This window comes from Aquarana catesbeiana, linkage group LG01, assembly GCF_042186555.1.
Source record: "Aquarana catesbeiana isolate 2022-GZ linkage group LG01, ASM4218655v1, whole genome shotgun sequence".
In the NCBI taxonomy this organism is placed as follows: Eukaryota; Metazoa; Chordata; class Amphibia; order Anura; family Ranidae; genus Aquarana; species Aquarana catesbeiana.
Window position 1 is genome coordinate 620,171,735 of NC_133324.1, and position 72,089 is coordinate 620,243,823.

General features: G+C 41.8%; 1 protein-coding gene across 1 annotated transcript; it reads right to left on the reverse strand.

Moving 5' to 3' along the window:
- Positions 1 to 4,514: 4,514 nt before the first annotated feature.
- On the reverse strand, positions 4,515 to 35,327 carry LOC141108620 (albumin). Its single transcript, XM_073600399.1, has 15 exons — positions 35,171 to 35,327; positions 34,454 to 34,517; positions 31,937 to 32,069; positions 29,314 to 29,519; positions 26,351 to 26,483; positions 23,144 to 23,241; positions 19,794 to 19,923; positions 18,489 to 18,697; positions 17,242 to 17,374; positions 17,053 to 17,150; positions 14,428 to 14,566; positions 11,957 to 12,180; positions 8,136 to 8,268; positions 6,195 to 6,240; positions 4,515 to 4,681 (listed from the first exon to the last, which is right to left on the reverse strand). The coding sequence occupies exons 1-14, from the start codon at positions 35,310 to 35,312 to the stop codon at positions 6,205 to 6,207; spliced, it is 1,878 nt and encodes a 625-aa protein (XP_073456500.1). The 5' UTR covers positions 35,313 to 35,327; the 3' UTR covers positions 4,515 to 4,681; positions 6,195 to 6,204.
- Positions 35,328 to 72,089: the final 36,762 nt, after the last annotated feature.

A 72,089-nucleotide genomic window follows, 5' to 3' on the forward strand; every position in this document is an offset into this window, starting at 1 on the left:
TGGCCCGCCCTAGGGGCACACATTGTGACCATTCTAACCCCAACTCTGTACACATTCCACCACTCCCTCCCCCCCTCCAAACCACCACCCCTCCCTCTCACCCCCCCTGACCCCCCCGGCCCCACCCCTCCCCCCACCCCCATTTCATGCATTAATATTCTAAGAAAAAAAAGAAAAAAAACTACCTCTACCTTCCATGTTTTACCAACTCTCATTTGACACTCTCATCAAACCCTCTCCCCCTCCAGCCCCCACTGCAAAAAAAAAACAAAAAAAAAAAAAAAAAACATCAATTTTACACTCAATATGATCCAACTCTTAAAATTTCTCCTATTATCTTCTAGCCACTATGTGGCCTTATCTGCAGTATCAAAAAAATTGCGTCCCCCCCCTAAGGCTTCAATGCGCAATCGTGCTGGGTACAGTAGCACGTATGATATGTTAAGAGTTCGCAAATTGCGCTTAATATCCATAAATCCAGCCCTCTTCTTCTGTAGCTCAGGGGAATAATCTGGGTACAATGATACTCGGGCTCCGTTATAGAAAATGTCTTTCTTCTCTCTGGATCTCTGCATTAATGTCACCTTATCCTTATAGTTGAATAATTTCATGATCATAGGTCTAGGGTGAGTGCTTGATGCGGATGCCCTAGTGGGTACTCTATGCACCCTTTCAATAGAAAAAAAACGCGAAAAAGTCTCTGCTCCAAAAACCTCCCTCAGCCATCCTTCCAGAAATTCTTCAGGACGGGAGCCTTCGCTATTCTCTGGGAGGCCCAGGACCCTCACATTCTGTCTCTGTAACCTGTTCTTAGTTTCATCCATTTTAGACTTATAGGTGTCTAGCTGAGCTTGCATTATTTTAAATTGCTGTTGCATTGGGTACAAAACATCCTCGGCTTGGCTTAACCTCTCCTCCAATATAGTGGCCCTTTCTGCAGCTTTTTGTAACTCTTGGCTCATGGAACGTAGCTCTCCTTTAAGGCCCCCTAGCTGGTCATTCAGGCTAGTCAGTGAGCCCCTGCATAAATTAACTGCGTTTAACACCTCTTTCAATGTGGGCTCAGGTTCACTTGGTTCAATGAGAGCAGGAGTAACTTCTGACACATTTCCCAATGAGGTCTTCTCGGGGCTTTTTTTATTTACCCCTTTACCAGGGATTAATAGTGTGGCTGAGGTTTTGCCTATACTTTTCCTATCCCCTGTGGCTCCCGGTTGGGATGTATGGGTGCTCATAGCTGGGGAGTGTGAGGAGGTATGCGCATACTTTTCCAGTTTGGCTGCCGCTGCCATTGCGGATGTTGCCTGGTTTCCCTTTTCTTTAAGTGATCGGGTAGCTTGGGCTATTGAACTTTCCTGAGTGTGTTGGACCTGCTCCTCCCCCTTTTTCCTAGTCATATTACCCCAATCACAATAGTCGCAGTGTAGCAGCAAAGGTATAAAGCTGTTTTAAGGGGTACCAGAGGGAATATAATAGCATATAATAGCATAAAATAGCAAAAAGTTCCTCTAGCAGAGCAAGGTACTATAGCACATCCGTCATACTTTATCTTTATAATTCGTCAAACAGCATCCAAGTCCTCCACTTACTCGGCTTCATACAGCTTTAAGAGAGACAGAAGCATAATGCAGCATAATATAGCTGATAGATTCACCAGGTACACAGCGGTATAATGCAAGCAGTCAAGTCCAGGTTACTCACGGTTTCTTTCACAGATTTGGAGCCGTTTTTTAGGACACCCACCGCATCTGATTCCACTGACGCTGCTATCAGCGCTTCACCTCTGTGGAGCTCTCTCGCAGGAGTGCAGAGCCTGTTGCAGGGCCATTGCCGAGCAACCCACCGACGCGTGCAGCCTAAGGCGCCGCTACTCTGAGCCAGCCGTCAATCTTCTCCGGCGCCGGTCCACCTCTCCCGCTCTCGCTTCCTCCAGGGACCCGTCAAATGGTGAGCTGTGCGGGGAGGAATATCGAGCAGGGCAGGGACTGTAACAGGCAGGGAGGGGGTAAACGCTAGCTAGGCTGGATCACCTCATTGACATTAGCAGCAAGGGGCCGTAGCGAGGAGGGAGCACACACACCTCCACTCACCGCCACATCCGGTCACGCCCCCCCAGCATTTTTTGTTGTTCGTCCTTGTACTGCTACTCCTGACAGAGAAGTGTCCTCTTCGGGCTGTGTTTAGTTGTGTGAAGTGCTTTGAAGTATCTCACACCCCTTCACCCTCCCCTGTTATTCTACATCAATAAATTACAAAAAGGCATTCTTCTAGACTGATTGAGCCAGAATGAATTAACTGTTGCTGTGTGCCTGGCCACCTCTGCACTAACCTTGGGAAGAACCAGCTAATTCATGACAGCTACTGTTTGTTCTTTTGAATTTGATATAGTGAATTAAAATTACCAAATGTGAGGGCAGAGCCAGCGAGCGGCATGTGAGGAGCCTGAGAACGGAGCTCCGTTAGCAGACAGCAGATCCTGCAGTGATCCTGGGCTAAAGACACCCGCTTTTCTCTCAGGAGGTGGGGGATGAGTTCGGGGACACCCCGGGAGTCTCCGGGGATGGTGAAATACAGCCCCCCCTGGCCAAAATCGACCGGAGAATGGCTGGCGAAATATGCCTGGGGCTCTCAAAATGGCGCCGGCACACGGGAGGAGGAGGACGAATGGCCGCCGCTTCACAAGCCTGAGGATCCTTCACAGCAGGCGTTTCCTCAGCAAGACAGGGTGAGTCCTAAACCCCAGCGGGCTGATGGGCTGAAGAGGGGGAGATCCCTAGACAGGCTGAGAGACTCTAGGGCCAGTGCTGACAGAGCGGTGGAGGGGGGAGAGGAGCCATCCCTAACACAAATCATGGATGCCATACAGGGATGTCAGAGCAAGTTAATAAACCACTTTGAGGAGCTGAAGGTAGAATTCTCCTTCATGAAGCATGACATGCAAAAACTAAGAGAAAAGGCACAGATCACGGATCGACGCCTTACTTCATTGGAAGATGTATTCAGACCATTAGATACTGCAGCACAAGTGACTAAGAAGACTTTGTCTTAACATACATTAAAGATGGCTGATATGGAAGATCGTATGAGAAGGAACAATATTAGGCTGGTGGGTTTCCTGGAAGGGGTGGAAGGGAGGCATCCTGAAGAATTCCTTGAGAAATGGTTGTTGGAACATATGCCTTCTAACATCTTTACAAGTATGTTTGCCATTGAAAAGGCACACCGCATTCCAGGACGGGCACCTCCAAAGGGAGCCCGCCTAGATCAATGATTGCAAAAGTACTGCACTTCGGTGATCGGGAAAATATTCTGCGGGGAGCCCGAACGGGACCTTATTTAACGATCGATGGATGCCGTATATCAATATATCCTGATTTTTTTGCAACTACCCAGAAGCAAAGGGGCTCCTAACACCCTGTAAAGAGGAGATTGAGGGACCTTAGCCTGATCTACAGCATGCTCTACCCTGCCAAATTGAGGGTGGTGGATAATGGGAAAGCATATTTCTTTAACAACCCTACTGAGGCCTCGGAGTGGTTGGATACACATGGTCGCCAACTAAATAGAGTTTCTCCCAGCCGGCCATGAGTGAGTCTTGTGGAGACACCACTGGATCGGGGGGGCCCACAGAAGAAATGTCTGCAGAACCTTGTTTTTTTTTTTGAAAGGGGGAAAAAAAAAAAAAATTACCAAATGTAAGTACCCTTGAATGTTTCAGGTGTAGCTTGAAGTACATGTCCAATTGGTTAGGATTATGCCTTTCATAAATATTGCTTGGCGGTCAAAGTTTTCAAGTTTCCATATATTAGTATTCACTGACACCTTATATTTGGTTTCTTGTATAAAAAGTGTTCTATTTAGCAATTGCAATCAGTTTACAACTGTCATGTTTATAGCCCAAGCATTTGCCCAATTGATTACTTAGGACAACAAGAACATTTTTAGACTAAAACACTTTTCATACATGAAACCCCTTTTGTTTAAGATGTCAACATCTCAAGACAAAAGCATCTCCTAGGGCATGTACAGTAAATATCCTATACATTGTATTATTTTGGCCATTTCAATATTAGTTCAAAGCTCAGTTTCCATGCTGTTTATTCCCTATGTGCAGTGTAGGAGCTAAGTATAGTATACATATTTTAAGACCTGTAAGTTGTTCACAGACTACCTGCTTTGTAGCAAACTGAGCTAATGTGGAGTAAGCTAATAGAGATCACTGAAGTAGTGGTGGAGTGGTGGTGCCCACTACAGTGATTTCCAGCTTCTAGAGGGTTCCCATAGGTATGGTAAATGCGTAGTTACAGTGCTACAAGCTGGACCAATGTAACTATGTACAAAAAAAAATGCCTGGAATTATTCTTTAACATGTGTGCATATATTATGATTTTTTGATGAACATCAAAAAGATCAAAACTGAGTCTTTAACTTTAATTGAGGCTTCACCTGCTTCATTATGTTATGTTGTATACTATCAGTTATAACATTGAATTTCATAAAAACAGACACCAAGATTATCTGGTCATAAAGAATTTATTTTTTTATTATTTTGCAGTAAAACGATGGTAGTTTTTTTCTACTTGAGTCTTCAGAGACATGTATCAGCAACATGTATTCAGTGACCAGTTGATGATGATTTAACCTAGTGGCTCAAGGCTGTCTTGTTATATTAGCTTGTGGCCTGTTTAAAGAAAGGAAAAATCTGGTTTATATATTGCAAAGAAACCAACATAAATAAGATACGCAGTAGAAGAGGTTCAACAGTCATTTTTAAGTGCAGGTTTGAATCTGATTGGTTGCTGGAATGGGACAGATGGATAAACCCCAAAGCTTCTTCATTTGTTTGGTTTGTCTCTTTTCCTGTGTCAGGAATAGGAGACCTCATACTTTGATATTGGAATGCCAATCATAATGCAGCTGAAGGAATGCAAACTAGTCCAATCTGCCCATAAAAAAAAAAATCATTTTTGGGTTATATACATATGAAAGTTAAAAGAAGATGAATAATGTGTACTTATATTACCACCAACTAAAATATTCCCCCTTTAAAAAAACTTCCTAAAAGAGTGCACTGAATCAAATGTATCAATATGTATGGGTTCTTAATGGAACCATTGATTTATTTTGTGCTGTTTTTCCTAGGCTGCTCTAAATACTACTCCCACCTAAACTTTTCTCTTCCAGGTATTTGTTAGCTGGCAAAGATTGGCAGTCCATCTGTGCACATAGGGGGAGATCAGGGGGAGATCCTCACATGTGCGCAAATGCTGCCAATTTCTGGGAGATGGGCACTAAAGCACCCTCTAGCATTTGTGCGCATGTGCTGAAATGCACCACGTGTGTGCACATGCACAGCAAAAGTTGCAGTTTAGTAACACACTGCCTCCTGGGATAGCTGTGATATAGCAGTCCAAGGAGACAGCTGGGCCTAGCCTTGGCTGGAAACCAGGAAGCACAGACCAGCACAAAAAGTAACAGATAGGTAAAAATTATAATACATTTTTTTTAGCATCCTTGTAAGAGAAAGAGAAGAGGGACAAAATGGGAAAATCTCGTTTTAGTGAGTTAAGTTCCGCTTTAACATGTTCATTATGAACAAACCAAGTCTAAAAAAAGGTATTCAATAGAGGTGGAACTCAGCACTCTGCAGTATGCAGCCAGCTTCAGATGGGGTACAGAGGGACACTGCAGATGGACCAACACAGGGTAGCTTCCGAGTTCCATGCGGAGCAGCTCCCCTGCAGCATTCTGAGCACATGAGTTTGCCAGTTTGGCACAAGCACCATTCATAGAAAGCTTTACATTTTCTGAATGCAAAGCATGAAGCAGGTAGAAAGTGTGCCGTGACTGACCCGCTTATCTACCTCATCCAATCAGAGAACACTTTGCATCCATTGAGAAAATGCAAAGTGATTTCTGAAATGCACCTGTGCTGAATGGGTGACCTTCTGTGTTCACAATGCAGCAGGGGAGCCACTCAGCACGGGACCCGGAAACTAGCTGACATCACAGTAATATCTGTGTTTACTACAGTGATTTTCAGCTTCCACGGGTATGGTATATGTATAGTTACATAGGGCCAAGCTGAACCAAATTGACTATGTAAAAATATCCATACCTAGTGGACCACTTACTCATGTCTACAAGGTAGAAATACAAATACATATAACATTCATGCATAGTGCAAGACTTACCTGTTCCATGTTAATGGGCCTCAATTATTTGAAGAAGGCCTGCTTTCTAAAATATACAAATATAACAGAATTAATTTATTATAAAAGAAGATACAAAACATTTCAGTCACTTTTGATACAAAAGTAATCTTCACCCAACAGCCTATAAGGCATCTAAGATAACTTGCTAGTTGTACTACAAAGCAGTGGTTATTTGTGAATAATGTATATTGTGCACAATGATAGGTTTCTACAGGTTAGATTTTACTGCACTGACTAATAAGCACTCTTTTTGTGCATTTAACCCAATATTTGTTAGACATACTATTTAGCATCAAGTATTTGAAAGATGCACTGACAACTGTGATTTACTAAAGTATGATGGGGCATACTTGTATTCACTTCAAACATTCAATCAAATTGAAAACATTTTTTAAAAATAAAGTTTGGGCATGCCAACCCCTGTCTTCTTGCTTATCTTACATACTTTGGCAGTAAGATTTACCTGCCATCATTTTCAACTCTGTTCCTCTTCATGCCCCATCACACTGTATAAAGTAAATAAAACTCCAACAAGGAAAGCAAGACCTCCTCATAATAGAGAGGTGTGCAGATCCAGGAACTCCAGTGCATATAGCTCACTAACAGGGTTGCTGAGAAAGTGACAGTTTGCGTAACTTTTCAGCATTTACCAAAAACTGGAGCATCAGTTTTGGGTGGACTGGTCCTTTAAGGGTAACCAGGGTCACTTCACTTCAGCTCACATCTTTAGTAAGTTAAGCCCAGTGTGCATTCATCAAATACATTATCAAGCAGCTAGAATTACAAATTAAGTATTTGCTAAATTCACTATCACACAGTGAATATTTATTGTTATACAGTACATGTTTATTAGATAGACTATCAAGAAATCAGTTCACTATACCGTATGTGCAGCAGTTTAATTAGTGTGAGTTTAAGAAAAAAGTTCACCTTTAGTAACATGTTACACCCGGTTTTAGGGTGTAACATGTTGCTATTAAGCACACCTCACCACACCTTACCCATCTCACCACCCTGTGACAGCAGTCGGATGTGTTCTTCTCCCTGTACCGCCTGTCACATTTTGAAAATAGCAGGAATATGTGAATAAACTACACGTCCCATCCTCCACCATGGCGGATGCTTCATTCACACTGCCCACAGCTCAGAAACTGTCTGCCTATACAGAGGTATGGCAAAGAGCTTTAAGCAGTGTCTGCAGGAGCTGAACATTGCACCGACTGATCGTGGGTGAAATGCTTTGCAAGCTCCCGTTCCTGCAATATGATGTGCATTAAACGTTTTTTGAAATGGTGAACTTAGCCTTTAATCTCGGTACAGTTGATATTTAGGCAGCTAATAGTCATGAGAAAAGCTAACAGACATATCGTGCCATCTTTTACCTAGTTGGCCAATAATCTCCTGCCCCTGAGAAGGCAGATACTTGTGAGAACATCAACTTTACTAGATGCTTTAGAAAGCTTGTCCCAAATGTTAATGATCCCTCCTAGATAAGAAGCATTCACCTGCACCAATCCCTCAATTGTTTCCCAAGCTGAATTTTGTAGCAATAGCAAACCCAGCTGCTTGCAGATGGTCATCGTAATTGTATGGACAACAGTTCCCGAAACCCTACCTCTCACTTTAGATCTCTAGTAACATAGTATTTATACCCATTAATCTAAGCACTATCTACTCTGTAAGAGTGACAATGCTGATTGAATGGCATTTAAAATGGCTTGACTGCTCATGACAACACTGTAGATATTGGACTCACAACATTCAGAATTTATATTTAGCTAACAGTTCTGCCTTTGCAAAATAGAACTTTTTGTGCATGAACAACAGATATGGAAAAAAATGCAAATATACACCTTCACTGAAGCATGCATTCCATTGTAGTTGGCATTATACACATTGCACAGCAGTCACATTACATACCTCGTCATCAAAGCATTTCTGGTGGTCCTCTGCTGCGCAGCATTTTATATCTATTTTTCTAAAGGCTTCAACAACCTCTTTAAGTTTTTCTGGCCCACAGTCAGGCTTCATTTTCATGTATTCAACCAACACTCTGTAAATAAAATTACATCAAATTACACCACAGTAAAATGTTAAGAAAGAAAATTTGATGATGATTTCATGCATTCATATTGTATGTTCCAATTTAAGATTGCACGAAGACCAGTTAGGGTTCTTGTTGGGTACTTATTAATTACTTCTAGTTGGAAGGTGTGATGTAGAGTGTGGGACAAATGGACATCTCTTAAATCCAAACATCTCCTAAATCCACGTTCATACCACGTGCCTTTCTGCATGCATTCCAGTGAATTTTTGATGTGTTCTGCCACATTCCAAATGCGGTCCATACAGAAAAAATGCAGCATGTTCTACTTTTGTTGACTGCACTGGAATGCACTGCGTTGGTGTGAACTAGGGCCTTTGGAATCTGTGTTAAACACGGTCCATGCGTTTTTGAAGCAGAATAAAAACTGCATCTGGTATGAACCACCGGTCCGTAGAGCAGAGGAGGGTTAGAGCCTCTCTGGTGGAATCTGCAACAACCAATTGCTGACGATCATGCCTGTGAGCTGTTTTTTAAAACACAGAGCACAATGTAACACTGAGGTATCACCCAGATCCTCTGATTACTAAAAGGACAAACAATCCCTTTTTTCTGGTCCATCCACAGCCATAAAACCTGATGAAGAGGGTAGGCTTAGTTCCTAAAATGCATTAGTTGTTTACATAAATTTTGTCTTTTAAGGAAATAAATGTATTATCTTTGGACTTTAATACATCGCTGTGATGCTCCATTCATACATGTTCCCTCCTTAAGCCTCGTACACACAGTACGAAAATCAGAAGGGGATTGTCCTTTGACAGGCTGTTGTCGGAAGTTCTTACTGTCAGTATGCTCCTTTCAACAATTGTTTTCCAATTTTCGGCCAACAAATGTTGGATGACAGGCTAGTAAATTTTTGTCAAACGACAGCTCCACGTCAGGTTTTCGTATGGTCAGTACACATGTCTGTCACATAAAAGTCGAAAGTACAAACACGCATGCTCGGAATCAATGCTCACCAAACACGAAATTAGCAGAAGGGGCCCAAAGGGTGGCGCTCAAGAGCTGAAATTCCTCGTAGTACATCACTGCGTTCGTGTTTGTGGCACGACAATTTGTGTACCGTTCCTGGCACACACCCATTTGACAAAAATAAGACACTCGGTTGTCCAACAATCGTACCGTGTGTACAAGGCTTTAATCTCACTCCGGAGTGGCATTGCAAGCTTGACTTACCTGGTCTTCCACTGCAGCCTTTGCTTTAAAGTGATTGTAAAGTTAAATGTAAAAAATAACATAACATATCATAGTTACCCACTCTGAGTAATGGTTTTGCACAGAGCAGCCCCAATCCTCCACTTCTCTGGTCCCCCATCAACAATTCTGGGATCCCCCTCTTCTCCATGTGCCAGCATAGGAAGCAGTTTCCTATGGTGGCCAATGCTGTATCCTGGCCTAGGCTGACAAGGCCCAGGCCTAGAGCAACACTTTGCAGGGGGGCAGCACGGAAAGAGTCCCCGCCGGCTTGCGCTACACTGTTAGTGTAGCACCAGTCTTATGGGGTGGACTGGGCTGAGAGGCAAATTAGTCTAGCGCCCCCATAAAGCGGCTTTACTGCTTCCGGTATGCGGGCAGCTGGCATTCCACAATTGGGGGGGCGCCGCTTCTAATTTTGAACGTCCTCTCATCCTGGAACACAAACCTTCCTCACTGTGCTATATGTTTTCTGCTGCACCATTGGCATGGTTATATTTTCTTAGTCCTCTCCATAAAATTATCAGAAATTTGTGCTTAAAGTAGAACTATAGGCAACACTTTTTTTTTTCATTTTGGATAGAGTAAGGGAGGGTTATAACCCCTGTCAGTTTATTTTTTACCATCCCTGTCCCATTGCAGAGATTTCCCTTCACTTCCTGCCCCATAGCCAAACAGGAAGTGAGAGGAAATCTATGCAAATTAAGGGAATCCATTGCTTCCCCTCCCCCCCAGAACTAGTGTCGCCACTCGAAAATTTCAGGGTGGGTCTTAAACAGCAAGGGGTGTGGCCTTGACCGGAAGGGGTGGGTCATATTTAAATTAGGGGGTGCACGAGTTTAGTCAGGCCTAAGTCATTGACACACACAGTGTGGCTTGGCCCTACCCCCTGCTTGATTATCACTGGATTTGATTGACAGCAGCAGGAGCCAATGGCTCCCATCGCTTTCACAGAATCCAGTAGGGAGCGGCTTTTTTTTTTCTTTTTTTTTTTTTTTACCTCTTGCAGAGAATGCTTTAAAGTGTAACTAAAACAGTGTAACTTTTTTTTTTTATAGTTTTTAGTAGAGTAGAGATGGATTCAAACCCATCAGTTTTTATTGCTGTCTGTGCCCCCGTTACGGAGATTCACCCTCTCTATTTGTCCCGTTTACCATTATCATTGAAAGTGAAAGTAAAAGAAAATCCCAAATTTTGGGTTGTTCCCAGAAAAGTAATAGATGGGAAATCTTCTAATGGGAACGCTTGTTCTGGTGACCTGGGGGTCCCCAAGGAATTCCCTTAATTTTCAGGGATTTCCTCTCACTTCCTGTTTGACTATGGGACAGGAAGTGAAGGGAAATCTCCGCAATGGGACATCTATCCAAAATGGAAAAAAAAGTATGCCTATAGTTGTACTTAAAGGTAAAAAACCTTTAGCATTTACAACCACTTTAATGAATGGATTTGTTATTGTTCTGCAGAACTGAATTTCATAATGAGTTTTACTAGTATCTGATCATGTGACCAGTCAGGTTGATTGCCCATTTATTTGAGTGCACCCTTTTCCTTGGCAGATTATTGTTCTACGCACGTTAATCCTAAACATTGCCTTATGATACTTCTACTGTTATATTATAACTGACCTTGGCTTATGACCCCATAGATGATTCTTTGCCGTCTGCACTGACTCTTACTTGGGAGCGCAACAGTGACTCTCTGCCGCCTGAACTGACCCTGGCTTGTAAACTTGACGATGATTCTTTGGTGTCTCTAGTACCCCTTGCTTGAGACTGAATTACTTGATTTCTCTTGAGCAACTGAGTGTTGTGTTAATGTTCATACTGTATTTTGAATGGATAAAGTAAGAAAAATTGGACCTGGTGACATTTTTAAGCAGCACTTTCATTATTGAAGAACTAAACCCCATTAAATATTATACATTTCTCAGATCTAAACATAGATCAGGACATGTAAAATACCAGTGTTTTCAGCAGTAGTTCAACCAGTATTGTGCAATAAAAAAAAAAAAATTAAGCACAATGCAGCATGGAAGGAGAAGAGTTTAAGGCTGGGTTCACACATATGCGAATTGGAGGCGAGTTTCCCCACATCCAATTTGCTTGAAAAGCAAGTGTGACAGGCTCTCAATGGAGCCAGTTCACACAGGTCCGCATTCAAAAAAAGTCCTGTGCATCTTTGGGTCCAATTCAGGCAAAAATTTGGACCTGGTTCGCACCTGAACCGGTGAACAGGGACACACCAGACCCCAGGCACGAACCCACGCCCGCATATGTGTGAACCCGGCCTAAACAGGAAAAAAAAAAGTAAAAAAAAGACATGTAAGATACAAACTATGAAATCGCAAGTCAACCCATATTGGGTATATTGGCTATTTCATGCATTGTGTTATGAGACAATCTTTATACCCCCTTTTTCTCATGGTTGTTTTTCCACAACTTACTCCAGTTTCTTCTTTATCTGGTCATCTTCGGAACCTTTACATAAGTCCTCATTAAAGTGGAGCTTACTTTCATCCCATGCTGGCGCTACATAATTAGGATAACGTTGAAGATCAGTGAAGCATTTTCTTCTATTAGCATATGAGTCGACGCAACAATGGCGAACATTGTCATTTACGAATGTATGCTTTTCCTTTTCACACATCTCTCCCAAAAGAATATCCAGCTGTGATGTAAAATATTGGAAAATATGTAAAGGTTTAGTGTGAATATTTAAACAGGATTTCTAAATCAGAGGCAATGGTGTATTTAAAGCAAACATATGGTTATAATAAAAAAATAAAGAATTTATTTTTCAATCTACATATAGGGATTACTTGGATAAATGATGCATATATTTGATATGCACTCATTGCCATAATCTAAATAAATGAAAATGCATATCAGTCACAAGGAAAAAGTAAGTACATCCCTACATTTAGCACTATTTCAAATCCATTAAATTAGAACTGAGTGATCCAGATTAGGTGCCAATGATTAGAATATCTTTAGAGAAGTATGTAGGTGGAACCTGTGTTGATTGAACTTCAGGTGTTCATCACAAGAGCTCTCTAATGCCGTGTACACACGACCGGACTTTTCGACCGGACTGGTCCGACGGAACGAATCCATCGGACAATCCAACCGTGTGTGGGCTTCATCGGACCTTCAGCTGATTTTTTATGTCGAATATCAGACGGACTTTAGATTTGGAACATGTTTCAAATCTTTCCGACGGACTCGAGTCCAGTCGAAAAATCCCTTCGTCCGTATGCTAGTCCGACGGGCAAAAAAAGACGCTAGGGCAGCTATTGGCTACTGGCTATAAACTTCCTTATTCTAGTCCCTTTGTACGTCATCACATTCAAAGCAACGGACTTTCGAACGGTCTTTATTCCGTTCGTGTGTGGGCAAGTCCGGTCGTCCGAAAGTCCGTCGTAACGCCATTGAAAGTCCGCTGGAAAGACAGTCGGACCTTTGATGCTGAAAAGTCCGCTCGTGTGTACATGGCATAAGGCCCCCAAAAAGAAGGCTGTTGATGCCTATGAGTGTGGCAAAAAAATAAAAAAGATTGCCAAATGATATGAATCAATCATTCCATTGTACAGAAAATAGCCTGAGTGGCATAGATTTCAAACAACTGCTTGTCCAGGGCTGTCAAAGTTAGCTCAAGAGTCAACTGTTTGATGCTATAAGGACCCCTCCAAGAACCCCAACATTTAAAGTGGATGTAAACCCAATGTAATCCTTTCTAAACTACTGCCATAGGGGTTATCTATAAGGATATACATGCCTCCTGGATGTCTCTTTACCTGTCAAATGTCTCCCCTTTGTCTGTTATGAGACCCGAAAAACTGCAGATTCTGTGGGTGGGTCTGTTGTCTGGAGCTCGGTGGGTGGAGTTGTGATGTCAGTAGACTCCCCGCCCACCTCTACACTCCCCTTGTCAATATGCATTTTCTCCTGTGTATTTCTAACACTGAACTTCTGCTATGATCTCTAACATCCAGTGAAAAGACAGGAAAGTAACCACATGACTTCAGCATGCCAAATCATCTTGCAGACTATTTGCCTTTAGTAAATCAACCCCACTGTTTGAATAAAAAAAAAAAAAATTGCCTGCTCAATTATGTTAAAAAGTCAACAATTTCCATGGATGTACTTGCTTTTTTAATGCACTGCATATTTTATTCTGGGTAGTTTTAGTTGTTGCTAGAGTTATGCCTAAACAGTAAAGTCTCTACATGTTTGGCTTACTTTCTGTAATGGGGTGCTTTACAAAAAGTTGTGAGACATTTTTTACCTTAAAGTGGTCTTAAAGGCGCAAGACTTTTTACCTTCTGTGTGCAGCGTCCTGCATCCCCCCCCCCCTCCGTAGCACACCCCTGAGTTACCTCTCAATCCAACGATGTGCACTAGAGCTGAGCTTTACCCAGGTCTCTCATTCCTCATTGTCAATCACAGCCAGTGAGCCAATGAGAAGAGTGCGTGAGCGCGTCCAATCCACAGATCTGTGCGTTTAATGGACACATACAGGGGGGGGCGGGAGCGAACACACACCAGTGCCCCCAGAGCAAGCAGTTTGCTATTGGGGGCACTGGCTGAAGAGAAGGATCCAGGTGCTGGCGAGGGACCCCTAGAAGAAGAGAATCGGGGCTGCTCTGTGCTAAACCACTGCACAGAGCAGGGAAGTATAACGTGTTTGGTTTTTTTTTGTTTTTTTTAATAAACCTTTAATAGCACTTTAATGCAGGGAATGCATTACGGTAAAAAACATTTAGGCTTTAGAACCACAATTATCACTTTCAATATATGTTATATATCTTATATATCCTACCCAGAATATTTCATAATGTTTCTAGTTTAGGAAATAAATCTGTGCAACACTAGATATTATTATTATATTATATTACAGAAAACAAGAAGAACTAACCTTTTCTTCAGCACAGGTTTGCTGTTTGTTCTCAGCCAAGCCACAGCAGTAGACTGCAACCTTGGTCATTCTACCAGCTAATTCAACAAGCGTTGGGGCCGTTACCTGAGGCATCTTAAAAAAGTATCGAAAAAGCAGCCTGGAAGAAAGGAAAACTGGTTCTTAGGAAAGTGTTAATGGCCAACTGGACCAAAGAACAATATTTAAGTGTTGTATATTTTCAAACAATTTGCAGGGCCAACTCCAGCTAAAACTTTTTTCCTTAGCTTTGGCTAGAGGATGGAAGGGTTAGAACCTCCAGTTATGGATCTAGGGAGGGTGCATGGGTTAGACCATCTGTTAATTTTTTATTGACATGAAATTTCTCCCAACTTCCAATCTGTTTCACATCATCCCCTTTCTGTTAAATTGACAGGCATCACACATTACATGAAGTGAGGGAAGGAAGCTTTGGAAACTCTTTCTGGATTTTGTTGGTAGGGATGACTCCATGATGGAGTTTTTCCCTACTTCAACACCTGTCTAATTGATAGGTTGAAGGGAGTAAAACTCCATCATGGAGAAAAACACAGCATTTAAAGAGTAACTCCACTTTCGTTGAATTTTTAACCCTTCCTCACTCTACTTTGACAGATTCTTTGCTAACAATAAACCAGTTTTAGCCTAACCTCACAATTCACAGAGCCCTTGACCCCCATGAGGGATGTTAACCACCAAAGAGCCCCATCACCTCTCTTGTAATTCTTTCCTTAAGGCATTCTTTGGTCCTCTGGGTAAAAAAAAAAAAAAAAAACGAAAAGCTGCTAATATGTACTAAAATAGTGGACATGGTGGCACAGTAGGTGGGAATAACAAATAAAAACATTGATGTAAGAAAAGTGTAATATAATGCTTAATATATAGCAAAATGAATTGTTCCAGTCTGTACCCAAACCTGGCTTTGTATTATATATTAGGTAGCTATCGATTTACTAATTCACAAACAGATACAGAACAAACACATTCTACATGTAGTTCACATAGAAACTGTAAACACCTCATGTGGCACAGATTCCCCCTGCTGCTACCTGGGCCCCAATGTCATTTACTGGCCCCTTCCATTTGTAAATGAACACAGTAAGTGATCGATACTGATCACTCACTGTGTTCATACATAACTGAAGCATATATATTATATATACACACACACACACATGGATGTGTGTTTGAACTTTGGGGTGCACATCCTAATGCAATCGGCTGTGCACACCTATGCTAGTGCTATTTATATATTGATACATACAAAGAAATCGCCGTAATTCTATGCAACCAATCTAGAACCCTGCCACTTAGTTTTTGTGCCAAGGCAAGAACCTGAATGACTAGTAGAAACCCACACATTGAACATATAAGGCCTCATTCACATGGGCATGCGATTATATGAATTTTTATGCCTTTACAGAACATTTCTAAAGATTTATAAAAGCATGTAATGATTTCAAATAGTATAGTGCACACTCTGCATTTACTTGTGTTTAATTGTATTCAATTTAGCTGTGTTTAGAAAACACAGAAATCTGCGCGTCCAGTGGCAGAAAAGAAACTTTGAACGCTTTAAATGGAAAATGTGTGTAAACACATGTAAACGCATTATATTGTAACTGTAATGTCTGCCTTCATTTTGTAAACAAAAATTTCTAAACAAACTGTTAACGCTATATAAACCCTGTGTTATAATAATGATGTAACTGCAAGTACGACTTTGTTCACATTGAACATGGCTTTGAAATTGTGCGACTTCATCTGAAGCCCCACGATTTCAAAGCAGCATGTCCATGCGACTTTGGGTGTGACTTGCAAGACATCTGTGTGGCTTCATGCACAGATATCAATTGAAGTCGCACCCGAAATCGGCAAAAGCAGTGCAGAAACTTTTGCAAATCGGTGCAGCGCCACAAAGTCAGCGTCGCACCAATTGGAACGGTGCCATTGCTGGCAATAGGTTGCGACTTGTCATGCGATTTGACCCATAAAATCACATGACAAATCGCTTCAATGTGAATGAGGGCTGAATGTGCTGTTTGCCAAAGTTCAGCTTTAAACAACTACATTAAAATTTACAATCCTTAGTTTGGTTTTCTACCAAATTTAGCTTTGTTTTTGTTTTTTTTTTACCAAATTGAGTTATTCCTTCTGAGATGTGAAACCTTGTTTGTGTTATATGACTACATAAAATCCGGATTGTGTGTGGAATCACAGCAATTCTGCCCGGGATTCCACATCGGCGCAAAATGGTGGGTCGCACTTGCGATCCCAGTTACTTTCAATAGCACCCAAATTGCAGCGAGATTTTGCCGCGATTGTCTCTAGACGAATCGCGGTAAAATCGGGAAAACAGAAACGCGGGACGCCTGTCGCCCAAATTCTGGAAATTCTTTTGGGTGACAGGCATCCCATGATTCTGTTTGCGATTCGTCGGGTGACAATCACGGCAAAATTGTGTCTCGATTTGGGTGCCATTGAAGGTCCTGCATTTTGTGGCGATGCGGAATCGTGAGCAGAATCGCGGTGATTCTGCCCAGGATCCGGAACACCATGGTGTGAACGGAGCCTAAGGATGTTCATGCGCTACATATTTTAACTTACTGAATATTATAATCTCTGAACCCGAGCAGCTGCAAGGCACCACAGTTCTGTTTCCTTAGCTCTTCAATTTCTTTCAGTGCAGCCTCTAACAAAATAGGCTGAAATGAAAATAAATCAATACTTAAATTAAAAAAAAAAAACACACATTTACTACTTGGGCTGTGTTATCAGTAAGATTCATATACTTACGGCTTGCTTGAGACACTCGGCATGGTTTTCACTAGCACAGCACTTTTCGAGCAACCCTTCAAATCCTTTAGAAACTCGTAGACAAGACTGAGGTGATGATTCCTGGTGGCTTCTGGCATAATCGTGTGTAAAGCTGGAGAAACAAATGCAAATGACTGTTTATAGTGACATACCCAGAACATGAAACATGTATTTACACTTTGACCATTTAGCAAAGCCATACAGTCACTTAAGCTGAAATGCTACTAGCATTAGTAAATACAGAAGATAGGAATGTATATTATATTTACTTATTTTAAAGTTGTATTTCTTCAGTTGCTTCCTAGTTTCTGGCCTAGGCCAAAATTATGTCATACATCCCAAGAGTCTTCAGGAGGGGAGGAGGGGCTTCCTCAGCTAAGCACACCCTCCTGCCTGCATGCCTGAGCTAAAGGCAGATGGATTCCAGGAAGTGATTGCTACATGAATAATCTACCCTTTCTTAAGATGACCATGGCTAGAAAAGCAAGGGGGGGTGTTTGTTAAAATGTATTATTTCTCAACAAAATAAAGCATGGAGACACAGATGGATGGGTGATTTTTTTTTGCATATTAAAAGTGAATTAGATAGTGTTTTTTATTTGTGGTACTCAGAAACAGTTAAAGTGTTTCTAAACCCAGGACCCTGCATTCACTATATCGGGTCTCCCACAGTACACAGAACATGGAAATGCAATTATTTTAGTAAATATATATTGCTAAATACCATTTCTCATAAGCAGTATGCATTGGTTTCTATGCAGAAGTGAGCCTGATTTTGCACTTTCTAGCTTTAGAAAATAAACCCCATTGTGTACTTAAAAGTGGGGTATGCCTGTATAGCAGTCTTATGACCTCTATCAGTGTCTGGTTAAAAGTCTTAAAACTGATGTTTTATATACTGTATATATTTTTAAATATATACTTATACACAGTTTTTGTTTTAACGCCCTTGACAAAGGATACCCAAACTCAGAATGCTTTTGGTATCCTTTGTCAATGGTGGTAAAGCAAAAACTGTTAAATGGTCCAAAAACAAATAAATAAAATAATTTAAGAATAATATAAATAATATTAAACTGACAAATCTGAAATTATGTAAGGCTCAATTCCAATTTCCAGCCCGCAGCTCATTGGAGTACAAAAAGGCAGGAGTTCAGAGTTTGGGTTATAGGAGGACAACCAACGTAATGATGGCAATTTGTATAAACATTAAAAGGCATACTTACTGGGCAAGGAATAATAACTTGTCTTTTTTATAGTTCTCACACACACGTTCATCTTCATAATAATTTTTCAGTTCTTTGGACAAGTCAGATTCATCGTTTGGCAGGGCAAGAAGACAGGGTGTTCGCTCTAGAATACTTTTAGCACAGCAGTCAGCTAGTTTGGATGATAATTTGTCCTTAGCCTCACAAATATGATCGGTGGCTTCCATCTGTCAAAGATTTATAATACAAATGTATGATAACATCATAATCATTGATTACACCTGTCAACAATGGATTGAAAAAATTACACTTCACAGATATAGGCATATATCTTTAAAGCATAGCTCCCAACTGTCCCTGACTTTGAGGGACTGTCCCTGATTTGGAAAAAATGTCCCTCTGTACCTCATTCCTCCTCATTTGTCCCTCATTTTGGTCTGATCTATAGAGTTGTATATAAAATGCACTTTTTATCTATCAAAAAGTGTTTTCCAGCACTAAACCTTTCATCTGATTTCTAAATTGCTGCATTTGTAAATTCCAAAAGCCAATATAAAGGAATAGAAGTGGTAAAAAAAAGCACTTTGGGTTTAACCAATATTGTTTTTTTGTACAATTCTCCTTTAAGGGGGTGTGTCCTATGCCTGCATACTTTTGCTGATAGGTGTCCCTCATTCCCATCTTATTAAGTTGGGAGGTATGTTATCGGATGTCAAATTACTACTCATTGGGGGTTATTTACTAAAACTGGAGAGTAAAAAATCTGGTGCAGCTCTGCAAAGAAACCAATCAGCTTCCAGGTTTCATTGCCAAATTGAATATGCTGAAATTAGAAGCTGATTGGCTACCATGCACAGCTGCACCAGATTTTGCACTCTCCAGTTTTAGTAAATCTACCCCTTTGTAAAATTGGGTATTAGGTAAAAGGTTTAAGGCTCATGTATACTTGTGAAAAGCTTTTTGAGCTGAGTCACTTTTTACAGAGTGGCAAGAGGGCAGGAGTAGTGCCTGCTGAATGCCTGTTTTTTTTTTTTTTTTTTTTTACAGTTGTGGAAATACTGCTCCACAACTGTAAGCCTAGAGGATGTGGCGCAGCCCCACCCATTTGAATATGTTGCGTTAATCAGTGGCACAGCCCACCCAACACAACAGGGGGAATAATATTTGCCGCAACATGTGTATTAACCCCCCCTAACGGCTGCCTTTGGAGCCTAAGGGGGTGATAATAACGCAGGTCAACCTCCTGTTTTTACCACCTCCCAAGTGTAAACAAGGCCCAAATGTGATGAAGGTAACTTTAAAATATTTGGTGGACAGACTTACCCTTTCCATCATACATTCCACAGCATCACCTTTGCAACAGTCTTCATTCAAATGTACAATTTCCTCGGTGACTTTTTTCACATCTTCAAACCCTGCCTTACCAAACTTTTGGGAGACTTGAACTAGTGTTCTGATAAATGAGAAAAAAGCAATTACCACATCGAAAAAAAAAAAGGCTGGTTCTCCTAAACAGATATAACGCTATAATATGGGTTTTGAAATAGTTGATAAAAGAACATCTTTCATTCCTGTGTTATTATATTGTTTATATTGTGCAATAATCTTAAAGTATATGTGAATTCAAAACTTTTTTTTTTTTTGTTTGCTTTTGATGGAGTCAGAAGCCCCTGTTAACCTCCCTGGCGGTATGATTATTTCGGATTTTAGGTGCTGAAAGCGGTACAATTATTTTGCATGGAAATTTGGCGTTTTATATTGTAGACCTGTAATTCTTAGAAATAACACACTTAAATCTGTCCAAACAAGAGTCTAGTAGACATCCCGGGTATGATAAAGTTTGAAACACTAAATCATAAATTATAATATAATAAATAACTATAAATAGTTATAATAAATAATAATATAATAATAATAACATTTATTCAATAATGTAATCAAATCAAAAACACTGAAATTTGCTCAGTTGCAGAATTGTTGCTGTCATTTCTTTTAGTGTTTGATGACAAATTTCCCCACAAATCACTATCGCTCAATTCTGCAAGTGATTCTAATTTATTATCACTGTTTTCTAGCTGCTCTAAAACCGCTTTTGACAATCACCAGTTTCCAGGCAGAAAGAACAGTATTTATAATATAAAACTGCATGCAGGACACTGGACAGACCACTAGGGACAAAGGGGATGTGTAATTATTTGATACAGTGCTGTAATTTGTAAGATTACAGTATACTGTATCTATAATGTGTTTTTTACTTTTTTAATTTGGCGCTGAACTCCGTCCTCCTGCGTCGCAATGCTCGCAGGGAACAGAGCTCGGCACTGTGAATCGAGCGAGACACGGCGGCTCGCCGATCACAGCGGGGGAACATCGCAGGATCCAGGGGACAAGGTAAGTAACCCGTACATGGATCCTGCGATGCGATCCCGAGTGTGGCTCAGGGTTACCGCTTTTGGTACTGAAATCTCACCCCAAGCCACACTCGGGAATACCGCCAGGGAGGTTAAGCTTTTAGGCTTAATGTACATGGGACATTTTGAAACCTTTCCTGAACAATGCAACTTGACAGATAGTAACCGACATTTCAAAACATTTGTTGTGCCGCATTTACATGCCGTGTTTAGCCGCGTTTGCGCTTAGAATAGTTTTTTAGTCAAAAAAACGCCTGTAAACGAAACTTGGCTAAACATGATTTACCGCATTTACAAGGCATTTGGTGTTTCAAATCCTCTGAACATCCATCCTGAATGTATTTTTTTGCTTTCCAAAAATTGCTTCTAAACTCAACTGCCTGGAAACGACTATAAACGAACCTGTGTACATGTACTGATAAGATAACATTGGGGAGAGTTCAGGGGCAGCTGAAAAAAAAAACGCCCAACTGCTCCTTAACATCTGTTTACTAGCAGCAGTGTACATGAGGCCTAATAGTTGTATGTCTCCCCGTTCAGTTAATTCAATAAGGATGATTTACTAAGGACCCATTCAGACCTTGATGCCCTAGTACGTTGTGTTCAGAGGCGGCTCTCTAATTAGGCAAATAAGACGGCCGCCTAAGGCCTCACACTCCCAGGGGCCTCGGGGCCGCTTAATATGCCTAACGCGTGTGTGGGAGTTGCAGAGAATTTCCCCCGGTCGGTGTCCCCGTCTTGCGTCCGGGGCCACAAATCGTTTTCCCCACCCAGGGGCGGACTGTCACTGACCACTACCCGAGGTCGGAGGGTCAGTGGGTTGCTACCATGTACTTCTTTCCTCCGGCTCCTCCCTCCTGCCATGCACCGCGAATCTCTGACTCCGGTACTGGCCCTACACACATCCCGAGTGGGGCCTCATGTCTAAGATTTGCCTAAGGCCTCACAAAGCCTAGAGCTGCCTCTGGTTGTGTTAATGCACGTTTTTTCACCCATTAACATGCGTTGTGTTAAGGAAGCCCATTCATGCGGGCTGGCAACACACCAACACATCCAAAAAATTCTGACATGCACCATTTTTGGCAACTCAGAGCACCACAATGTGTGGTAGTGCATAACAGGGTGTGGTGGATTGCTGTAACACTGCATTGATTTGGCTTGTTGGGGTGCCATTAAAAATGAATGGCACTGCAATGCAGGTCGGGTGCGTTTATTGGGCGTTGAAGTAACATGCATGTTAGCACAATGCACCGCACTGAAAAGGTGTGTGAATGGTCCCTTAAGAAGCTGAGAATTGTCACACTAAAATGTAAATACTCACTTCATTTATCCAATTGTGTGCAGATAAAATAGGTAAACAGGAATTTGCTTTTCACTGTGATTGGATAGCTGAAGTTAATATTCCCATAATTATTGAGTAAAAATCATCAATCTCATTTAGTAAATCAGCATCATTGCTTCTATTTGTCATGCATGAAAGTGATGGGAAACCCAGAATGTTTACCAAAACAAGAGGCAAAGGTACATTTTAAAATGGGGACAAATGTTTCTGTGACAACTATCTGAGGGGGAAATTCCCTTCACTTTGGAGAAATTTCCTCTCACTTCCTGTTGCGTCTCCAGGACAGGAACTGAAGGTAAATCTTCACAGTTAGACACAGATAGCAAGAAATAACCTGACAGGGATTTTATGGAAGAAATATCACCTTAACTTAAAAATCATTTGTGAACCCCACGGGGGACCAAGTGCATGAAACACTTGGTCCCATTCCGATCTGTGCTGTTGTTGCTCAGCTAGCAAGGTCAGCTGCTTGCTGCCCCCTTCCCCCAACCAAAAAATACAAGTCGGGGTATATTTATAGTAAAATAGTGCTAAAGGTACTCTGGCAGGTATATAGTTATATGTGCAGCGGGGCAAGGATGGGCATTAACGCCTGCATGACGTACATATGCGCCTATGGACAGCATAGATGTCTGTGCTGAAAGCGCAATCACTGTATGCTCCCAGCACAGGGATCAAGCTGTCAAAGACAACTCTCAGTCTGTACTAATGATCGGGAGTCAGCAGGACTCCCGATCATATCACCACAGTGACAGCCAATGACATTGGTCACATGATTAGGAAGGCCTTCAAACCCCTCCTGGCTTAATAGTCCAGATGACGGGATGCTGGAGTGAGCGAGCAGGAAGGGGTTAAAGGTAAAAATAAAGCTCTCCACATTTCCCCTACATATATTTACAGGATTGGGGATAGATACTTACAGTCCTTTAAAAACTATATCTGGAAATTCTCTAATAATACGACATTTCTGCTTCTGTTTATCTTCAAGAAAGTCTGTTAATTTTTTTACCTGAGGCATCTGCAAAAGAAAGCATTGTTAATATATATATATATATATATATATATATATAAATACGCAAATACAAGTACAAAGAAGACACATAAAGAAATAGCAGAAGGTCTATGTTTGCATATTGTATACTATATCCACTGCTTGTATTTATATGTTGTTTACAGTGCTGCCTAGCTCAAGCTGAAACTTTTGCACAAAGATGAATGAGCCTTTGCAGTGACTCATCCCTTATCGGATGTCTCTGCCCGAGGTTTTAATCAAAGTGTGAGAAAACGGAATCTACTGCCAGGCTGTCTACAGCTAACTCATTGGGTTCTGGCAGTCACTTGCCATGTATTAAATGTTTATATGTGAATCGATTATATACGTATAGAAAAATGAAACATTTAAAACGTCAATTTAAAAACGAATAGGTGTTAAAAAAAAAATGAAATTGTCTCCAAACCTTTGTAGATTCACTTATAATAGTTTTTCTTTTGAAGTAATAAAACCTATTATACATTATAGCCTCATTCAGTGTCAAACCTGCATTTATATAATTCGGAGGACTTTTCTAAATGCATATACAGTAAATGCGTGTAATGATTTTTTAATTGGCCATTCAAACTGTGCTTTTATGTGCATTCAGGTGAGTTCAGATTAGCTGTGTTTACTGATAATAGAATTCTGTATGTCTGATCTGAATAGACAACACTCCAAATGTGGCTAATCACATGCAAATGCATGTAAATGGGACTAAACATGTCTAAATGCAAAGTAGTTTTAAACCTCTGAAAGAAAAAATGAACAAAGCATATCATTCTATCATGTGTACTTGCCTCAATCTATAGCACTTAGTATGGTTCCTGTCTGCTCTCTCCTTTCTCTACTATCTGCATGAGTCACCTCTGACAGTTTATGCTGATGTCATAGCTCCCATCTGTCCCTGATTTGGAGCAATGTCCCTCTTTCCTCCTCATTTGTCTCTCATTTTGGTCTGATCTATATAGATGTATATAAAATGCACTGCTTATCTATCAAAACGTGTTTCCCTGCACTGCTAAACCTTTCACAGGTTTAGCAGTGCACAGGTTTCACTAAACCTTTCATTCAATTTCTAAATTGCTGCACTTGTAAATGTCAAAAGCCAATATAAAGGAATAATAGTGCTAAAAAAAGCACTTGTGGGTTTAACTAATCATTTTTTTATAATTCTCCTTTAAGAGGGCGTGACAGGGGGTGTGTCCTATGCATACATACTTTTGCTAATAGATGTCCCTCATTCCTTTCTCAAAAAGTTGGGCGGTATGTGATGCCAAGGCCCTGCCCCCCTCTCCTTTAGCACACAGCAGGTGATTGGCAGCCTCAGCTGTGCATATTTCCCTGTGAGACTGTGTAGAGGCGGGTGTGTCCATTCCCACCACCATTCCCACCACTCAGGTCTTAGAGTACACTCAGCTCTCCTCTCTGTGCTGTGCAGTGTGTGATATCAGATCCCTACCCTGTCCTGCCCTGTCTTCTAAAGCTCTACCTTTGAATGGCTGTAGAAAAGAGATGGCTGCAGATAAACAGGTACAACTTATGTAGGATGTGTTTCATCACTGTGTATCAGTCTATTCACTTCATTGGGTATATGTAAGGGTTTACAACCACTTTAAATTAGGTACATCTAAATGCAGGCATCTGGGAAGCACAGTAGACACGAATAGTACTAAGGTTTAGAGCAGTTTGCACCTATGGATGAATGAATCACATAGAATGGGAGCTGCTAACGTTCTGTTGCAGCTGACAGCCTAATGCAGGCCATACACGGTTGAATTTCGAACAAATTTTCTTTTCAAAATCAGAATGTTCGTTTTTTTTGTGATCCGATGATGCCATCATTGATTTTCAAAATTCGGCCGACCAAGCCTTCAATTTCACCATGTTGCTACAGAAAAGAATTTTTGTGGCCGGGAATCTTCTTTTCTCTCCATAAATTTTCTTTTCTTATTACATTTCTCGCATGATTCTCCCATCATTGATTAGAAAATCGTTCGTTTTTCAAAAAATTTCCAACATGCCCCATTCCTAAAATTTGATTGCTACACTAAAATCGGCCGTTGTTGCAGCCCACTAATGGTGCAAAATTCATATGAAAATTCTTTCATACGATTTTCGAAAGAAAATTCTTACGAAATTCGAACCGTGTATGGCCGGCATTAGGCCTCTGTTAGACTCAAATCCTAATCAGTGCTATCTGACCTGCCTGTGGACTACTGGAGTTCAGTAATCCAGCAGAAGAGAATTGGGCAGGACTGACAACAGTGCCACTGATTTCAATGCAGCAGAAGCATTGCGCTGTCAGCCAATAACAAGATGTCAGAAGATCACTGGGTTTCTGGCAATCAGCAAGCCATTTTCTGTACTTGATGCATTTTTTTAAAATGATAAAACATGGCAAATAGTGTATATAATTCAGAAATGTACTACATATGTTCTCAGACATACACTTTAAGGCCTAGTTCACACAGGGCCATTACATCCATGTCCTGTGCAGGGCTGTGCTTTACCGGCACGGGGATGCGCAGGTGTTGCGTGCATCCATGTGCTGATACACTATAGCTGTCTATTGGGAGGCAGCAGCTGCACAGACATAGCCGCTGTTCCCTATGTGACAACCGTGCGGGTGGATTCAGGGACCCACACAGATGTCAAATTGGGACACAGCAGCTGTGTCCATGCCGGTAGACCCATAGCTGTCTATTGGGGCGCTGCACGGACACAGCCGCTGCTCCCTATGTGACAACCATGCGGGTGGATTCAGGGACCCACACAGACGTCAAATTGGGACACAGCAGCTTTGTCCATGCTGGTAGACTCATAGCTGTCTATTGGGGCGCTGCACGGACACAGCCGCTGCTCCCTATGTGACAGCCGCGCGGGTGCATTCAGAGACCCACACCCACACAGATGTCATATTGTTCATGCAGACGCTGAGTCTCAATAGACATGAATGGGACTACCTGCATGGGTATGCAGCAACTTCTGTGCAGGTAAACACAGCCCTGCGCAGGACCCGGATGTAATCGCCCAATATGAACGAAGCCTACATGTGCAATAACAATGTTTAATTTCAAGAAGTTTTATAGCATACCCGTTCAGAAAAGCACTTGGCTTTATCTTCTGCAGCACAACATTCAGTAGAGATTTGATTGTATTGTATAGCAAAACCCAGAACAGCTGGTGGATAGAGTTCTGGATGTCTTTTTGCAATGTTGATGATATAGCTAAAATGTAAAGAAAAATAGGATTATTACAAATCCTGAATGACTGTACTAAGCATAATGCCACACAAACATATAGGGTCTTGGTTACTGGTTAGTACAGCAGTGCAAAGAGCAGTCAAGTAAGACTTTACTATGATCAAGTCGGTGATAGATGAATTCTAAAGTCACATAAAAATGCAAGAAGAGTAAATCCTGCTAGTCCGATTTACTAATGTATGAAGCAAAGCAAAGTGAGCTGAACCTGTTGTCCAGCCAAGTGCAGAAGCTCTATTTTTTTCCAAACTTCCCTGCATAGGTAATGTATGTTTGAAGAGCCGCTGATAAGGCAGTACAGCCAGTCCTCTTGTACTGGGCCCAGGCCCCATCAGTTCAAAAAGGGGGGCCCGGGCACCTGCTGAGAAGGACAGCCACCTGTACTGCCTTACTGCAGACACCGATCCTCTTCTGCAAGGGGATCAGTTCTAACATCCACATCCCCATCCTCCTGCTTTCTGGGCCCCCCGTGCGCACCTTTTCCCTGCAGCATTGCTGGCCTCGCGCCCTCTACCACCGATAGCTGCTGCGGGCACACAGGAGGATGATTCAGGATGGGGTAGGGGCCAGTAAAGATGTCATATAATGCAGTTTTTTTTTCCTTTTGTGATAAAGGTTTTACATAAATTAATAAAAGCTGACCATTGTAAGCACCCCTCTTAGTAGTAAACAATTTGTCTCAACTCTCTAACTGCTACTTTGTCTGGACAGCTTGGTCTATTAGGCTGGATTCACACCTATGCATTTTTAGTGCTTTTTGCATTTTGCAGATTTGCACTACAGAACCTTTTCTATAGGAAACCATTGGGTTGATTTACTAAAGGCAAATATACTCTGCACTACAAATACACTGCAAGTGCACTTGAAAGTGCACTTGGAAGTGCAGTCGCTGTAAATCTGAGGGGTAGATCTGAAACGAGGGGAAGCTCTGCTGATTGAATCATCCAATCATGTACAAGCAAAAATGCTGTGTTTTATTTTCCTTGCATGTCCCCATTGGATATACAGCGACTGTACTATCAAGTGCACCTGTAGAGCAAAGTGGATTTGCCTTTAGTAAATAAACCCTCATGCTATATGGGCTGTAGTGCAAATCTGCAAAATGCAAAAAGCACTAAAAATGTATAGGTGTGAATACAGACCTAAAGGAAGTTGAAAAATAATGGACTAAGCCTGTGTACACACATAAAGTTTTTCTTTCGCTCAACCCAGCAGGCTGAATGAAAAAAGACTGAGAAGTCACCGTACTAACTTAAGCAATGTTAGTGTGGCGATTTCCCCCGCTGTGCTATTGTGTTCTGACAGGGGGACTACCTCTCGGCCAGAACACACTAATCAGCACTGGCAGCCGTTGGCTGCCAGTGCTGATCAGATGCTGGTTTTCCAGCATGTCCCTTTGACAAAAGCCGGTTGTTAGACCAACTTCTGATGGAAGACAGCTGTACATGCTGACGACCTGTTGTTGAACCGGCAAATACAGGCCGATATTCGGCCCATGTGTACTTAGCTTCACTGGATGGATCATCAGGTGAAAAAAAAGGAAAAAATAAAGAAAAAAAAGGCAACTAATGAAGTCATCACATCTAAGAATTGGTGAGCTGAAATTAAATTTTTGTTTTTGTTTTTGGGTTTAATACCTCTTTAAGTTTGCATTTTGTTTTGTAAATGTCCCTACCTAGTAGTCATAAGTAGTACTGCACCACAATGAAAAATCATATTAAATAAGAAAAAAGGCCAGGACACAAACAATTTGCAGTCAGACAGACACTGTACTAACAACCTAAATTTTCATAGCTCTGCCCTCCTAATACATCAGCTATGCAGAGTGTCTAAAGCTGGGCATAGATAGATGGAAATTTGGCCTGTTCAGAAGGGACTGGCTGAATTCCAATTTGTGTGTGGACCTCCTTGTTCGAAAGAAGTCGATCGTTAGATTGACTTCTGTCGAATGGACACACTGGAAATAGTTTGTCGATCAGCAGCTGCAGCCAATCAGCTCCAGCTGCTGATCAGTGTATTCTGACAGTGAGATCCTCCAGCAGGGGGATTCCTCCATGCATCTTGCTTGTGTGGATGGAGGAATCTGCTAAGAAATTTTTTGTTCAGCTTGTGGCTGAATGAATTGAAAAAAAAAAACATCCATGCCCAGTTTGAATATAACCGTGCTGTCCAATAGTCTCAGTAATTCCCACAGATATGGTCAGACACACCTCCTATCCTTCTCTATAATAGAGGTCTGTGTGAGGACAACTGTGATGGTAGTTGTAGCTGTTACTCAGCTCAGCCCACACAGACCACTGTAATGTAAAGGTGGACAACCCTAGGAGAAAAGGTTTTTTTTAAAGAAAAAAAAACAACAAAAAAGAGCCACAAATCATAACATACATGGTTACATAAATCTAAAGAGATAAATAAAAAAGTATGAGATTTAAATTGGACGTTTAGGAAAATTGTACTAAAAATTTCCCTTTCTAGTGTCAAATCATGGCACCATACATATATAACAGGGATATACAATTAGCGGACCTCCAGCTGTTGCAGAACTACAAGTCCTATGAGGCATAGCAAGAATTTGACAGCCACAAGCATCACACCCAGAGGCAGAGGCATGATGGGACTTGTAGTTTTACAACAGCTGGAGGTCTGCTAATCGCATATCCCTGATATATAATTTGCTTCCTTGATAGGACAAAGATATTTTTAAGCATTTCCAAATAAAAGTTAGTGACAAATCATAACACGTGATGGGCAATTGGGCTTTTCCATTGGTAAATATAAAATATTAAAATAAACTCACTAAGAAAAGGCACGTTGTGGGTGCTCTGCATGTGCTTTGCAGGATTCTTCAATATTTGGTATCTTATATTCCTCAACTTGATATGCTCTATGGTCATGAAAGCACTTGATCCTCTCTGCCTCCTCTTTGCCACAACACTCTTTAGTCCAGGGGTAAATCTGGTCTAGGTCTTCTTCTTTGCAAACTATTTCATGATACAGTTCCATCTGCAGAGGCAAGAGACACACACAATTAAAGAAGGCAGTTTTAGCCCCTTTCATACAAAGGGTACAATCAAGTTTGCCTGATGGTCCAGTCACCCCTATGGACCGGCAGGTGTAAACGGACTTGTGTTTGTTTGAACCCGCCTACCCCTGGTTAAATTCGGTCCGCTAAAAAAAAAAAAAAAAAGGGGATCCGTCCTCCTCCATCTAGGCGGATTGGATTCAATGACAGTCAGGTGTAAATGGATAGCGGAGTCCATTTATTCCCAGCCACCCATAGAGCACAGCAGGCTCTGTCCGTGTTCACCCTGCATAAATTGAGTGGACACCGACCTGTCATCTGCCCGCGCTGCTCTGAAAGGGGTCTAACACACACAGGTGGTTGGGGATTTTTAAGGAAATGTGGCCCATGGCTGAGGGCTAATGTTAGGTGGGGAAGGGGGGCAATTGTTGTAATTTGACCCTGCAATGACTATAATGCCCCATACACACGGTCGGATTTTCTGACGGAAAATGTGCGATCGGAGCGTGTTGTCGGAAATTCCGACTGTGTGTGGGCTCCATCTGACTTTTTCCATCGGATTTTCCGACACACAAAGTTTGAGAGCAGGATATAAAATTTTCCGACAACAAAATCCGATTTCAAAATTTCCGATCGTGTGTACACAAATCCGATGCACAAAGTGCCACGCATGCTCAGAATAAATAAAGGGATGAAAGCTATTGGCTACTGCCCCGTTTATAGTCCCGACGTATGTGTTTTACATCACCGCGTTCAGAATGATCGGATTTTCCGACAACTTTGTGTGACCGTGTGTATGCAAGAAAAGTTTGAGCCAACATCCGTCGGAAAAAATCCTAGGATTTTGTTGTCGGAATGTCCGATCAATGTCCGACTGTGTGTACGGGGCATAAGAAAGCACATGTTGCAAGCCAACTCTAGGTGTAAAACAGTCAAGACTGTTGTTTAATAAGTGATTTCCACCACTCGTGCTTTAGGTATGGGTAGCTGAAGCCTCTAAAATACAGAAAATATGTTTTGGATCATTAAAGGGTGTAATGTCAGTATTAGTGGGTCAGTGCTTTTATATAAGGAACCCAATTTAGTATCACACTAAAAGTGACACTAGGCTCTGGTTTTAAAAATACTGTTCAAATATGCATTCTTAAAGCAAAACTTTACTCGTTTCAGGAAGGTCCCCTCTACTAACTTTCCCTCCCTCCTTCTTAGACATTTACTCAAAAAAATGTATTTAAAAAATTAAAAATTTTTGAATTTTTTTTTCTTAAATCCTGGCCTGGGCCAGGATGACTTAACGGGGCCTAATGCATAGGCAGGCAAGATAGCATGAAGTGCCTCCTGGGATATGTGAAATAGACATTCCAGGAGCATTTTGCAGAATTTTTACACATGCGCACATGTGCACAGTCTATTCTAGAAAACTGGTAGAAGCTAGCAGGAAAAATAAGAGGTTTGGGAACTCATGGCGAACGTTACAAGAATGCAGAAAAACACAGTAAGAAACTATTTAATTAAAAAAAAATTGATTATATCAATGATTTGTTGCTGCAGGGAGATGAGACAGATCTCTCAACCTTCATACTCAGAGAATGATCTGTACTCTATCCAAGTTTAGGCTTACACTTTAAAATAAGGTTAATATGTATCCCCGTTTTCAGGAGGCAGCCCCTATTTTGAAGGGTCTGTCCCTGGTAAAACAAACATCTCCAAAGTTGTCTTCAGCTGCCCAGTGGTGCAGTGGTGTCGCTAGCTCAAGGCTCTGGCGCTGTGACCACCTGACTTTTTTTTTTTTTATGTTTCACCATCTGCAGACATTGGCTTATTCAAACCTCAGGCACAGCGAATGTACAGAGCCGTGGCCCCTGGAAGCTCCTCCTCAACTCTGACACTGCCAAGGACTACCCCCTCACTGTGTCCTGTAATTGTATCTGAGATCTGGTAAGTGAACTTCGGGGCAGGGGTCTCTTGTGGTCTGTACTGGGGGAAGAGAGGTTTGTACTGCTGAGAAAAAGGTCTGCACTGGGGAGAGAGAGGTCTGTATTGGTGGGGAGTTCTATAATAAAAGGAACTTGGGGGGGATCCTTTATTTAGCGTGATTTACAGAAAAAGAGCTCTGTACTGGGAGGGATTTTTGGGGGAAAGATTTGTACTGGGGGGATTTAGGGGAGGATTTGTACTGGGGGGAATTTGTACTCAAAGGAGGGGGTCATTATTGGTTCTACTGTGTATATCGGCCTGTACGCTATGTATTCCTGACCCTTACACACTGTGCTATGCACTTTTAACCCCTGTGTGTTACATACTTTTGTTTCCTGCATTCTGCACCACTGCAACTTAAAAAGTTCTGCTGTTATATTATCATGTAAAGCTTGCTGGGAAAGTGCCAAGGAGAGCATACCGCTGGTTTTTTACAAATAGCTTCCTCTGGATGTTTTTCGCAGTTATCAACAGTCTCCATAATTTTTGCATGGACTCTCAGGTGTTCATCCAGTGAGCATTTTTCAAAATCCTGTGCCAGCATCACCAACAATCTGTAAGACATAGCAGCATAGTAAATACATATTTATTCTAATCATTGTGTTGCAACATATTTCTTTAAAATTTCGTTTTAAACAGGGATATGTCATGGAGCCACTAAGCTAAAGAGACCTTGTACACAAAGCCCTGAATTCTTTCTGACACTTTTTTCTAAGAATACCGGCAATGTCCACCATCATTCAGACACCAGTTACCCTCACCATATCAGAAGGCAGAGGCGTTGCTAGGGGGTGGCTATTGGGGCTATAGCCCCGAATCTGGGGCCCATAGCCCCGAGTCTCTCACTGGGGAAAGCGATGCCATCAGTGGCAGATGTGGGCGCCGTGCAGATAACTAACATCTCAGCCATTTTACTTTTGTTCTGCCACTGCACTGGTTTCTAGAGCCACCCAGGGTCTAGCAACCCATGATGTCACGTAACCTGAGTGACACAGTGGGAGCCCGAGGCAGTGGTGTCGCTGGGGGGGGTGGGGGCTGCCTTCCCTTCCTCTCTGTTTACATCCACACAGGAGGATCACGAGGGACACACCACTGTGTACAGTATATCCGTCAGCGCTGTTCTGAGGTCTGTACATTTTTCCTATACAGTATGTAGGTGGACATGTGCAGGGGACTATTGGAGGGGAGAGGGGAGCCTATACTGATGGGGGGTCTGCACTGAAGGGGGGTGTCTATAATGATGGGGGTCTGCACTGAGGAGGGTCTATACTGATGGGGGGGTCTGCACTGAGGGGGGGTGGCTGCACTGAGGGGGTGTCTATACTGATGGGGGAGGTCTATACTAAGGGAGGGGTGGTCTGTACTGAGGGGGGGTCTGTACTGATGGAGGGGGGTGGTCTGTACCATGCCCGCAGCCTCTGACATCTCTTGTACCATGCCCGCAGCCTCTGACATCCCATGTACCATGCCCGCAGCCTCTGACATTTCCTGTACCATGTCCGCAGCTTCTACATCACCTCTTGTGTATATATATATATATATATATATATATATATATATATACACACACACACACACACATTTTTATTATATACATGTGTATGCCCGCCCAAGCGTATGACTTTCTTTACTTCCATATCTTTAGTAGGCCTAGCAACGCCCCTGTCAGAAGGATAATAAGAATCACTAATGCCTGAAAATGGCTGCATCCAATTAATAATAAATAAAATATTTAGGAAATATTGCAATTTACATTTGTTTGTTCTGCTTACTGCATCCTGCTATAGCTTAATTATGTATGTTTTCATATACAGATTTACATACAATTGATGGAAACGTATTATGCATTTGTATTGTCTGGTACTTTTTGTATGTTTATGGGAGATGATTACACTATAGAAATGATTAATAATAATAATCCGATATCTATTTGCAAAAATAATAATCCTATATCCTATATAGCGCTGTCAATTTACGCAGCGCTTTACATATACATTTTACATTCACATCAGTCCTTGCCCTCAAGGAGCTTACAATCTAAGGTCCCTAACTCACATTCATATACTAGGGCCTATTTAGACAGAAGCCAATTAACCTACCGGCATGTCTTTGGAGTGTGGGAGGAAACCGGAGTACCCGGAGAAAACCCACGCAAGCACAGGGAGAACATGCAAACTCCAGACTGGTAGTGTCATGGTTGGGATTTGAACCAGCGACCCTTTTTACTGCTAGGCAAGAGTGCTACCCACTACACCACTGTGCCGCCCTATGTGTTTCTACTAGAACACTAACTCCTTCCTTGCCTACAATTTTTTTAGTTCAACCTTATTTAGACATACAATGTCAGGCAACAAAAGAGTAATGAGGAAGTGAAAAAAAAATCTGTTAGAAATCATCGCTTTTTCATTTCTCTTTGCATGATAATAATGACCAAGCCTTAAAGTATAACTAAAAGTAAAAGATTTACTTTAGTTTTTGACAGAATGGAGAGGGATTAAAACACCTGTGAGTTTTTATTGCTGTCTGTGCCCCCATTAGCGAGGTTCATCCACTATCTATCATGTTTACCGTTAGCACTGAAAGTGAAAGTAAAAGAAAATCTCAAATTTTGTAGTGGTAATAGAAGGGAAATCTTTCAATGGGGACGCTAGTTCTGATGGGCTAGGGGTCCCCAAGGGATTACCTTAATTTGGAGGAATTTCCTCTCACTTCCTGTTTTGGATATGGGACAGGAAGTGAAGGTAAATCTCCCCAATGGGGCACAGATGGCCAACAGGAGTTATAATCCTCACTCCCTCAATCCAAAATAAAGAAAAAAGTTTTGCCTGTAGTTTTACTTTAATATTTTGAAAGCAGTTTTATCTAGAAGTTTGCACTTCATGCAACTTTCAGAGTGTTTACAGAACAACAAAACATATTGTATAATTAGAATACTTACAATTTTTCAACAACTGGTTTTCCTACTGCCTTTATAATATCGTTAATTAGCCGTGTATGTTGTTCTAAAAAACAGATAAAAACATGTAATAAATAGGAAACACATAAGCACAGCAGTCACATAAAATGTAACTCCAGAACATTTCTTTTCATTAAAGTAGTGATATTCTACAAACGTGTGTCAGATCTTTATTGCTGTTGTGTCCTTGTTGGGCAGATTCACCCTCACTTCCTGTTTACATTATAGCTGTCACTAGACCAGAAGGTAAGGGGACACAGTTCAGTTAGGGGAACTTATAAAAGATGATTGATCTTTGTAAAATGAGGGATGTGCCATCTTGACAGCACAAAGCCAAAAGATAAAAATGGCAGATCAATATATTGCATTCCCAATTTTTACCTGTCCCTTCATCAATATTATGGACATAAAAACACAGATACAAATGATATATTCCCAGCGTTCATTATATAATCCCAGCACTCAGAGTTTCCCCCCATTCACAACCTCATCAGTGTCCATTCAATAATACATGTCCTTCTGAGTACAACTATTATACGTAAAAACACAGAGATTTGATTTTATTGAGGCATTAAGCTTTTATGTGTGCCCAACAGACCTTCTTTTCCTCAGTTATTAAAAGAAGAAACAGGTAGAAAAACACACAAACTTACTTAGCGTATGCGCATAAAAATTGCTGTTCTAAAAATTCTTGCTTACCATGATGTCGCTTTTGTAGGTGTCTTGACTCAGTTGCGATGGTGAAAATCAACAGACAAATCAGAGTGGCCCACTTCATGGTGGCAAATGTTTTTTGGAGGGTCCCTTGGAAGCCTAAATCAGCTAAGGGAAAGGCAGACATTTATACCATTTTTGCATCCTATTTAGAAATAATTAACCAGACTGGCTTTATAATTAATTTAAATTTGGCTCGTCTCTAGAACGCAAAGAATGGCAAAACACAATACTGAATCAGTTGTAAAGTGGGCTTGCATTGGCAACAAATTTTTTGAAAGACCTTGTAGATCAGTTATAATTTTACTGATGTCAGTGTTTGATGATTAGGCTGTGAAACTACGAACAAAAGGTTAAGCAAAGTGATCCTTGATTATGACAGTATCACAATCTGCGTCTGCAACCTGCATGGTTTCCAAATGCGTGTAAAGGTCAGTTATTGAGACACTAAAATATAGTACAGTGCCTTGCAAAAGTATTCACCCCCCTTGGCTTTTTACCTATTTTGTTACATTACAGCCTTTAGTTCAATGTTTTTTCAATCTGAATTATATGTGATGGCTCAGAACACAATAGTCTAAGTTGGTGAAGTAAAATTAGAAAAATATATACATAAAACTATTTTTCAGAAATAAAAAACTGATAATTGGCATGTGCGTATGTATTCACCCCCTTTGTTATGAAGCCCTAAAAAGCTCTGGTGCAACCAATTACCTTCAGAAGTCACATAATTAGTGAAATGATGTCCACCTGTGTGCAATCTAAGTGTCACATGATCTGTCATTACATATACACACCTTTTTGAAAGGCCCCAGAGGCTGCAACACCTAAGCAAGAGGCACCACTAACCAAACACTGCCATGAAGACTAAGGAACTCTCCAAGTCAGGAAAAATGTTGTTGAGAAGTACAAGTCAGGGTTAGGTTATAGAAAATATCCAAATCTAGGGATGGGCTATCTGTTCGAGTCGAACATGAGTTAGACTCGAACATTGGCTGTTAGCCTGTTCACCGAACAGCGAACAATTTGGGGTGTCCACGGCAAATTCGAAAAGCCGTGGAACACCCTTTAAAAGTCTATGGGAGAAATCTAAAGTGCTGATTTTAAAGGTTAATATGCAAGTTATTGTCATAAAAAGTGTTTGGGGACTCGGGTCCTGCCCCAGGGGACATGTATCAATGCAAAAATACGTTTTAAAAACGGCCGTTTTTTCGGGAGCAGTGATTTTAATAATGCTTAAAGTGAAATAATAAAAGTGAAATATTCCTTTAAATTTCATACCTGGGGGGTGTCTATATTATGTCTGTAAAGTAGCGCATATTTCCGTGTTTATAACAGTCCGAGAGCAAAATGACATTTCTAAAGGAAAAAAAAGTAATTTAAAAGTGCTAGAGCTAGTGCCGGCTATTAATGAATTGTTGGTCCCGACAAAACACATAAAAGTCATTGAAAGTCATTGAAAATAAAAAAAAAATGCGTGGGGGTCCCCCAAAATTCCATTACCAGGCCTTTCAGGTCTGGTATGGATATTAAGGGGAACTCCACTCCAAAATTTAAAAAAAAAATGGCGTGGGGTTCCCCCAAAAATCCACACCAGACCCTTATCCGAGCGTGCAACCTGGCAGGCCGCAGGAAAAGAGGGGGGATGAAAGAGCCCCACCCCCTCCTGAATCGTACCAGGCCACATGCCCAAAACATGGGGAGGATATCCCCATGTTGATGGGGACAAGGGCCTCATCCCCACAACCCTTGCCCAGTGGTTGTGGGGGTCTGCTGGCGGGGGGCTTATCGGAATCTGGAAGCCCCCTTTAAATAAGGGGACACCCAGATCCCGGCCTCCCCCCTATTTGAAATGGTAAGGGGTACATTGTACCCCTACCATTTCACAAAAAGAAAGTGTCAAAATGTTAAAAAACCACAGGAGACGACTTGGGACAAGTCCTTTATTAAAAATAAAAAAATAAAAAAGAGATTCCAGCGATGTAATCCAATAAATCCATGCTCCTACTCCAGCGATGTAATCCAATTCTCGATCTCCAGTGATGGATGATCTCCAGCGACTCCAGCGAGGAACGCGCACAGGATCCTGCCTCTGTTGGAGGCACCCAGCCAATGACACGGTGCCAGCTTGACAGCTCTTAAGTAGCTGAGGGTGGGGCCACCCATCACGTGACCCTGTCCCTCTCTGACAAGGGGAAACGCTAGGGTTTCCCATGGAGGCAGGATCCTGTGCGTGTTCCTCACTGGAGTCGCTGGAGATTATCCATCGCTGGAGATCAAGAATTGGATTACATCGCTGGAGTAGGAGCATGGATTTATTGGATTACATCGCTGGAATCTCTTTTTTATTTTTAATAAAGGACTTGTCCCAAGCCATCTCCTGTGGTTTTTTAACATTTTGACACTTTGTTTTTGTGAAATGGTAGGGGTACAATGTACCCCTTACCAATTCACATGGGGGGGGGCCGGGATCTGGGTGTCCCCTTTGTTAAAGGGGGCTTCCAGATTCCGATAAGCCCCCTGCCCGGAGACCCCCACAACCACCGGGCAAGGGTTGTGGGGATGAGGCCCTTGTCCGCATCAACATGGGGACATCCTCCCCATGTTGAGGGCATGTGGCCTGGTACAGTTCAGGGGGGGGAGGCACTCTCTCATCCCTCCCTCTTTTCCTGAGGCCTGCCAGGTTGCGTGCTCAGATAGGGGTCTGGTGTGGATTTTTGGGGGAACCCCACGCCATTTTTTTTTTATTTTTTGCCGTGGAGTTCCCCTTAAAATCCATACCAAACCTAAAGGATCTGGTATGGATTTTTTGGTGGAACTCTCCACCAGTTTTTTTTTAATTTTGGCGCGGAGTTCCCCTTACTGTCAATACTAGACCTGAAGGGCCTGGTAATGTAATTTTGGGGGACCCCCATGCATTTTTTTTTTTCAATGACTTTCAATGATTTTTATGTGTATTGTCGGACCTACAATTCATTAATAGCCAGCACTAGCGCTAGCACTTTTAAAGCGGGGTTCCACCCAAATTTTGAACAATATCTGTATGTATTCTCTTCCTTGCCTAGATGCTGACATGCCGTTTAAAAAAATTTAAATCCTCGTAATTACCTTTTATTTTTCTATTCTTCTTTGCACTTCCTGGTTCTCCTCCCGTGGGAGTAGGCGTGTTTCTAGCCTCTCCCAGACTCCTGGGAGCTAGTCTCAGGCTTCCCAGGATGCCACTGAGCATGTGCAGGAACGAGCGGTGAATGCTGGGAGCACAGCATTCATCACATCCAGGAAATAAATGCTTGTGGGCTTCAAATGCCCACAATGAAGATGGAAACCGCCTGCAGTGAATAATATAAGTTATTCTTTCCGACGAAATCTGACACAGGCGGACATATTATACACAATATGTGAGTATGTAATGCTGAGAAGAAAAGTTTGTGAATGAACTCAAAAAAAAAAAAACGATAGATAGGTGGACCCCCGCTTTAAATGACTTTTTTTCCTTTAGAAATGTCATTTTGCTCACGGACTGTTGTAAACAAGGGAAACATGCGCTACTTTACAGGCATACTATAGACACTCCCCAGGTACAAAATTTAAAGGAATATTTCACTTTTATTGTTTCACTTTAAGCATTATTAAAATCACTACTCCCGGAAAAAACGGCCGTTTTTAAAACTTTTTTTTGCATTGATACATGTCCCCTGGGGCAGGACCCGGGTCCCCAAACACTTTTTATGACAATAACTTGCATATTAACCTTTAAAATTAGCACTTTTGATTTTTCATGTTCGTGTCCCATAGACTTTGACGGTGTTCAAACAAATTTTTTGCCTGTTCGCATGTTCTGGATGCGAACCGAACAGGGGGGTGTTCAGCCCATCCCTATCCAAATTTTTGATGATCCGTAGGAAAGAACATGGCACAACAGCAAACCTGACAAGAGACGGCCGCACACCAAAACTCACAGACCGGGTAAGGAGGGCTTTAATCAGAGAGGCAGCACAGAGACCTAAGGTAACCCTGGAGCAGCTGCAGAGTTCCACAGCAGAGACTGGAGTATCTGTACATAGGACGACAATAAGCCGTACGCTCCCTAGTGTTGGGCTTTATGGCAGAGTGGCCAGAAGAAAGCCATTACTTTCAGCAAAAAACAAAATGGCACATTTTTAGTTGTTGAAAAGGCGTGTGGGAGACTCCCAAAATGTATGGCCATCAAAGAAAACGCTATGTCTGGCGCAAACCCAACACATCACATCCCCCAAAGAACACCATGCTCACAGTGAAACATGGTGGTGGCAGCATCATGCTGTGGGGATGTTTTTCAGCAGCCGAGGCTGGGAAACTGGTCAGAGTTGAGGGAACAATGGATGGTGCTAAATACAGGGATATTCTTGAGCAAAACCTGTACCACTCTGTGTGTAATTTGAGGCTAGGACAGAGGTTCACCTTCCAGCAGGACAATGACCCCAAACACACTGCTAATGCAACACTTGAGTGGTTTAAGGGGAAACATGTAAATGTGTTGGAATGGCCTAGTCAAAGCCCAGACCTCAATCCAAAAGAAAATCTGTGGTCAGACTTAAAGATTGCTGTTCACTAGGGCACACCATCCAACCTGAAGGAGCTGGAGCAGTTTTGCAATGTCGTGGCAAATGGTTCTTCAGGCAGCCCACCTGGCCACCTTGCGACCAGAACACCTCTTGTCCTCGAACGTCTGGAGATGCACCGGAGGGCTCTCCCGGATGGGATGCCCATCTCCAAATGACCCTGGAACCCTGGACCCTGGAACCATGGCAGGATGGTTGGCCCTGTGGGTATCAGCAGCCCCTCTGGTCACGTCTGTCTTGGTCCTCGCCTCATGGCGATCTCCCCTTTCTCCCCAGCAGACCAAAAATGGAGTCCTCTCTCCCCATCCACCAGAGCAGGCTGGCCTTTGTAGTGTCTGCCCTATAGAAGGCTATGGGGTCCGGTTGTGCTAGGAACTACATGTCCCACAATGGTTTGCAGTAGCTGGGTCCCTTTGTGATTGGCTCCCTTTCTCCTACCAATGGGGATGCAGGGGATGGCGCAAAATGGGCGGCTGTGTCCTCCCAGCGTTACACTGCAGAGTGGGAAGAAATTGAGGGGGGAAAATTTCCTGCAGGATCTGACAGGCGCACTCTCCCTTCAGTGAGAGCCTCAGTCAGCTTGGCATGGTCGCAGGAGATGCGGGGCACCCGTTACACATACATGGAAGTATGCGCAGTCTAATAAAAAAATGGTCAAATATCTAGCAGTCAGCATAAATTTGTTCATCACAGAATAAAATAGCATGCAAGTTCATATGCAGCGCTAAGATCAAATAAAAACAATAATAACGTCCATATCATATGTAGAAGGGAAGAGATGAGACCCCGCACCAGCTTCAGTGTGACAGCACACCACACCACAGTGTTAATCCAATCTCCTTACCAGAAGGCAAGTGAAAAAGGCATATGACATGCATCTAAATGGCATCTCCAGCATCAGGCAGCGGGTAAAAAACTCCTTAACGTAATGCAACTGGTGAAATGAATCACATTTATCAATGAACAAGACTCCAAATAGGTAATCCAGGAATCGCGCTCTACTTTGCTCACCCACCGATCACAAAGGAAGGACCGCCATGATGAACAAAAAGAGGCGCATAGTGAAGTATGTTCAAGTCAATGAAAATATTTATTTAAGGCTCTACTTACAAGGGTAGATAAAAATGAGCATCAGTATAAAATATTCAGAAAGTGCCATGGCTCATAGCATGTTTGTGTCTCCAGGGACCCAACTAACGCGTTTCATCCAACAGGACATCGTCAGAGGCGTGTCCTACTGACACAAGTACGCCTCTTTACCTGAAGAAACTGAACTTTTGTTACCGGAAGTCAACGACCAAAAATTATTGATGTTAGTAAGTGCTTTCCAACGGCCAGAAGTCAACATACAAATCTAAGCTTATTGCAATCGGAGGTCAGCGACAAGAAACAAAACATCTTACAAATGCGCTCCACTAACCGGAAACAATTCACATTGATAGGAAAAAGGAGTTGGCGCATTATTACACTGCCAGATAATGGTATCCAAAGTTAGGTTAAAAATTAAATTAGCAGAAAAAAACTACTAGGTAAAAATTCCACCTCAATCAGATATCAAACATAAATGTGGGAAATATCAATTCACAAAAAAGACTATTGTCAAATAAAATATTCAGCAGATGAAAATACCTCCACCTTGTGGACAAAAAGATTACTGCATGACACTATACAGTACTATATGGATAAATAATAAAATAATAAAAAACATTTAGATAAAAAATAAAAGAAATAAAAATGGAAAAAAAAAAAAAAAAACAACAGAAAAAACAATACAACATCATTCCCTCAAAATATGCTAACTCTCCCAGTAAAATGACCAAAAAAGTTTAATAGAAACAAATAAAATAATTAGCTATTGGTAATGAAACAATTCACATCCAAATCAACACTGAGTCCTAAAGGCACATAGCATTTTAAATCGTAAATCCAACAGGTCTCTATTCTGGAAATTTCGCGCCTCACAAAGCTACCCCTCCAGTGGGGAGTCAATCTATTAATAGCAATGAACATGGTGCCAGCTGGATTTTTGTGATGGCACTCCAAATAGTGTCTGGAGATGCAATGCTTTGGAAATCCCTTCCTAATGTTGGCTATATGCATCCTAATCCTGACATTCATGGCCCTAACAGTGTGGCCCACATATTGTAGGCCACAAGGACAATAGAGAAAATATACAGTATTATGGGAGGTACATGTAATGAATGTATCAATATCATAAGTCCTGGAGGTAACCGCTAACTTAAACTGGCAAATACGTCTGTTCCGAATTTTATTAAGGCAATATACAGTGCATTTACGACACGGGAAGTAACCTTTTAAATTCTGAAAAAAAGAAACTCTATTTGTTGCATCCAAGATGTTAGGTGCCACATGGAGTTTCAAAGAAGGTACACCCCTAAAGATGACTTGCGGGGAGTTTGGAATGACAGACCTCCGTAATCTATCCTTTTTTAATACTTTTATGATTTTTTTGATATCATAATACTGATGGGAGTATGTCGTAACAAAGAAAAAATTATAATCCTTCACGCTTAGATGTGTATGTTGACTTCCAGCCGTTGGAACGCACTGATTAACATCAGTCATTTCCAGCCATTGAATTCCGGTAATGAAATTTCCATTTTTTTACATATAAAGAGGCGTACTTGTGTCAGTAGGCCACGCCTCAGACGATCTCCTAGTGAATGGGTCACTGGAGACACAAGCATGCTATGAGCCTCTGTACTTTCTGAATGTTTTATACTGATGATCGTTTTTATCTACTTTTGTAAGTACAGACTTAAATAAATCTTTTCATTGATTTGAACGTACTTCACTATGCGCCTCTTTTTGTTCATCACGGTGATCCTTCCTTTGTGATCGGTGGGTGAGCAAAGTGGAGCGTGTTTCCTGGATTACCTTTTCGGAGTCCTATTCATTGATCAATGCGAGTCATTTCACCGGTTGCATCATGTTGTGGAGTTTTTACCCGCTATCTGATGCTGGAGATGCCATTTAGATCCATGTCATATGCCTGTTTTTTGCTTGATTAACACTGTGGTGTGGTGTGGTGTACAGTGCTGTAATCTCACACTGAAGCTGGTGCGGGGTCTCATCTTTTCCCTTCTACATATCAACTTCCTTACACAGATCATGTGCATACCACAGTCAGTGTGCTGGTTGCTGGCAAAAGCTGGTCCCTGGATTAGAGTATCCAGGACCCATACCATGACTTACTAATTCCAGAGGACTCTGAGCAACCAGTTTTCTCTATACCAAACACACAACCTGAAGCCTCTCAGCCTGTATGGATGAGAACCCTGGGTGCCACTTAACCCCTCTCAGATGGTGACAGGTGCATAGATTTTATTGCAATAGAAAAAAAAAAAAGTAAAATAGTCATTTTATGGTCCCATAATGATATATATGCCACTGAACCAAAAGCTAGAAGAACCACCTTTGACTGCAATTACGGTTGCTTTTGCCAATAATTTTTGGCAAAATTGCTCTTTTTGGTTGGAAAGGGACTATATGTGAACAGGACTTTTAAAATGTTGCCACAGATTATAGATTGAATTGATGTGTGGGCTTTGAATGGGTCATTCTGAGCCATTTAGGTTTTTGGTTTTAAACCATAAAAGTGTAGCTTTAACTCCACATTTAAGCATACCTCTCAACTTTCTGAGATGAAAAGAGGAACACCTTTTAGCTCACAGCACATAGGAAAAAAACACACACCCTGCCATGCCCCTACTTACATGGCCCATAAAGAATTAATAAGCAAAAAATCATTGGCTAAACCATGATGTGATTTCAGTTATTGGAGAGGCTACACATCTGTGGGACAACTGAGAAGGAAAGAGGAATAGAGGGATTTGGCTCCAAATGAGGGACAGTTCCTCCAAATGAGGGACAGTTGGTATGATTTAAGGTCACTGCCCTGATGGTGAAAGTGTACCTTTGCCCAGTTTCAGGTTTTTTAAAGACTGAGACTCTCCCCAGTGCCTACTAATAAAAAGCATTCTGACAGCATGATGCTATCACCACCATTTTTTATCCATATTTGGCATTCTCAGTGTGCTGAGTGATGTTGGCTTTTATGGGATATATTGTATATGAAGGCTACCATTGCTGACCTCCTGAAATTCTAGTTTCTTATCAATTATGTTGACCTACTAGTTTAGGGCATTTGGATCTGAGACTCATAACAAATGTAGCACTATTTTTCTCTCTCTGCGGCTACTGAGGTATGATAGCACCACCTGTATAGGATTTAGGAGCAGAGTCTTCATAATCTGTGTGATCAGGACAGGATCTTTAACAAGCACAGTGCCTCCACTCAATTGGAGCTTGTGAATAACAAGTGAAATCTCAATTGAGAAGTATATCTTCACATAGACAGTAATCCACACAGCATTGTATTTGAAAGTCCATGTATTGAAGAAATAACATTCAGTGAACCATCCAACATAAAGTATTGTATTTTCCAAACAAGAACATGAAATCATTAACAGTCTCTGTGTATCTCTCAATGAGGTGAAGCTGCAGCACTTACAGTCTTTCTCCCTTAGCAAGAATTCACTGTTCTCCTCTCCTCTCTCTCTCTCCACCCACTTACCCACAAAACCCCTTGCCATCCTCTGCTCTTCTTGATGACCTCATCCTTGGTGAGAGAGAGAGCATAGCAACCATATTGGAAAAGGGAAAACAAACACTGCATAACAAGAGCATACACTAAATGGGCAAAAAATTATCACATCACTACACAAGTATGCATATCAGTAAGTTTTAATTAAAATCAGAAGTCCAAAGTCCTTATCCTTATTTATAGATGAGCTGAACTGCCATGGATTTGGTTCAAGCAGGGTTCCAAGAACTTCAAAGGAATATGGATTCCAAACTCAAACCCCACTGAAGTCAATGAGAGCCAAATATGCCAAATTGAAAACACCTATTTTCTAGGCCAATAGATAAATTATGGGACTTTCCAGAAACAGGTGTATTTATTTTAAGACCATGTGAAACTCTAATTACACACAAGGGAGTCATGGCCTCCCAATAAAAGAAATATGTGCTTAAGCACTTCATTATTAGCGCATCTGCACTTACCATTTTCACTTTGCAAAGTCTCACAAATTCATGTTGATCCTGCCAATAAGGTCCACATAGTATGGCTTCACTGCTTGCACTACAGTGGGATGAAAAATGTGTCACGGGGCGTGGCTATCATAGAGCTGCACGATTAATCGTTAAGAATCAAAATCATGATTCTTTTCCCTGCCCGATCTTTAAAACAACATTTCAAGTGCAGAGAGTTCTCACAGCTGGAAAAAAAAATTCAGGCAGCCTGCCAAGTTTTATCACAACATCAAGGATAAGTATAAACAAAGTAACATTTCTTCTTAGATCAAAGGAATGAACTTCTGCCTGTAGATGAGGGTTGTTTAACCAGGCTAAACCGTTTTCTGGCACTTGCTGCTTACAAGTTAAAATCAATATTTATTGCTAGAAAATTACTCAAAACCCCCAAAAATGATATAGATTTATTTAGCAGAGACCCTAGAGAATAAAATGGTGGTTGTTGCAATATTTTATGTCACACTATATTTGCGCAGCGGTCTTTCAAACGCAATTTATTTATTTTTTAAATACACTTTAATGAATTAAAGCAAAACTAAACAGTAAAGTTAGCCCAATTTTTTTATATAATGTGAAAGATGATGTTATGCCATGAGAATCGTGATCTTTATTCTGAGCAAAAAAATAGTGATTTTTTTTTTAGCCCAAATTGTGCAGCTCTAGGCTAACAGCATCACCACTGCTGATTCACAATCCTATAGCTTGCAAATTATTTCTGGAATAACAGCCCTGTCTCTGTTGATTGAACAGGAACTTCAAACCTTTTTGAGTGGATCTGCCCCCGCTATGGCACTGCCACCAGTGCTGGGACAACGTCATCTAAAGCCCAGGGCGAACATGCCAAACTGACCCCCGATCACCCCACCCCCACCCACACCCAAGATGTATGAGCAATCTGTGTCAGCATTGATACCACCACAAAAACACTGAGCACTAATCTGCATGCTTAACCCATAAGCATAAATCCCCCCTCCCCCCAGTACAAATCTACCCCCTTGCTGAAATCCCACTTCTCAGCACAAATCTTTGCCCCCCCTCACAGTAAAAATTCCCCCCCAGCTCACATGCCCCCCACACAAAAAAAAAAAATCACCCTTCCCAGCATAAATCCTTTACCCCTAAAATGTCCCCTCTTAATACACATCTTCTCCCCCCACTCCAAATCCACCCCCAAGCACAAAACACCCCTCCTAGCACAAATCTTTTTCCCCCTCCCCCTCCCAATACAAATCCCCCTAAATCACCACTCTTAGCACCCCCCCACATCCCCCCACCTAGAAAAATACTTACCTCCTGCCGCCCCCCAGATTCCCCCTTCCATCCAAAATCCCCCCCAATCTCCTTGTGGCTCCCACCCCCAACTCACATGATACCAGAGTGGCCAGGGCATCCGCCCCTCCTGCCCACGCCTTTTCCTGGCCCTGGCTGCCACTATTGCTCTGTGTGCAGATGTCCCAAAGGGCTTTGCCCAGCCTTCAGGTCCTAGCAGAGCCCTTTGGCATGTCTACACACAAACAGGTGATTTGCTGTGCATGTGCAAAGACAGAGAGGTTTTGGGATTTCCCTTGTAGCTGTCTACTCATTCACAGGAAGCCCTGCACATGCACAGATTTTTGAGGAAAGCCTTGAGTGCCCAGATGTGTCTCAGGGCTCACTCAGGACCTGAAGCACACAGGGAGAGTTTAAGTACCGTATCTACATTTGTTATAAGGACACAATAGCTGTGTCTATTCAGCCACGTGTCCCAACAGAGTAAAATAAAATGCCGGCATGGGGATGCACGCAGCACCTGTGCATCCCTGTGCCAGTAAAAAGTGGACCTGTGGAGGGCACAGAGCTGATCAACCCTTGCGAAAGGGCCCTACACTCTCTGCAGGCTACTGGTGAGTTATTTGGCCATCTGTGTGATAACTAAGGAGAACTACACTATATTGTCAAAAGTATTGGGACACCTGCCTTTATAGGCACATGTACTTTAATGCAATGGTCATCAACCCTGTCCTCAGGGCCCACTAACAGGCCAGGTTTGCAAGATAACTGAAGTACATCACAGGTAATATCATTTGCTGCTCAGTGATTACAGTATTCTAGTCTGCATCTCCCCAAGGTAATACATAAAACCTGGCCTGTTAGTGGGCCCTGAGGACAGGGTTGATGACCACTGTTTTAATGTATCCCAACAACATCCCATGCAGTCTCAGCTCTAATTCATCCCAAAAGTGCTCTATTGGGTTGAGGTCAGGACTCTGTGCAGGCCAATCAAGTTCCTCCAATCAAGTTGCTGGCCAATCAAGCACAGTGATAACATGATCATTAAACCAGGTATTGGTACTTTTGGCAGTGTGAGCAGGTGCTATGTCCTGCTGGAAAATTAAATCAGCATCTCCATAAAGCTTATCAGCAGAGGGAAGCATGAAGTCCTGTAGAATTTCCTGGTAGAGTCAGCATGACTTTGAACTTGATAAAACACAGTGGACCAATACCAGCAGATGACATGGCTCCCCAAATCATCACTGACTGTGGAATACTGGACCTCATGTAACTTGGATTCTGTGCCTCTTCACTCTTCCTCCAGACTCTGGGACCTTGATTTCCAAATAAAGTGCAAAACTTTCTACAGTCCATGATGATTTGGGGAGCCAAGTCATCTGCTGGTGTTGGTGTTCACTTTGAATTGAATCACTGAAATAAATTAACTTTCTGATGATAGGCAAATTTCCTGAGATGCACCTGTGTGTATATAAAGTATCTCACAAAAGTGAGTACACCCCTCACATTTTTGTAAATATTTTATTATATCTTTTCATGTGACAACACTGAAGAAATGACACTTTGCTACAATGTAAAGTCGTGAGTGTACAGCTTGTATAACAGTGTAAATTTGCTGTCCCCTCAAAATAACTCAACACACATTCATGGTTCCCTTAATAAACTGTAGCTCCCCAGTGCCGGCAGCACTCATGCAGCCCCAGACCATGACACTACCACCACCATGCTTGACTGTAGGCAAGACACACTTGTCTTTGTACTCCTCATCTGGTTGCTTCCACACACATTCATCAGACCACAGGAAATGGTTCCAGTAATCCATGTCCTTAGTCTGATCGACTTCAGCATACTGTTTGCGGGCTTTCTTGTGCATCATCTTTAGAAGAGGCTTGCTTCTGGGACAACAGCCATGCAGACCGATTTGATGCAGTGTGCGGCGTATGGTCTGACCACAGACAGGCTGACCACCCCCACCTATTCAACCTCAGCAGCAATGCTGGCAGCACTCATATGTCTATTTCCCAAAGACAACCTCTGGATATGACGCTGAGCACGTGCACTTAACTTCTTTGGTCGAGCATGGCGAGGCCTGTTCTGAGTGGAACCTGTCCTGTTAAACCACTGTATGGTCTTGGCCACCATGCTGCAGCTCAGTTTCAGGGTTTTGGATATCTTCTTATAGCCTAGGTCATCTTTATGCAGAGCAACAATTCTTTTTTTCAGATCCCCAGAGAGTTCTTTGCCATGAGGTGCCATGTTGAACTTCCAGTGACCAGTATGAGAAAGTGAGAGCGATAACACCAAATTTAACACACCTGCTCCCCATTCACACCTGAGACCTTATAACACTAACGAGTCACTTGACACCGGGAGGGAAAATGGCTAATTGGACATTTTAACTTAGGGGTCTCCTCACTTTGCTGCTCAGTGATTACAGTATTCTAGTCTACATCTCCCCAAGGTAATACATAAAACCTGGCCTGTTAGTGGGCCCTGAGGACAGGGTTGATGACCACTGTTTTAATGTATCCCAACAACATCCCATGCAGTCTCAGCTCTAATTCATCCCAATAGTGCTCTATCGGGTTGAGGTCAGGACTCTGTGCAGGCCAATCAAGTTCCTCCAATCAAGTTGCTGGCCAATCAAGCACAGTGATACCATGATCATTAAACCAGGTATTGGTACTTTTGGCAGTGTGAGCAGGTGCTATGTCCTGCTGGAAAATTAAATCAGCATCTCCATAAAGCTTGTCAGCAGAGGGAAGCATGAAGTCCTGTAGAATTTCCTGTAGAACATCCCATGCAGTCTCAGCTCTAATTCATCCCAAAAGTGCTCTATCGGGTTGAGGTCAGGACTCTGTGCAGGCCAATCAAGTTCCTCCAATTGTTGCCAGCGGTTTAGACATTAATGGCTGTGTGTTGAGTTATTTTGAGGGGACAGCAAATTTACACTGCTATACAAGGTGTACACTCACTACTTTACATTGTATCAAAGTGTCATTTCTTCAGTGTTGTCACATGAAAAGATATAATAAAATATTTATAAAAATGTGAGGGGTATACTCACTTTTTTGAGATATGATATATATATATATATATATATATATATATAAATATGCAGTCAGGTCCATCCATAAATATTGGGACATCGACACAATTCTAATCTTTTTGGCTCTATACACCACCACAATGGATTTGAAATTAAACAAACAAGATGTGCTTTAACTGCAGACTTTCAGCTTTAATTTGAGGGTATTTACATCCAAATCAGTTGAATGGTGTAGGAATTACAACAGTTTGTATATATGCCTCACACTTTTTAAGGGACCAAAAGAAATGGGACAAATTAACAATCATCCATCAAACTTTCACTTTTTAATAATTGGTTGCAAATCCTTTGCAGTCAATTACAGCCTGAAGTCTGGAACGCATAGACATCACCAGACGCTGGGTTTCATCCCTGGTGATGCTCTGCCAGGCCTCTACTGCAACTGTCTTCAGTTCCTGCTTGTTCTTGGGGCATTTTCCCTTCAGTTTTGTCTTCAGCAAGTGAAATGCATGCTCAATCGGATTCAGGTCAGGTGATTGACTTGGCCATTGCATAACATTCCACTTCTTTCCCTTAAAAAACTCTTTGGTTGCTTTCGCAGTATGCTTCGGGTCATTGTCCATCTGCACTGTGAAGCTCCGTCCAATGAGTTCTGAAGCATTTTGCTGAATACGAGCAGATAATATTGCCCGAAACACTTCAGAATTCATCCTGCTGCTTTTGTCAGCAGTCACATCATCAATAAATACAAGAGAACCAGTTCCATTGGCAGCCATACATGCCCACGCCATGACACTACCACCACCATGCTTCACTGATGAGGTGGTATGCTTTGGATCATGAGCAGTTCCTTTCCTTCTCCATACTCTTCTCTTCCCATCACTCTGGTACAAGTTGATCTTGGTCTCATCTGTCCATAGGATGTTGTTCCAGAACTGTGAAGGCTTTTTTAGATGTTGTTTGTCAAACTCTAATCTAGTCTTCCTGTTTTTGAGGCTCGCCAATGGTTTACATCTTGTGGTGAACCCTCTGCATTTACTCTGGTGAAGTCTTCTCTTGATTGTTGACTTTGACACACATACACCTATCTCCTGGAGAGTGTTCTTGATCTGGCCAACTGTTGTGAAGGGTGTTTTCTTCACCAGGGTAAGAATTCTTTGGTCATCCACCACAGTTGTTTTCTGTGGTCTTCCGGGTCTTTTGGTGTTGCTGAGCTCACCGATGCGTTCTTTCTTTTTAAGGATGTTCCAAACAGTTGATTTGGCCACACCTAATGTTTTTGCTATCTCTCTGATGCGTTTGTTTTGTTTTTTCAGCCTAATGATGGCTTGCTTCACTGATAGTGACAGTTCTTAGGATCTCATATTGAGAGTTGACAGCAACAGATTCCAAATTCAAATAGCACACTTGTAAATGAACTCTGGACCTTTTATCTGCTCCTTGTAAATGGGATAATGAGGGAATAACACACCTGGCCATGGAACAGCTGAGTAGCCAATTGTCCCATTACTTTTGGTCCCTTAAAAAAGGGAGAGGCACATATACAAACTGTTGTAATTCCTACACCGTTCACCTGATTTGGATGTAAATACCCTCAAATTAAAGCTGAAAGTCTGCAGTTAAAGAACATCTTGTTTGTTTCATTTCAAATCCATTGTGGTGGTGTATAGAGCCAAAAAGATTAGAATTGTGTCGATGTCCAAATATTTATGGACCTGACTGTATATATTCACTGCACTAGATTTAAAAAAAAGTCTACACACACCTGTTAAAATGTCATGTTTCTGTGATGTAAAAAATGAGACCAAGATAAATGATTTCAGAACTTTTTCCACCTTTAATGTGACCTATAAACTGTACAACTCAATTGAAAAACAAACTGAAATTATTTAGGGGGGAAGTAAAAGAAACTAAAATAATGTGGTTACATAAGTGTGCACACCCTCTTATAACTGGGGATGTAGCTGTGTTCAGAATGAAGCAATCACATTCAAACTCTTGTTAAATGGGAGTCAGTACACACCTGCCATCATTTAAAGTGTCTCTGATTAACCCCAAATAAAGTTCAGCTGTTCTAGTAGGTCTTTCCTGACATTTTCTTAGGCGCATCCTACAGCAAAAGCCATGGTCCACAGAGAGCTTCCAAAGCATCAGAGGGATCTCTTTGTTAAAAGGTATCAGTCAGGAGGTACAAAATAATTTCCAAGGCATTAGATATACCATGGAACACAGTGAAGAAAGTCGTCATCATCAAGTGGAGAAAATATGTCACAACAGTGACAATACCAAGAATTGGACATCCCCCCAAAATGTATGAAAAGACGAGAAGAAAACTGGCCAGGGAGGCTACCAAGAGTCCAACAGCAACATTAAAGGAGCTGCAGGAATATCTGACAAATACTGGCTGTGTGGTACATGTGACAACAATCTCCCATATTCTTCATGTCTGGGCTAAGGGGTAGAGTGGCAAGAAGGAAGCCTTTTGTTATGAAGAAAGACATCCAAGCCTGGCTAAATTTTGCAAAAACACATCTGAAGTCTCCCAAAAGCATGTGGGAAAATGTGTTATGGTCTGATGAAACCAAGGTTGAACTTTTTGGCCCTAATGCCAAAAGATATGTTTGGCCTAAAAACAACATTGCACATCACCAAAAGAACACAATACCCACAGTGAAGCATGGTGGTGGCAGCTTTTGGGCTCTTTTTTTCAGCTGTAACAGGGGCCTTAGTCAAGATAGAGGGACTTATGAACAGTTCCAAATACAGTACCAGTCAATATTTGCACAAAACCTTCAGGCTTCTGCTAGAAAGCTGAACATGAAGAGGAACTTCATCTTTCAGCATGACAACGACCCAAAGCATACATCCAAATCAACAAAGATTAGCTTCACCAGAAGAAGATTAAAGATTTGAAATGGCCCAGTCAGAGCCCAGACCTGAATCTGATTGAGAAGCTGTGGGGTGATCTGAAGAGTGTTGTGCACAGAAGATGACCTTGCGATGTAACAGATTTGGAGTGTTTTTGCAAAGTAGAGTGGGCAATTATTGCCAAGTCAAGATGTGCCATGCTGATAGACTCATACCCAAAAATACTGAGTGCTGTAATAAAATCAAAAGGTGTTTCAACAAAGTATTATTTTAAGGATGTGCACACGTATGCAACTATATTATTTTGTTTTTTTATTTTTACTTCCCTCCACCCAAAATATTTCAGTTTGTTGTTCAACTGAGTTGTACAGTTTATAGGTTACATTAAAGGTGGAAAAAGTTCTGAAATTATTTATCTTTGTCTCATTTTTTGACATCACAGAAACCTGACATTTTAACAGGGGTCTGTAGATTTTTTATATCCACTGTATATCTATATATGAAATTTTTGCAAACTTTTTGAACTTTCAGTAAAAATGTGGCACTTCCAGTAAATTTTGTGTGTTGCCAGTAAACTAATTGGCTCTGTCAGTAAATTTTCTGTGTTGAGTCTGTAAATTCCACTTCGGGAGGTTGGTAACCCTAAGCCTAACTCATTTCTTGCTCAAACAATAAATAAAGTATTTATTTGAAAAAAGACAACCAAGGACAAATAAATATCCTATCTAGTTCTGTGATATGGCAGGCAAATATATAAATAAAGTAAGCAATGACACAAACAATACAGTATAATAATATCTTACACTGCTGCAAGGGAGCAATCATATTGCTGCAAGGAATAGAAAAAGACCGAAAGTGATTAAAGGCAAATCATTTTATTGACTAAATACATAAAATATTTGGTTTTAAGAAAAAAATCTCAATTCTCAAATATTCTAACTCCCTATTTGCATCATGGTTCAATTTCATGTAGTGATGTTTGTTAATGCATCTCTTTGTTGTATATCTAACTTCTATATGGATCTCCTCGTCTGATGCAGCAAACTATCCACATATGGCCACCTGTGTGATAGTAGCCTTTTAAAGGCACTAGAATCATATTTCTGGTACAAAGGGTACATGTAAAAAAAAAGAAGCTAAATAAGAAGCAAATGAAGGAGTTAATAAAAACTAATTAGGGTACACTAAGGGTTAATAATGGGCTAAAATTTGTATAACATTTTTTTGTTTACATGTGAGTAATTTATGAATAAAGCTGCAATAGTAGTAAATGAATGAAACAATCACACTGACAGCTCAATCCTGCAGATTACACAGGGGGAATAGAATACTGCAATCATCCTGATTCCTGATACAGACTGATCGGTTGCCACATAACAGTGGTGCAAATTGACACTGGTTACACTGGTGAACCACAATCTGAAGTCTGAAAGACTGACCTATCAGTTTGACAGCTTAGTCCTGCACAGTACTGGAGATGCTTGAGCAATGCAGGGGCAGAAGAGGCTTCTACCACAGAGTGCCCCCCCCCCTCAGAACAGTGCCCAAGGCAGGTGCCTCTTCCTTGTCATTACTGGAAAAAGTACTTGAGTGCTGGCAATTGTATGCTGCATAAGTTCATCAAATACTGATACAATGGAACCTCGGATTGCGAGTAACACGGTTTACGAGCGTTTCGCAATACAAGCTATTTTTTTAAATAATCCTGACTCGCCTTGCAAGCGTTGTTTCGCAAGATGAGCAGGATTCAAGCCGCTGGGGTGTGTAGTACCGAATTTGGCTAGAGGTGCAGGGGCGCCGGTAATGCTCAGAGACACTCAGAGACAAGCAGAGTGGCTGTGGAACGGATTATCTGAGTTTTCATTATTTCCTATGGGGAAACTCGCTTTGACATACGAGTGCTTTGGATTACAAGCATTCTTCTGGAGCGAATTATGCTTGTAATCCAAGGTAATACTGTATAGCAGTGCTTGTGTGCTTGTCAGTGGATTAAATGACTGCTTAGATGCATGGAGCCAGAAAAAAACAGTTACAGTGTCTCTTCTTCTAATTTGAAAATGGGTGCAGACTAAACCCCTGCTTTTAACGCATACTGTTAGACAGGTTTTTTTGGTTGTCTGCGAGCTGGTCGGTAAGTAACCTTGGCTTTTTCCTTGGATTCATGCTTGGCCTTGTTTATACCTTATGCCGTCCTCCAATGCTGCTTACTGCGATGGCCAGTTATAGATGGGGCAGTGGCGCCTTTTTTTTTGTATCATTGTATATTTGTCAAGCAATGCACTTACACCTTCGCAGCCATTGACCTACAAGCTGGGTGTTCAGTGTGCTCCTGTACTTTTTAAGAAGGGGTGGGCTCCTCTTCAGTCCACCTGCCCTCCATCTATCCATCAGAATGCATGTGCCTGCACTGTGGAGACACTTATAAGTTAGTGTTAGGGACCACAGATACCAGGGTGCCATGGTGAGGCTCTGTGGCTTACGTATGCATTTTGCATGCAGACTAAACCCCTGCTTTTAACGCATACTGTTAGACAGGTTTATTTGGTTGTCTGCGAGCTGGTCGGTAAGTAAGCTTGATTTTTTCCTTGGCCTAGTTTATACAGTGGTCTTCTTTCAGTGATAAGCCAACTAATCCGCATCCATTCAAAAAATCACATTAGGTGGGCATGCATTTAAATACTGAAAAATGTGATTTGTTTTTTGTTAAAATATTGTACTTTATGTAAATATAGCATTTTATGTAAATGAAAAATATAATATATTTTATGTAAAATATTGTATTTTATGTAAATAGAAAATTATTATTTGTGAAGGATTAAATTGGAATTTCCCCAAATAAAACCTGCAGAGTTAACAGAACACTTGACAATACATAGTACTCACTGAGTAAATATACAAGTTACAAAAGCAGGGTCCATGTTTATTCTCAGATTTCATTAGCTGCTCTTTGGCCCTGAATTACCAAATTGTTTAAAACAGGCTGCAAACAGTAAGTTTGTTTTAAGCTAGCAACATCTCAACTCTCCTCAACTAGAGTTTACATGTTTCCCTACAATACATGTTAAGTATCTACTGCAGTAGCGGCTGCAGTAGATTTTTTTTGTTTGGGGGGGGGGCTACAAACAACCGAACCAGCCCCCCCTCCCACCCCCACTCCTAGCTGTCGGGCATCCAAGGAGCACCAGCGGGGACCGGGTAACCAGGCCAGGCATCGGACAGCGGCTCTTCTCCTCGCTTCCGCTGTGCGTCTCCTCCCCTCCTCCTAGGTGTCCAATAGGATCGCCTGTCCTTTCAGCCAATCGGATGACGGGTATCGGACCCTCTTCCGATTGGCCGGGAGGAGGATCAGTGTTGCAACAGCGAATATTCATTCACTTGCACTTTTGGCATGACTATTGCCATTAGATGGGACAGTCTCTTGTAAAATGAGTACTTTGCAAAACAGGCTTATTTAATAGGGGAGTGCATGCATTTTTGATAATGTATGCATAGTACCCAGTCGCATTTTAGTTTACTCTAGTCCAATCAGTCAAAAAGTAAATGCTAATTTGGTAATAGTGATGTTCACATCATCATTGTGCTTTATAAGTCTGTTAAGTGCTTTTACCAAATTCAGAAGAAATGAGCAATAGCACAATCAATTGAAATGCTGATGTCTCTTCCTTTTGTTCTGTATGGCTAACCCATAAAAGAGTAAAAGTAAAGAAAAACAACAAAAAAGTCCAGCAGTGTCCAGAGAGTAAAGCAGCCTATATTTTATGTAATTTTCTTTTCTTCCACCACAGGTGTTTTGTCGGTGGGGAGCCTTTCCTGCTGGCAGAACGCAATGATCACTGTTGGCGGCTATAGCGGCCGGCAGTGATTGTATGAAAAAATCCAACAGGCTGGTTGTACTGAAATCAATCGATGGATCGACTTTAGTACAACCAGCCTGCCCATAGATGGATCAAATCACGGCCAGTCCCCGCTGAATCGAACGAAATTTGATCCATCTATTGCTGGCTTTGGGCTGGCAATAGATGCCTCATTTTTTTTTCAATCAGCCAGAGGAGCTGACCCTAAAAAAACAACAGATTCCCTCATCCACACATGCAAGGTGGATGGAGGAATCCTCTCTGCTTTGCCATTGTATTCTGGCAGTGTACATATCAACATTGCAGACAAGAGATGGCTTCTGACTATGAGGTCTAGGGGTGCTTTTATTCATCCAAGTACTCCTTTGCTGTCCAGTGCTTCATTTAAAGCCCCACCCTCCTTGCCAATATATCCTCCTCACCAATGGAAGCGAAGAGTCGGTAGGGAATTGCCGGCTGAAAAAGCCGATATCTGAATGATGCCTGTAGCTGCCAGTACCTTAGGCGGGAAGAGGTTAAATTTCCCCCTGTGGTTGTAATTACAGTCTTACCATATGACCAAACTTCTTTTCAGTTAGAGCACATTTACACTGGGGCGTTGGGGGCATCGGCAGTAAAGAGCTGCTATTTTTAGCGCTTTTCAGCTGCTTCTGCGGCGCTGTCCATTGATGCTGCTTGCAGGACTTTTTTAACATCCCGCAAGTGCACCACTCCAGTGTGAAAGCCCTCGGCGCTATAGCAGCTGTAAAACGCCTCAGTGTGAAAGTGGCCTTATAGATCACAGACAAATGCCCTAACATTCCACTGCAGAAGTTCCAGGTCTAGTTTGTAATTTATTGGTATATCAATGACTGCAAATTTTCCAAACTCTGATGCCACAAGGGAATTCCACTTCATTACACTCCCTTTACCATGATTCACTAAGGGTGTTTGTGTTTTGCTGTTGTTATAAAGTACCTTTCCCAAAAAAGCAGTGGCATAATTCACCACAAACTTAACCATGACTGCTGAGGCGCCTAGGTACAAATCAACTGTAGACATAATGGGATAAAACCCCCAAGCTTGCCCCCTCACCCCATTTAAGAAAAACACGCTTACAACCATTAGGTTGGAAAGGGCAAGGCCACAGCTTTATTTAAATTCCAGCACATAACATGTGAACACTTTAAACCCATTGCCAGTCACAGTTGTACTGTGAGCACGCTTTAACATTAACTATTTTAAATTCCAAAAGGGGCCTATCCTTACCATAAGTGCTAGACAGACAGCCCACTTCCAATTTCCAATCAAGGGCATAGCCCATTACAGCAACTTTAATGCTGGCAAGTTTAGAGAAACCGCAGCAAGCTTTCATATACCATCAAGAAAAAAGGGACGGGAGGGTGGGCAGCTCTTCCAGTCACGCTCTTTAAAAGGCCAAGATCTCCCTGGGGCAATACTTTTCTGAGCTCAGGCCCAGCCCATCCCCCATAGTTCGACCAATCCTTGGTGACCACTCACCCACTGCATTGCCCAGCACCTGGCCATGTCCTCATCAGTCAAAGCTCTCTTTTCCTATAGGGGCTCAAGAGGCTTTCATTATCTCATCTGTCCAAAGAATGTTCCAAGGTAATATGAGACATCTAAGATCTCTTTAGCAAACTTGAAGTAGGCGATAACGACACTTTTTTTAAATCAATATTAATGCTTTGTATTTTCTGAATGAATACAAAGCATTCTCTGATTAGACCAGGTGGGGAGGCGGGGCGGTGATGTCACGCTCTCCACCTCCTCCAATCAGAGAGCACGTTGCATTCAATTAGAAAATGCAAAGCATTCTCTGAATAGCGCTTATGCTGAGCAGCCAATCTCCTGTACTCACAATGCATCAGGCCAGCCAGAAGCCGAAAGCAAGTGGAGATCACTGAAATATCAGTGTCTACTTCAGTGATTTCCAGTGACATGTCATAAATATCCAGTTACATTGATCCAAGCTGGATCAATGTAAGTATGTTTAACATGCCGATTCCTGTAATTATTCTTTATTTCCTGATTAGAGCATTTTGAGATTTAGCTTAAAGAGTTTAAAATATTGTTTTAATGAAAAGGAAAATTGTGCAAAGCAATATTTACAGGAAAATTATTCACAAAAACATGCAATAGTAAAATTAATGGGATTAAAAGTGAAAAACACTTATCAAAGTTTGCCTGGTCCACCGCAGAGTAAGTCTAATCTATGTATTAAGGCTATTGACAGTCTTGAATGACTCTTAGCAATCTGGCATGGTTTTGATGGAAAATTGAGACCTAACAAGCTGTAGATGTAACCATCTGAAAAGGTGTTTACAGAAATTACATAACCACTCAATGGTGTACTGAGAAGGTGTTGAAGTGTTTATGATATTTCAGCAGACACCCCTTCAATGTCAGTTTTAATAACTATATCAATATTTCCAGATGACCATGTTTTACAATCCCATAACTAACTTATAGTATTATTGCATAGAACTCACAATTTGATAGACATAAGACATGGAATGGATCTTATGCTTCTTCTCCCTAGGAGATGTAATGTGTCTCATCTGCTTTCTAGACATTATAGCATAGGCATATTTGGTACCTTCTCTACTGTTATTTTCTTACACATTTGGGTCGATGCTTGTTATAAATGTAATTTTATCATAACAGGGATTATGAATTATCTGTGGAGTTTGAGAGTTGAAGATGTGGGAAACGGACAATTTCAGGTTAAGTAGAGCCAAACTTCAAAAGTGTATTCCTTGTAAATGGGTTTACGATAACCAGAGTCTCTGACTTAATGGGGGTTTATGACTGCCTTGCCAGACATCTGCTAAGTACTGTAAAATGGGGCTTAATTAGAAGAAATTTGGGGCCGTGAAGATCCTGGCTAAGCAGGATTTAAGATGATTCCCTGGTCTAGCGCTGTTTCAATGGGATTTATGATATTCTACTTGTGTCCTGAACTGACTGTTCAATCTGTTGCAAATTGCCAATCTTTGGCGCTATGAGGGTGTAACTGCATTCAGTACAACACCAAGTTACTCCACTTAATTTGAGGTCCATCAGACCTCATTATCATTACAGTAAAAAAAAAACTTTAACATACATGTTTGCATTAATACTGGTATACAAGATTTTGTTAGGGTTTGACACATAAAGTATGAGCCAATGAAAATATCACAATTTGCTTGTTATGTGCCATGACAAGTATATGCAAGCTCACTGGAACACAGAGTACAGGTCAATGATAACCCACTGTGTTGCATCTTTTGAATGTCCCCTTAGAGAGCCAACAAAGAAGCAAACTAAAACTTAAACCTACCATTTAAAGCTGAACTCTAGGCAGACAGAACAATCTAATGCAGCTCTGTTAATAATAATACATAATTAAAATCTATTGTAGCCAGGTACCATACTATTTTGATGCAAGACAAAGACTCTGCATTCAAAATTAATTTGTCCTGCTGTCCCTTTATGTGGTTGCTTTATTCTCCCCCAGCCAGCAGGGGGAGAGCCAAGTTACTCCAAGCCCATAGACGTTGCTACAGAGCACCTGGGACCCTGGAAGATGTAGTTCGAGACAGCCATGTTAATGAAATGACTGTCATCCTAAAATACAAATCCATAAGGCCTATGGGTGGCAGGATGAGTCAAGAGAACTTTATATTCTTTGCCTGGGAAAAGACCACTCTCTTGGTGCCACGGGAATCTGAGCAGACCAGACCTGTTGGGAGTAGGCCTGAAGTTGGTGGGGTCGGGTTCATTACATGTATGTTTCACAGAGTGAGGCTGCTGCTGAGAACTCAATGCATTCACTGGACTTGCCACTTCGTTACTAGCCGAGAGACCTGGCTATCCTCCAGACTTGCTAAATTGTTGTCAACGCCACTTCAGGACCAGCTTAAGAGGAGAGCCCCCTTCATTGCAAGACTCTACATCCTCCTGGGGAGTTGGTGAGAGGGCCGCCAGCCCACCTGTATCTTTTATACCATACCGCTGAGGTCAGTACAACATTAGCTCTTCTTTTATACATGGATCCTGCCAGTTGAGATTCCTATCTTTAACTTCACCCCACATTATTGTAATCATCCGGCAAGATCACAGTTATCATGCACTCCCATGACAAGCAAGTGTTACTCATCGGCTAGTTCTAATGGTATCTGACATCTTTATTGCCTGCAGGATATAAGCACACCTCTAGTGCATCAACTATCTAAAAGGGCTCTAACACCAGCTGGCAGAAGACCCATCTTAGAGACTGTCCACTCTTACTAATTCATAGTCCTCTTCTCCTTCTTCTATTTTGTTGTTTAAGCTGTTTAACACTGACTGTGCTCACTCTAGGACTAGCACAGCCATCATTAGGACCCACGGGCAATCTGGTTCTGTCATTGCTAGATAAGTTTCATGTGCTGCTTGGTGTTCTGGGTGGTATTGCTATTGTTTATGCTGATTTGGGGCTAATACGCCATTTATGCCTCCTTCTCTTGGCTGTTAATTATTCAGTGTGCTGAAATTGTAACTGTGACTGCTGTTGATTTGTCCTTTTCTATCAATCATCTTTCTAAAAAATAACTTAAACATTCCCTTAAACATTCCCTTTTGCTCATGGTCATGTTGCCTTACTTGAGATAAGCACTGGTGATAAAGTATTTCTGTGAGTGTTTAATCCTTTATCTAAATAGCCTTGTGTGTCAGAAGGGCTGGGGTCCCTGAAAGTGTTGTGGCAGAGAACCCATCGACGACGTTTCAGCAGAACCCAGGATCACAAGTGGGGGAATCTTCTGCTTTCTTTCATGTTTTCAAAGAATTCTCCGGTTAAACAAGCCCATATGGTATAGAGGGTAAATATAAAGTGATTATCTTAAATCAATCTATGTAGAAGATATATTAAATAATACTAAAACTTTGATTTCTTCTGATGTACTTGTAGAATTATAAGGACCCACTGAGGAAGACCATGACCCAATAAGGTTGAAATGCATTGGGGTTTTCTCTAAAATCAGACAGTATAACTATAATTAATATTGTAGGTAGCATTGTTATATGCATACCCCTATAATCTTCACATGATACAATTTATTGTCTGATTTGTTATCCAACCCATTGTGTCTCGTATCATGTAAACCGGAGTTCATGTCTTAAACTTTTGTACAGTATAATTTATGTCCAGAGTATTTTGTCAATAAAATCAACTTTTTTTTACAAAACTCCTTTTTGATTTACAATTGCTGCTAAAAAACCCCATGGGGAACTTTCAATTTCTCTTGTGGCAGAGAACCCATCTTAAGAGTAGCAGAGGAAGTGGAGTGGCTCCAGCCTGACTGTGTGCTGCTTGTAGCCCCCACTCCTCCTCCGTAATTGTCAGCTGCGATCCCGGGGTCACATGACCGCCCCCTCCCAGCATCTAGCCCTTCTCCTCTTAAGTCTGCTTCCTCCTTCCATCTCTCTCCCGGCAGCGGCAGTACACAGGGGAGACAGCATAGTGTTTCTCTCTCCTCCTCCCTCCTGTACTGCTAAGAATTATGGGTAATGTAGTTCAGAGGGGCGGGATTGCATTGAAAATGAATCGACCACAAGGAGGAAGTGAGTTAGTTTTTTTTTTTTTTTTTATTGATGGGCACTCATGAGGTGGCACTGATAGCCTGCACTGATGGGCACCGATAGGCAGCACTGATAGGCACTGATGGGCTGCACTGATAAGGAGCACTGATGAGGTTGCTCTGATGAGGTGGCACTGATGGGCATTGATGAGGTGGCACTAAACGGCTGCACTGATATGTGGCACTGATGGGCACTTATGAGGCGGCACTGAACAGTCTGCATTGATGGGCACTGAACAGGCTGCATTGATGGGCACTGAACAGGCTGAGCTGATGGGCACTGAACAGGCTGCATTGATGGGCACTGGTGAGGCTGCATTGATGGACACTAGTGAGGCTGCATTGATGGGCACTGATCAGGCTGCATTGATGGACGCTGGTCAGGCTGCATTGATGGACGCTGGTCAGGCTGCATTGATGGACGCTGATGAGACTGCATTGATGGGCACTGGTGAGGCTGCACTGATGGGCACTGATCAGGCTGCATTGAAGGGGACTGGTGAGGCTGCATTATATATTATATGATCATTCCATAAACACATATATGACATACACTGTATATATCATTTGAGGAACAAATGCTTATAAAATAGTTTACTATTTGCCAATAAAAAAATATGTCGCCGGAATTAATTTTAAAAATCTGGTCATCTTATATTTAATGCAACACATGGTAAATGCCTAAATTTGATCAGGTATTATCCTTTTCAGCTCATGTACAGCAGGGCTGCAATGTGAGAGTAAGAAGCACAGGGAGCCAGTCAGTTTTTGTGCGACAAGAAACGTACTGACAGAAGGAGAAAGCAGAGTGACAGTGAGATTATCACTATGAGCTTTTCCTTACATTTTCCAGCCACAGGCTTGGGCAGGTCCATGATAGTCTGGGCTCAAATTAAATAGAGTGAAAAATGCTGGCCATCAGAATGAGAATTTCTATTGACAGAAAAGGTTTACGGTGGGAGACAGTTATGCATTATTCTGATATACTGCAGCAAAAGCTGTTTTTTATTTTTATTTGGACTATTAATTTTTATTTTGGTATGGTTGGAAAAGTTTGTGCTTTAAAAAAAAAACAGATCTTACTTGCATACATTTAGGACTATCAGTGAGAGCTAAAAACAATGTCAAGGTGATTCTGTAGGTGAGGTTGTATTCTAATTCATGAGTCAGCGGCGTAGCGTAGGTGGGCCACAGGGACGGTTGCCCTGGGCACAAAATTCTTAGGGACACAAAGTAAATAAAAGGATTCATGGTGAGAAGAGGCAGGAGATCGGTTTGTGCCCACTCCCGTTCTTCTCCTGTCAGAAGGGCATTCCCTCCTTTCCCTTTTAGGCTGTGGAAGGTTCTAGGTCAGCGTGGGCAGAGTTGAGGAGAACAAGCAGCGCACTCCTGCTGAGTTTGTGGCAGTGTGCTGTTCTGATCTCTCTTCTCCTTCCTCTCCCCCAGGACATCTGCCAACCAGTATGCCATGCACTGGAACTCCTCCAACTATCAGTGAGCCTGAGGGGAGGGGTTTATATTGAGTTGAGTTGCACAATAAGGTGGTGGAAGGACTGGGGATGCACAATGGGGAGGTTATGAAGTTGGGGGGCACAGTGAGGGGATGAAGGGAACAGGGGTGCACAATGAATGGGCGGGGTATGGAGTGCTAACAGTCCATGGGTTGAGGGGGTTGCAATATTTGCCTTGCTTTGGGTGCTGGCAACCTACGCTACACCACTGATGACAGCATTTGATACAACAAATAAACTGACAGTATAACCTTCATCTAATCTTACTAGCTCCAAAATCTAACAATCCCCATCCCCAACAACAATCTAATGTATGGAGGGCATTGTGAGTGGAGATGATCTTAAGCCCTTTTTGATGGGAAGTAGTGAGTAAGTTTATGTGTCTATCCCCACCTACACCTCCATGGCTTACTGACGCTTCTGATGTTCACCGTTTAGAGCAAACTGACCCTCCAGCTCCTGAAGAGGTGGGATAGTAAAAGTCATAGGTTCGCATTTAGCTGTATTCTCAATCACAAACACTATAGGAAGAAATTATTACTATTGTCATGGTTTACGCAAAGTCTATCAATATGCACTCCAGCTAAGTGGGTGAAAGAATTAGAATTAATTTTGGGTCTCTGTGACTAGATTGCTCTTGCTGTTTTTAGTGTGTGTTTTTTTTTTTTCATTATTTATATACAGTGGATATAAAAATTCTATACACCTCTGTTAAAATGTCAAGTTTCTGTAAAAAAATGAGACAAAGATAAATCATTTCAGAACTTTTTCCACCTTTAATGTGACCTATAAACTGTACAACTCAGTTGAACAACAAACTAAATGTTTTTTTGTGGAGGGAAGTAAAAATTAAAAAATAAAATAAAATAATATGATTGCATAGGTGTGCACACCCTTTAACTTTTACTTTTACTTTGTTGAAGCACCTTTTTCTTTTATTACAGCACTTAGAGTTTTTGGGTATGAGTCTATCAGCATGGCACATCTTGACTTGGCAATATTTTCCCACTGTTCGTTGCAAAAACACTCCAAATCTGTCAGATTGCGTAGGGCATCCTGTGCACAGCCCTCTTCAGATCACCCTTACAGATTTTCATGCTTTGGGTCATTGTCATGCTGAAAGATGGAGTTCCTCTTCATGTTCAGCTTTCTAGCATGAGCCTGAAGGTTTTGTGCCAATATTGACTGGTATTTGAAACTGTTCATAATTCCCTCTACCTTGACTAAAGCCCCTGTTCCAGCTGAAGAAAAAAGCCCCAAAGCATGATGCTGCCACCACCATGCTTCACTGGAGGTATGCTGTTCTTTTGGTGATGTGCAGTGTTTTTGCACCAAACATATGTTTCGGAATTATGGCCAAAAAGTTCAACCTTGGTTTCATCAAACTATAACACATTTTCCCACATGCTTTTGGGAGATTTCAGATGTGTTTTTGCTAAATTTAGCCAGGCCTGGATGTTTTTATTCGTAAGAAAAGGCTTCCATCTTGCCACTCTAAACCATAGCCCAGACATATGAAGAATACGGGGGATTGTTGTCACATGTACCACACAGCCAGTACTTGCCAGATATTCCTGCAGCTCCTTTAATGTTGCTGTAGGTTGCTCATGGCAGCCACCCTGACCAGTTTTCTTCTCATCTTTTAATCTATTTTGGAGGGATGTCCAGTTCTTGGTAATGTCACTGTTGTGCCATATTTTCTCCACTTGATGATGACTGTCTTCACTGTGTTCCATGGTATATCTAATGCCTTGGAAATTCTTTTGTACCCTTCTGCTGACTGATACCTTTTAACAATGAGATCCCTATGATGCTTTGGAAGCACTAGGACCATGGCTTTTGCTGTAGGATGCAACTAAGAAAATGTCAGGAAAGACCTACTAGAACAGTTGAACTTTATTTGAGGTTAATCAGAGGCACTTTAAATGATGGAAGGTGTGTACTGACTCCTATTTAACATGTGTTTAAATGTGATTGCTTAATTCTGAACACAGCTACATCCCCAGTTATAAGAGGGTGTGCACACTTATTAAACCACATTATTTTATTTTTTTTATTTTTACTTCTCCTCCCTAAAAGATTTCAGTTTGTTTTTCAATTGAGTTGTACAGTTTATAGATCATAATAAAGGTGGGAAAAATTCTGAAATTATTTATCTTTGTCTCTTTTTTTACATCACAGAAACCTGACATTTTAACAGAGGTGTGTAAACCTTTTATATCCACTGTATTCTGTACGAATAAAGCTATACTGTTTTTATGGAAAAAGATTTGTAAGTCTGCAGCACCCCAAAAGTCCTGCGTCCTAATAAATGTTAGTTTATATAGATCTCCACCAATACATGAATGATCCAAGGCTCAGTACAACTAAAGATCTTTTATATGTGTTTAGCAAAAGCAGCATAAAAAGTAGAAGCAGTTTAAAGTCATTGTAAACAATCCCCTTGTAAAACAACCCATTCAGTTTAAAATAGAAATAAAAAGCAAAACATTTTTGTATAGATATACAAATACATTATAAATACATAAGTAATACATTAAAAATACATTATAAATACCTTTTTCCCTTTTTTATAAGTGCTCGCATTCCCTCTGTTCTCAGCTGCATAGGAGTTGGAGGGGAGGAGAAGCAAGAGCACGCTGAGCTTCCCAGTGAATGGCTGTACAGCGGGGGCGTGTCAGGACAAGTCTGATCATTGGAGGAGAGTACACTGAGTTCCCAGCACAGCTAGAGAACTGACTATTGTGTGGTCGGTTTTTAGTAGGAAAGCAGAGTGACTAGCAGGAGCACCAGGGATTTCACATAAAGGAAGCAATACAAAGAGAACAGTATACTTTCTCATACAAGTACATGGTACAGCAGGCACATATCAGGAATATGAAGTGTTGGTGTAACAAATGCTTTAATCACTAATTTATACTAGGTAAGAAAAGTGCACATGGGAATAACAGTTTACAGCAAGCGCACAATGCAAAATTTCCTAGCACTTTATCCTGCTGGAGTGCAAAGAAAACTTAATTAGTAAAATCTGTATATAATACAAAAAAAAGGACGTTTTATTTTACGTATTTGCAAACATAGTCAGAAGCTACAAACCACGCCACAATATTTTTGGAGTATCATTAAGCGGGCATATACAGTATATAAAATGATTGTATGATGGAGTACCTGCCAGATCAACTTGTAAAATTTTAGCATACCTGTCCTTTTATGTGTTGCCTTAGTTTTATGTTAGGCTAAGCAGACCTGTTGATTCTGCCAGAAATCCAATGTCCTAGTAACTTTCTGTGCACTTAAAGTGTTTGTTAACCAAAAAAATAAAAATAAAAATCCTGTTCCCTTAAAACATGTTATACAGCACAGTGCTTGTGCTGTGTCATTTGGACCCCCGTATCACCTGAAATACCTGGCTGATCCTGCCTGACTATACCCTCCCCTCTGTAAACCGGCCAACGATAATCATGGCTGCTGAGCTGGTCAGTTTGCGTTATTCCGTAATCCGCAGCCTGCTATCTGTCTCCTGTGTCCTCCTCCTCCCCCCTCCCCTCTCTGCCCGTCTCTCTATATCTGCTATCTCACTCGTACCAGTGCCCCCCCCCTCCTGCTGCTCTCATATCTGCTACTCCCATCTGCTCTGTACCATTATAGTATTTGTCCCTGTGCCTGTGTTCTGTAACAAATCTGTCCGATTGTACCTATATGAGCGTGGCTCCTGACGCTCAGCTGATTGTCGTCTCTCTCTCTCGTCTCTTCCCTCCTCCCTGGCTGACGTCGGCGGGAGGGCTCGGCCCCACTCACTGCAGCTGTGATCTGGAGAGAGACAAGGGAGCCGATAGTCAGCTGAGTGCCGGAATGAAGCTCATATAGGTACAATCGGGCAGATTTTTTACAGAACACAGGTACAGGGGCAATTATTAAAATGGTACAGAACAGATGGGAGTATTTAATAGAAGTGGGTTAACAACCACTTTTATTGAAACCACAAGCAATGTTATAAGTAGTGATGAGCCCTATGTTCGAGTCAAACTTACGCTCGACTAGAACATCAGGTGTTCGCCTGTTCACCAAACAGTGAACATTATGCGGTGTTTTCACGGCAAATTCGAAAACTCATAGAAAAAAACGGCATGGGTCTCCCCCGTCCATTACCAGGCCCTTTGGGTTTGGTATGAATATTAAGGGGAACCCCGAACCAAAAATGTTTTAAAAATTGCGTGGGGGTCCCCCCAAAGGCCCTCAGGTCTGGTATGGATATTAAGGGGAACCCTACGCCAAATTTAAAAAAAATGGCGTAGGGGTACCCCCCCAAAAAAGAGGGCGAGACGAGAGAGGGCCCCCCTCCTGAACCGTACCAGGCCACATGCCCTCAACATGGGGGGATGCTTTCGAGTCACACCCAAAGCACCTTGTCCCCATGTTAATGGGGACAAGGGCCTCATTCCCACATCCATTGCCCGGTGGTTGTGGGGGTCTGCGGGCAGGGGGCTTATCGGAATCTGGAAGCCCCCTTTAACAAGGTGACCCCCAGATATGAATTGGTAAAGGGTACACTGTACCCCTACCATTTCACAAAAAAGTGTCAAAAATAGTAAAGACAGGAGACACTTTGGGACAAGTCCTTTATTAAAAGATAAAAAAATAAAAATGTCCCGCGATGTAGATCCATCTCACGCCGCCCGACGAGCCGAAAAAAGAAAAAAATAAAGCCACAACAGCTCCGCCTCCATGGGAGGCTCCCGCTGAGTGACACTTCTTCTCGGTGACAGCTGTTATATAGCTGAGGGCGGGACCATTCAGTAAATTAAACGGGCGACCCCGCCTTCCAATGATGGCACGCGGCGTCTACATCGCGGGCCATTTTTTTTTTTAATAAAGGACTTGTCCCAAAGTGTCTCCTGTATTTTTTACAATTTTTGACACTTTTTTTTGTTAAATGGTAGGGGTAAAATGCACACGTTACCAATTAACACAGGGGGGGAGGCCAGGATCTGGGGGTCCCCTTGTTAAAGGGGGCTTCCAGATTTCAATAAGCTTCCCACCCGCAGACCCCCACAACCACCGTGCAAGGGTTGTGGGGATGAGGCCCTTGTCCCCATCAACATGTGGACAAGGTGCTTTGGGGACCCCAAAGCATCCTCCCCATGTTGAGATCATGTGGCCTGGTACGGTTCAGGAGGGGGGGCACTCTCTCGTCCCCCCTCTTTTCCTGTGGCCTGCCAGGTTGCGTGCTCGGATAAAGGTCTGGTATAGATTTTGGGGGGACCCCTACGCCATTTTTTTTTAATTTGGCACAGGGTTCCCCTTAATATTCATACTAGACCCAAAGGGCCTGGTAATGGACTGGGGGGAACCCATGTCATTTTTTTCAATGAGTTTTAACTATATTGCCGAGACCCGACAATTCATTACAGCCACGATCAGTTTTAAATTACTTTTTTTCCTTTAGAAACGTCATTTTGCTGTGGTACTGTTATAAACACGGGAAAACTGCGCCATTTTACAGGCATACTATAGACACCCCCCAGGCACGATATTTAAAGGAATATTTCATTTTTATTTTTTTACTTTAAGCATTATTAAAATCTACTGCTCCCGAAAAAACGTCCGTTTTTAAAACTTTTTTTTGCATTGATACATATCTCCTGGGGCAGGACCCGGGTCCCCAAACACTTTTTATGACAATAACTTGCATATAAGCCATTAAAATTAGCACTTTTGGTTTTTCATGTTCGTGTCCCATAGACTTTACCAGTGTTCGCGTGTTCATCCGAATTTTTTGCCTGTTCACAAGTTCTGGTGCGAACCGAACCGGGGGGTGTTCGGCTCATCCTTAGTTATAAGCCTTCCCAAAGTCAAAAACCTACAGAACACTTTCCCTATGTTATGGAGCTGAGGCGAGAAGGTGTTGTTAGTCTAAATCAGAAGAGCAGCCTAGGGTGACAACATTTTCCTTCAAACATACATCATTATAACAATAAGACATGAATGTGTTATTTGTATGATCACCAGGTGAAAATAAAGAAAAAAAGCCTGAAAATACTAATGCAGCCACCCCATCCAAGAACTGGTACACTGCAATATATTATTATTTTATTTTGGGTTTCAATTTACTTTAATTTGTTCATTGCTAGTTATGATTAAAGTAAAATGGCATCGAACTATGGTGCTTATAGATAAAATATGGAATAAGGCCAAGCAACACTTTCACTATGAAGGGTATTCTGAATGGTCTTGTATATGGCACAATAGCAACTTTCCCGAACTTTCCCGAACTAAAGGGCTTTTCTGCGTGGTCTGGGAGAGGGGTAGTGTATATCCCGCAGCTATACCAGGGCGGACTCCTACGGGACTTTCAGTCCCTAAGGGAAGAATATGGCATACCAAATGTCTTGTTTTTTCAATATTTACAACTTAGACACGCCATCTCAGCACAAGCTGCACTGTCCACATGGGAATTAACTAGACCCACGGTGCTCACACAACTAGTAACTTCAATGTCTAGGAAAGGACAGATATCATTTATATATGAATCCCTAATAATGCAGGTATCCAAGACTATGTCATTAAAATGCAGGACAAGCTGGGGGGAAGATATAGGCCACATCACAGATGAGGAATGGTCTGCTATAATGGAGAATGTACCCAAGGTAACCCTTTCCTCCTCCCAAAAACTTACACGATTATTCATTATACACCGAACTTACCGTACCCCATATAAACTACATAAATGGCACAGAAGAGATGACCCTTTTTGCCCTTGTTGCAGGATAGATAATGGTACTCTTGTACACATGCTCTGGAAGTGTCCAAAATTGCAAAGATACTGGTCTGAAATAATCAGCTCTATAAATAAAATATGGAATCTTACATTTGTGGTTGACCCCAAACTGTGTCTGTTGGGATGGTTAGACGAGGAATTATATACACCGCACACTTATATAGCCATTATCAGAGTATTGTTTATTGCCAGAAAACTTATTGCCAAAAAATGGCTTTCGGTGTCACCGCCAACACACGCAGAATGGGTTAATGCCATAAATGACACTCTATTGAGGGAAAAGTTGACATACCAGCATAGAGGTAGCCCAGCAAAATTTGAACGTATATGGGATCCTTGGTTGGAGGTACCTGGTTTAGCCCCCTTACAGCTGGTCCAAAATAAAATACTTGGTGGTAGGACATAGGCGCCTGCTCCCCTTCTCTGAGGAAGGAGGCTGTCCACACTAGGTGGGCAAAGGGTGATATGGTGACATAGAGACTCAGAATGTGGATCAATCTGACATAATATTCTTGATGAGAAGTTATCTTACTCTGTAGTGACGAGTTATATGGTTTACTTATATTAGTTTTTTTTTTATAACTTCTTTTTATTAATTTTATAGACAAACATACATTCACAAACAATCTTTGATTGGCAACATACCAATCGAGCCGACCACGCAGGGCCGATATAACCTCTAACCAGCCTTGAGTTCCCCCCCTCCCCTTACCCCTCCCCCCACCCACTACCACCCAAACAGCAGTCATATAGCAGCACACAGCAGAATGAAAACTGTACATCATAAATTTAAGTTTAATCAAACCATCCTCTCTCAGCTCCCGATGTATATGATTACAGTGCATTATAGGACAGAGCATTCTAGATGGATTTTACATATAATAGCAACCAACAACCAGCATGGAACGTTATTTCATATCACTCCCTACCTCCTACACTTTGCGTATCTTTCTAACTCACTGTAGCTGTGGAGTCCAGCCACGCCTGCCAAACCTTCGAGAATTTCTTAGGACAACCTCTGGCGTGATATGCTGCTCTGTATAAAGGGATAACTGAATTTATCAGTTTTTTCCAAAATAATACAGTAGGGGCATTAGTTTTTTTCCAGTTCAGTAATATAGCTTTTCTACCATAAAATAATCCTACATTCAGTAGGGTGCGATGCGCCCGAGTCGGAACCACCTCCTCTACCAGTCCTATCAAACATACTCTAGGTGTTAATGGAATTGGTATACACAATACCTCTGCTAGACACTCCGTTACTTCTGACCAGAATCTTTGAATGTGTGTACAGCTCCAGAAGACGTGTTCTGCGCCCGCTGGGGCATGTGAGCATCGCCAGCATTGACTACTCACTGATGGGTAGATACGGGACAACCTATCCGGGGTGAGATATATCCTATGCAAGAATTTGAAGTGAATTAGGCGATCCCTGGCTGAAACTAGGTGTTTGAATGGATGATCCCACATGTCATCCCAGTCCTCCCCCTGAATATCTGCAATCTCTCCTTCCCATCTCTCCCTACACTTAGTAATTCCTGGGGGGGTTTTATTAAATAGGGATTTGTACACCGAGGACAACGGTTTGGCCAGGTCCTCCTCTGTTAACATGGACTCCAATGTTGAAGGTAAATATTCGACCCTTTGCTCTCTCGTTTGTTCTTTAAAAGCGTGTCTCAGTTGTAAGTAACGAAAAAAAAAGGAATTCGGAAGGTCATGCCTAGCCTTTAACTGATCAAAAGTGCATAGATCCCCCTCACATGTAATGTCCTGCAAGGTCTTAATGCCTTTACACGCCCAAATCATAGGGTCAGGGAGTGAGAGAAAGTGCGGAAGCCTCGGGTTCATCCATATGGGGGCTGAGGGTGTAATTCCTATGTAACTGGGAGACATTAATGTAGTGGCTACTTCCCAAGCCTTAATTGTTGTTTTCATAGACTCTGTCAGAGGAAGACAGGATCTCGGACCTCTATACAAAGCCAACTTTAAACTTTCGTATGATCCCAGATGTGCAGCCTCCACTACTGTGGCAGAATCACCAGAGTCCGCCGTTAACCACTTCCTAGCAACTACCATCTGTCCGGCAAGAAAATACTTCTGCCAGTCAGGCAGTGCCAGCCCCCCCTGTCCCCATGGTTCCTGCAATACTTTGATACTTATACGTGGGGAGTTTGGGTACCATATAAATGTTCCAATGATACTATTTAGTGTTTTAAAATAGCCCTTGGGAATCCATATCGGGGAGTGTCGTAG

Bases quoted from the DNA above. Each gene is read 5' to 3' on its own strand.
- LOC141108620 (XM_073600399.1), bottom strand. From the start codon at position 35,312: ATGTCTGCCTTTCCCTTAGCTGATTTAGGCTTCCAAGGGACCCTCCAA. The intron at 23,242-26,350 runs GTATGCTATAAA...TTTCTTTTGCAG, and splicing joins CCAAGTGCTTTTCTGAACGG to ATGCCTCAGGTAAAAAAATT. The intron at 12,181-14,427 runs GTTAGTTCTTCT...TTTACATCACAG, and splicing joins AAACCTGTGCTGAAGAAAAG to CTGGATATTCTTTTGGGAGA.